Source organism: Chelonia mydas, chromosome 1 (genome assembly GCF_015237465.2).
Source record: "Chelonia mydas isolate rCheMyd1 chromosome 1, rCheMyd1.pri.v2, whole genome shotgun sequence".
In the NCBI taxonomy this organism is placed as follows: Eukaryota; Metazoa; Chordata; order Testudines; family Cheloniidae; genus Chelonia; species Chelonia mydas.
Genome location: NC_057849.1, coordinates 128,464,906 through 128,536,994, shown reverse-complemented (window position 1 = coordinate 128,536,994; position 72,089 = coordinate 128,464,906). Strand labels below are relative to the sequence as shown.

General features: G+C 39.9%; 1 long non-coding RNA gene across 1 annotated transcript; it reads right to left on the bottom strand.

Moving 5' to 3' along the window:
* Positions 1 to 26,234: 26,234 nt before the first annotated feature.
* LOC122462121 lies at positions 26,235 to 41,061 on the bottom strand. Its single transcript, XR_006284478.1, has 4 exons — positions 40,795 to 41,061; positions 30,836 to 30,896; positions 28,220 to 28,355; positions 26,235 to 26,344 (listed from the first exon to the last, which is right to left on the bottom strand). It is a non-coding gene; the product is annotated as an uncharacterized LOC122462121 (long non-coding RNA).
* Between the last annotated feature and the right edge of the window lie 31,028 nt (positions 41,062 to 72,089).

Genomic DNA, 72,089 nt, shown 5'->3' with positions numbered 1-72,089 from the left:
TTGCTATCAAACACCATGGGTATCCAAGAAGGGACAGTTACTGTGACAGAGGGGAAAATCTGCAGCAGAAGCTTCCAAAGAAACCAAGATAAATTTTCCTCCAAACAAACACAATCCTCCACATGAAAAAGACAAAGAACATTTGTGTGAGAGAGTTCACAATTCCTGTGCAGGGCTCTTCTTTCTGCTCCATCCTTTGCACACACAATCTTAAATGGTTTGTGTTAGTCACAGATTACACATTACATACCTATACCCAGGTATAGACAACATGACAATCGGTATCGTATCCAACAAAACAGAGCCATTCATAAAAGAACAGCTGCTGGAAAGGATTCATAGCCCCCAGTTCTACAAAAGCAAGAGAAGTTTTGATCCCAATGCAGAGAATTGCTCACCCAGAGATCAAAATAGAGATGGCTCTGGTTGTAATTTTACCATAATGGTAAAGATTTGCAAAGATCCAAAACTTCATTGCATCCATCATTTTCTGAGAGGTTATCAGCAGCCAATTATTTCCAGTGGCTACAATCCCTAGTGCCATGCATTAGCTTTATCCCCTGAGTGGATTTCTCAATACGCACCTGCTGAAATTCCTTCTGAGGACATAGAACCATACACTTGATACACTGCAAAATTAGGTGTCATTGTCTGATAACATCCAATGCCCCTATGTGGGCAGGTAAATTCAAACAACATTTTGAAAACCTACCCAACCGTCACAGTTCGTGGAAAATGTGGGCACCTTGATTGACCCTGATATAAGGGAAGAGTGAAGAGGATCTTTGGTGCTCGATGAAGAGGAAAGCTGAAGTGACCCATCTAGTTTGGGGGATAGGATAAAGAAAAGATAGAGGAGGTGATCTGCCTGCTAGTCACAGAGACTCTGCAGACAGCTGTGATATAGTGGCAAAAAGAGAAGCAATAGCAGATTCAGGCCCTGCTCATGCAATTAATGAAGAATCAACAGAAGCAGGAGGAGATTCCGTTTTCTGCACAACCCAGAGATGGCAAGATGTTCATCTCCAATAGCGGAAATGGTTGCAGAACCTGAGAGCTTCTTAATGAGGATTTGATCCCTCAGCCCTTTAGCACCCATCAACCCTTAACCAGAGTGCAGGGCTACCACAGGAAGACCAGGGCTTTAAAAAGCCCGCTCCTAAGTGACCAGAGGAACTAGTGAACAGAAGCAGCTAACATGGGAGTTTTGCAAGGGAGTTTACAGGAGGAGTGTGTGCCTGGTGGGGGAGGGGGCACATCCACTTACCATTCCTTAAACTTCTTTAAACTTAAAGCCAAAAACACCCCCTGATAAAAACAAAACAACAACAAAGGAACAAGCTTCAGGAGTAAAAAGAGAATGCAGGCAGAAGTCCAGCAACTGGAGTGGCATTATATGTGAAAGACAGCAAAGAATCAAATGAAGTAAAAATCTTAAATGAACCAAACTGTACCATAGAATCTCTGTGGATAGTAATTCCATGCTTGAATAATAAGAATATAGCAGTAGGGATATATTACAGACCACCTGACCAGGATGGCGATAGTGACTGTGAAATGCTCAGGGAGATTAGAAAGGCTATTAAAATAAAAAACTCAATAATAATGGTGGATTTCAACTATCCCCATATTTACTCGGTAGATGTCACCTTAGGAAGGAATGCAGAGATAAAGTCTCTTGACACCTTAAATGACTGTTCTTGGAGCAGCTAGTCCTGGAACCCACAAGAGGAGAGGCAATTCTTGATTTAGTCCTAAGTGGAGCACAGGATCAGGTCCAAGAGGTGAATATAGTTGGACTGCTTGGTAATAGTGACCATAATATAATTAAATTTAACATCCCTGTGGCAGGGAAAACACCATAGCGACCCAACACTGTAGCATTTAATTTCAGAAAGGGGAAAAATGAGGAGGTTAGTTAAACAGTAATTAAAAGGTACAGCACCAAAAGTAAAATCCCTGAAAGCTGCATGGAAACTTTTTAAAGACACCCTAATAGAGGCTCAACTTAAATGTATACCCCAAATTAAAAAACATAGTAAGAGAACCAAAAAAGAGCCACAGTGGCTAAAAAACAAAGCAAAAGAAGCAGTCAGAGGCAAAAAGGCATCCTTTAAAAAGTGTAAAGTAAATCCTAATGAGGAAAATAGAAAGGAGCATAAACTCTGGCAAATGAAGTGTAAAAATAAAATTAGGAAGGCCAAAAAAGAATTTGAAGAACAGCTAGCCAAAGCCTCAAATAGTAATAGCAAAAGAAGAATGTAAGTCCATCAGAAGCAGGAAGCCTGCTAAACAACCAGTGGGGCCTCTGGACAATTGAGATGCTAAGGAGATGCTAAGGAGCACTCAAGAATGATAAGGCCATTGTGGAGAAAAGAAATGAATTATTTGCATCTGTCTTCATGGTTGAGGATGTGAGGGAGATTCCCAAACCTAAGCCATTCTTTTTAGGTGACAAATCTGAGGAACTGTCCCAGACTGAGGTGTCATTAGAGGAGGTTTGGGAAAAAAACTGATAAACTAAACAGTAATAAGTCATCAGGACCAGATGATATTCACCCAATGGTTCTGAGGGAACTCAAATGTGAAATTGCAGGACTACTAACTGTTATCTGTAACCTAGCATTTAAATCAGGTTCTGTACCAAATGAATGGAGGCTAGCTAATGTGACACCAATTTTTAAAATGGGCTCCAGAGGTGATCCCGGCAATTACAGGGCATTAAGCCTGACTTCAGTACTGGGCAAACTGGTTAAAACTATAGTAAAGAATATAAAGAACAGTGCAGCGGAGTTCAGAATGATCTCCAGAGTGGTCACAGATGAGCATTGTGGGACACCACCTGGAGGCCAATTAAGTCGAATTATGCAATGCTGCATCTGCACTACCTCGTAGTCGGCCCATGAAAATCGAACTAAATGCTATGCCTCTCGCAGAGGTGGATTACAGAAGTCAACATCAGAGGCGACTTAGGTTGACGTAAAGGACCCGGAAGTGTAGCCACGTACATTGACACGTTGACTTAAGGCAGCTTCTTTGACCTAACTCTGTAGCGTAGACCAGGCCTAAGACTTTACTTTCTTGAGATATGATTGGCGAGGCTTATTTATGGGCATTTCACCTCTGTTATAGATTATGTCTACACTGGAACTAGAGGTGTAATTTCCAGATCAAGTAGCTGAGCAAGCTAAAAAGCTAAAAAAAATAGCAGTGTAGCTGCAGTTGCACAGGCAGCAGGAAGGGCTAGCCAAAATATAATCCCATCGGAAACCCTAGGTATGTATTTGGGGTGGCTAGCCCATACTGCTGCCTAAGCAGCAATGGCTACACTGCTATTTTTAGCACACTAGCTTGATCAGAACTAATGTGGGTATGTCTGCCTGAGCTGGAAATTACACCCTCAACTCCGCTGTAGACATACCCACAGAAGATCTTGGGTTCAGAGTTCCATGGTGCTGTCCAAGGTGCTGTATATTCAGATGAGATTTTATGTTCTCATGTCTCATGGAAGTTAAACATTCTGTGACACGTTTCAAAAAGTCAGAGATGACTCTGGTGTCTTAACTATTGTCCTCTTTCTTTATCTCTCTCTTTTTCTCTCGAAGGAAACAGATTCTAATGTCCATAGCTCTGTGTTCAGCTATTACTGATGGTATAATGGCCACTTCAGTTGCCTACATAGTCAATAAACTACTTGTATTTTAACTCATTACATTTTAAGTGGTTTGTGATACCTTGAATACAAAAGATTCAATCTATACCAAAATGAGATGATATCATTTCATCCAGACATTTGATCACCTGATATTTCTCATCATGCAAATCTTGTTGGATACCATTTTATACCCATTGTTGTATATGTCAGGTGGAGTAAGAAACCATAAACCAGAGATTCTGTAACAATCTTTGAAAATCCTACTCCTTCATTCATGCAAGACAGGTAAACATATTTGTTTGTTTTTTGCATGACCATCATAATCATGTTAAGGATGAAGGAGTAGATTTTATAACAGGGCTAGTAAATTTTTGGGACAGTTATGCAGGACTGCTTTACAATATATAATAGTTGGCATTACATGTCTACAACAAAAGAAATTACAAAGAAATTATCTGAACACTATGCAACCAGACTTATTTCTGTCCCAGACATATTTTTGTTCAATTTAACACAATAGCACAGTGGTTCTCAATCAGGGGTAAATGTTCTACTAGGGATACACAGAGGTCTTCCAGGGGGTACATCAACTCATCTAGATATCTGCCTAGTTTTACAACAGGCTACATAAAAAGCACTAGCCAAGTCAGTACAAACTAAAATTTCATACAGACAATGACTTGTTTATAATTGCTCTATATGCTAGACACTGAAATGTAAGTACAGTATTTATATTCCAGTTGATTTCTTTTATAATTCTATGGTAACAATGAGAAAGAGAGCCATTTTTCAGTAATAGTGTGCTGTGACACTTTTGTATTTTTATGTCCGATTTTGTAAGCAAGTATTTTTTAAGTAACGTGAAACTGGGGGGTACACAAGACAAATCAGGCTTCTGAAAGGCATACGGTAGTCTGGAAAGGTTGAGAGCCACTTCAGTAGCAAACACAATACATTACTGTCAAAAACTATGCTCCAACTGCCAGCAATGCAAGCCATGTCAGTTTGGATGAGCTAAATATCCCCACCAAGATGTAGAATCACCATCCAAGGAGAGAGTTAATTTTTATAGTTTCCAAGTTTCATGGACAAAAAAATAAAAAACAAATTTTCAGCTGCATTAAGATCTTGGAAGAATCAGAGACAAAAGTCAAACTAATTATGTAATACATAAAATTCATTTGAAAATTATGTGAATGTGTAGGACATTATTTTCTTTCTGATAGCTTTCTGGAATTCCAGAATTCTTTTGCTAAGGACATAAATTAATTTATTGTTGCTGAACAGACTATAGAGAACGCAAAGTACCTGCTGAGTTACAGTTTTTTATCACTCAAGAGGTACCGCTGATAGCCAAGATTTTCAAACTTGGGTTCCTGACAGCCAGTGGCTTCACTAGATTCACACCAGTTTTGTATCAGGGCCTATGTCTTTATTATCACGAACTACTTACGGTGAAATTCTGACTGTATTGAAATCAATGGGAGTTTTGTTATTGACTTCAAGAGAGCCAGGACTCAATCTCAGTCTTTCTATCTGAGGTATCTTCTTCCTTCCTGGTCACATTGGTTAAAATTCCTTTACAAGTGCTAGAACCTGCATAGCCAGGTATCTGAAGTGTCTTCAGGATTTGTCTCTGAGCTTTTAGCTTATTACTAGATTTACAAAACCACCGTACCGTGACGGTGCAGGACAGGGAAAGAATCATAATTTATATTAAATCAAAAATGTCCTGAGCTATAAAAAAGCAAACACCTTTGAAGTTGTAGCATAATGACATATTTGTATTAAGTATCAGCAACTCTTTGACTTTATAATCTTAAGGCATTTTACTTTGACAAGTGTAGAAGGGATTTTTCTTTAGGTGTTCAATATTCCCTTGGTAAGTGAAAACACACTTGTGTTTCTCTTCTGACTTGGCAGAGCTCAGCAATGCAACCGATATAAAAAAAGTCATAGGAGATGTTATATATTTATGTCAATCACCTCTTTTGATGACAAAGATAAATCTGTGGTGTTTCTTCTCATGCACATTTATTATATATTGTGTTCTCACTTACACAAAGAGCAGATATTGCATATTTAATATAACTGATTAATCATCTATTCACTTTTATGACCTTTTCCTTTCCCCCTTGCTCTGTTTTTTCTGCTGCCCAAGGGAAAAATTGCCATAAGTACAGGTGTGTTTGTAAAAGCCTTGTAAGCAGAAGTGTAGGCAGGCTGCATATAATTGTCAGTTATATTTGCTATTTATATTAACTGCAAAGCATAGTATAGGGCATATGCAAAATTATTTCCCCTTGATGACTGTTTCAACATACTTGCTCATTAAGAACCATGTGACAAAATAAAAGATCTCTCCAAAAACCATATATATATAAATGCAAAATCTTTCTGAGACCCTGATAAGATGGTAAAAGCTGCACAGACAGAGAAAAATGTTTGAAGTGTTTTGTTTGATGTTGTGCCAAGTGGCTTGACTTGTTAACTATTACATTTTTATGGTTGTTATTTCAGACTTTTGTAGTTGAAATAGTTGCACAGAAAACATTGAAGTGAAGGATGGATTTACAGAACCCTGAACTGTTCTTCCTTTTCAATTGATGTGGTCTCCACTAACAGCTGCCTTGTTGCAAGATAAATGGATTCTTTTGTTGTTGTTGTTCTGCTTTGTTTTAAACTTTATGAAAAGAAATGATTTGAAAATAACCCCATCTAAGGTAAAGTAATAAAATAATTAGATTTTGTTCCTATTTTTTTGTCCTGGTAACATATAATAAATGATAAATGCTAATTCTTAAACAGGAGAGTTTATTTGCTTCAATCATTTAATTTAATAGGAAAAAAGTGACATATTATCAGAAAACAAAACAAAAACCTAAAGTAACAATATTTATTGTGATGTATGAAATTCTATTTGATTTGTATTTCTATATCCTTTTATTTAAAAGTATCTATCTGTAATTCTATTTACAAATCCTACAAACGGCCCAAACTTAATGTCATTCTCAAATCAATGGCAAAACTAGCAATGGCATTAGTGGGAGCAGTTCTGGCCCAAAGACACCTTCTGGATAAAAACTGAGGAACTTTCTACTGGTGTATTTAAAATGATTTGCTCATATAGCATATTTTCTTCATTTGTTGTCATTGGTTTACTGCTGTGGATATCTGCAAGGAAAACAAGTTCTTGGCTGGAGCCTCAACTACTGTACATTGCCATAGCCCCATTGAAGTTAGTAGAGCAATGTCACTTTGCACAACTGAGAATATGGTACCGGATGTTTCTTTCTTTCTTTCTTTCTTTCTTTTTCTTTCTTTCACCAGACATAATAAATCTTGTGTTCATGCAAGGTGCCAGATTGGCAGCCCAATGACTGAAGACCTCTATTTCACCTGAGAACAGGTGGAGAAGGATCAGAAGTAGGACCTGCTTTCCCAAATACCTTCATGATTTGGACTGGAAGTACTCTCTTAAAGAATGAAAGGTCAGCTCTTATGCCCATTTAACTCTGCACTTTCTACTGATATTACCTCTGAAGATGCCATCTACAGTCAGACATGGTGTTTTTCTGAAGTATGCAATTATCCAGTTGAGACCATCAGCATTTTTCATATAGTTACAGTTCAGCCATCAGATAAATAAATAGTAATGACTTTCTGTCATTAATTCCCTGAGATTAATTTGAACCAGTAATCTAGAAATCAAAGGCTCTCCATCTCATTACCAGTCCTCTGAGACATTCAGTCCCTCATACCTTCTGGTTTTAAGTTTTTGTTTTTCTGGTCCTGCTGATTATACTTCACATTTGGTCACCATAAACAGGCATTTGATTCTAGACCTCTGAGAAAATTTTGTACCGCAGCTAAACTGGTAAAAACTACTACTTCCCCATCCCCTTTTTTGCGAGAAGAGTATTTAGGAGCCTAAATCCAAAATATAGATGCCACTAAGATTCTCAAAACCCCCACTCAGCAAGTAAGCATGCACCCGGCCACCTCAGTGCAGGTGCTCTGGTGCCTATTGTTGTGTATTGAGGACTATGTTGGAATTGCGAGCTAGCTCTTTAAGAGTTGGGGTGGGGTTCTGGTGCTGCTGGTTGCAGTCATGGGGGCTCTGTAGCGAGATGTGCAATTTGGGAGCAGCAGACAGCCTGGAAAAAGCCAGCCTAGAACAAGGTGGGCTGAGTTTAGCTTCTTTGCCTTAGGGAGCAACATGCTTTGTCTGTCTGTTTTTGGTTACTGTGTGTGAATTCTGGATTCTAAGAATAAAAGTAGTGTTATGTTGTAGCCTTCCCGAGGGAGTATTTGATGTTTTTTCTCTCACGTCCCTGCATGTACAGCATGAACATGACATCTGTCTCACACCTAATCCCCTGCCTATCTCACCTGCAGGGCCTGATCTGGTAGATGTGTTCAGAACATGCAAAAACTCACACAAAATGGCCACAGGAGGCACCTCTCTTTAGCCCACTGGTTAGGGCACTCACCTGGGGTATAACAGACACAGATTCAGTTTCCCCCTCTGCCTGATGTGGAGAAGGGATTTGAACACAGTTCTCCCACCTTTTAGGAGGGTACCCTAACTATGGATCTGTGGGGTAGTCTGGACTGGAAAGCTGTCCTGCTGAAATTATTTCTCTGGGCAGCAGAGGATCTAAAAGTTAGGCACTGCAATGATGAGCAGAGTTCAGCTCCTTAAACAGAGGGTGCTGACTTTGCTTTTCACTGACCCTTGAAATCCATCAGAATCCAAATTTCATGTTCTTTGGGACATCATGAAAAATGCCGTGATACAGTGTCCATCCCACACAAAGAGATCAGGTTGTTAGGACAATTAGCAGGCTGCACCTGGGGGAGAGCCCTAGCCTGAAAGGTTAATGGATGATGAAACCCAGCTGCACAGAGGCAGATTAAAACTGTATAAAGCCAGCAGGCCTAGAACAAAAGAGAAGAATAGGGGAAGTAGTCTGCACTGACCTCCTAGGAGAAAGGAGGTACGTTTGGGTCTATTGAGTCTGGCAAGAAGCCAAAGAAATGAGTAGTCTACAGTTGCTCCCTAGGAGGAAGAAGTTTAGGCTGGTAAACCCAGAGGAGGGGGAGCTAGAAGATAGAGAAAGGAAGGAGTCCAGGGAAATAGGATCTGCAAGCAGACCAGAGTTGCTAGTTACAGGATCCCTGGAGTGGAAAATGACCCAGGACCTGGCTCTGGACTGTAAGACTCTGTGGAGTGGCATAAGGACAGCTGATCCAGTAGGGTGTTGATACTCTAGAAGGGGAGGAGTATAATGACCTGGCTGGAGGCTGAGTCACAAAGAGGGAGCACCCCAAGTCTCACAGAGAGAGAAAGACAGCCAAAAGGAGCTGCTCTAGGAGTGGGTAGTAAACCCTATGGCAGATGCATTCATTTAACTAATTTTTCTGAATAACAGCTTTGCTATGTTCTTTATTTATTAATGTTTAATATCTGCTTTAAGGGGTCTAGGTGCCAGAATGATAATCAGCGTAGACACTTATTACTATGAGTAGCAATGGCCTATAATTTCATGCATGGTTACTGTCAGGGTTCCCTCCCCACTGGGGTACAGATGTGGGGACCTCATGAAAGACCCCCTAAGCTTATTTCTACCAGCTTAGGTTAAAAACTTCCCCAAGGCACAAATCCTTCCTCGTCCTTGGATGAGTACTGCTGCCACCACCAAGTGAGTTAGACAAAGATTCAGGAAAAGGACCACTTGGAATTCCTGTTTCCCCAAAATATCCCCCCAAGTCCCTTCACCTCTGGAGAGGCTTTGGAATAATCTACCAACCAGATAGGTAAACAAGGTGAGCACAGACCAGACACTGGGGGTTTTAGGACACTAAATCAGATCAGATTCTAAAAAAAAAACCCAGAACTTTATTATGAATAAAAAAAAGTAAAAGAAGCACTTCTGTAAAATCAGCATGGAAGGTAATTTTACAGGGTAATAATATTCAAAACACAGAGGATTCCCCTCTAGGCAAAACTTCAAAGTTACAAAAAAAAAAAAACCTCCCTCTTAGCACAGGGAAAATTCACAAGCTAAAACAAAAAATACTCTAACCCATTTCCTTGCTATTACTTACTATTTGTGTAATTTTAGATGTATCATTCAGTAGGAGCTGGATTACTTGCTTGGTCTCTCTCTTTCTCCCGAGAGAACAACAGCCCAAAACAAAAACCTTCTCCCACATATTTGAAAGTATCTTCTCCCCTTATTGGTCCTTTTGGTCAGGTGCCAACCAGGTTATCTGAGCTTCTTAACCCTTTACAGGTAAAGGAGGGATTTTATGCTACCCTTAGCTGTATGTTTATGATAGTTCAGAGGTGAAAGTAAGCCAGTACAACCCGGTATGGCGTACCAGTAAGAGCTGGTGCGCCGTACCAGGACCGGCTTTCCGAGAGGGCAATTTAAAGTCCTGGGGTAGCGGCGGCAGGGCTGCGGTGGGGATTTAAAGGGCCCTGGAGCTCCAGCCGCCGCTACTGCCCCAGGGCCCTTTAAATCCCCGCCTGAGCCCTGCTGCCCGAGCCCTGGGGTAGGGGTGGGGGGGCTCTGGCGGGGATTTGAAGAGCCCCGGAGCTCCAGCCACAGCTACTGCCCCGGGCCTTTAAATCCCCGCTGGAGCCCTGTGCCAAAGCCCTGGGGTAGCGGCGGTGGGGCTCCAGCGGGCATTTAAAGGGCCGGGGCGGTAGCCAGGGCCCTTTAAATTCCTGATGGAGCCCGGCCACTGCTACCCCAGGGCTCGGGCAGCAGGGCTCAGGCGGGGATCTGAAGGGCTTGGGGCTCCGGCAGCTGCTACCACAGCGGAGGCCCAGGCCATTTAAAGCTCTGCCAGAGCCCAGAGCCCTAGGGTGGCAGTGGCAGCTGGGAGCCCCCAGGGCTCCTCAGTGATTTAAAGGGCCCAGGGCTCTGCTGCGGTAGCAGCAGCTGGAGCCCTGGGCCCTTTAAATCGCCCCCGAGGCCGGGGGCTCCCAGCTGCCTCTGCAGCTGGTAGCTCGGGCGTGATTTAAAGTGCCTCGGGCTCCCAGCCGCCACTACCACAACTGGAGCCCTGGCCCTTTAAATAAAGATTTAACGGGCCTGGGGATTTAAGGCCCTGCCTCTTCCAGTTGAGGACACACCCCTGCTCAGGACTCCGGCGTACCGGTAAGTCCTCTACCTTACTTTCACCCCTGTGACAGTTACACAATCACTCTCTCAAGGACCATTGTTATAATTACTGTACAGGCTGGTATAATTTTGTAGTGTTTAGTCGTTGAGCCTGTAACCTTTGCACCACAACAATTTGTCCACTCCCAGAGAAAATACCAAAATGTTACATTTTGACTAAAATGTCATGAGAATCTGACATGATCTAATTTTCAGCACATGACTGCATTGCTATATTCCAGAAACCTTTAGTTGTGACATCATAATCACTTCCATAGCAAACCGTTCTAGAGCTCTACAATACTCCCAAGATGTGATTCACAAAATGTCAGAAAGCAATTCACGGAAGCAGAAATAACCTTTATTTTGCAAAACTTAATCTAGCAAAAATTGTGACTTGTGCCAAACCAAGATACAAGGATGAGTTTTGTGTACCTGTAAATCCAATTTCCAAGAGTGAGGTTATGAGTCAAAATAAGATCCAAAAATAGATTTCCCAGCAATCTAGTCATTAAATTCAAATTCCCCTAATCTTCAAGATGGGAAGGCCAGATTTGAGATTCTGGGTTGACCCTGTCTCCCTCTTTTAACACATGCATACAGAGTTGTATCTCTGGAGCCTTGTGGGAAAGGGAAGGAGAAATTGCCTGACTTCTGCTATTTTGCACTGTACCTATTGATAGGTCAAAAGAGTCATTTCATTTCAGCTGACTATCTAGAAATTTAGCTTATCTAAAATCTATTGGCAGTTCCTGGCCCCTGCTCTGACTCCTCTGAGGATCCATCAGCGTCAGGACAACTCCTCCTTCTGTAACATAGGCACAGATCTATTTGAAATTGTCCCTCTCTTTGTTGTATCCCATCTTTCACTAGCATCCCACCCTACACACAGGCACACATTGAAAGACCCTACCTTGGGTCAAGCAGCTCTGGTAGTTTTTCTGCTGGACTCTGATGAATCCAACATTCTGTTTTTTACACATCATGGCATGTTGCAGCTCTACAGCACATAGGATTTACATTTAGCAGTGGCTGGACCAACAGAGAGGTTACCACCGCTTCCAAGTCTCATAATGAAGTCTTACAAACAAGGGATTTACAAGAAGATCAAATAGAGCCAGTTTAGAACCTAATATAGGGAGGTTTACTGCATAGTTTAATGGAATGGATTCTGGACGACCATTCAAGGGTTATGGGAAGGGAAGAAGGGAAAGAAAGGTATGAGGAGGAGAGGGAGGAAATAGATTAAGCCAGATAGAGGTGGGGAAGAGGTATTTGATTTGTTTCAGTATAACAACTAATAACAAATCTGTCTCCTAATGTGCTAAATATGTAAATTCAGGAAATGCATCCCAATAGCATAGTCTGATGTACCCAATAAAATACCATTACCTTATTTGTTTACAATATATATTTTATGGGTAAATGTTGCTATGATGTATGCAAAGTCTGGCTACAGTAAAGGGGTTAAACATAGATTTTTGTATTTTATTTTAAAATAAAGTGCCCCTCAAACTAGTTTTCTAAAGTGTTATATATTAGAGCACGATAGGTAAACTAAACATATGTTTTCACTCTCATTGGTCAGTTGTCTTCCAGGGATATATGCATCTATCCCTCTGGCTGGCTTTGTCATGTTTATGTATTCTCCCTTACAAAACTGTTCTCATTAGCTTGTAAGCTTCAAGGTCAATCTAAATTCAAGTACGTTGAGGCCTATAGGAGGAAAGCATTTGACAATCAAGTAATGTAAGTCTTCCTACGTTTCCTGAATCTTCCTGTGAGTGGAATATCATGAGAGAGAATGGTAAATTGAGTTTAGGTCACAGCTGGAAAATTAAGTCCTAACTGACTTCAGAAAAGCCAAAAAACATTATACCTCTAAACAGTGTAAGGCATATTAGTGGACACTACAATCAAGATTTTCCAATTTGGGTGCCTACAGTTGCATGCATATATTTATATACGTCTAATTTATGCACATAAACAATAGTTGTGCTATGGGAAGCCTGGGATACCAACACCAGAGAGGTCCATTAGGTATTTGTGGGCACACATGGCCAATTAGCCAATTACCCATTAGGTATTTGTGCACCTAAGAAAGATATGCATAAATGTCTTCACACAACAGCATTCACCTGCCAATGAATATCTTGCACAATAAAGTGACTTAAATACATAAATTTGAGGAAGTTGCAGTTGACTTTAGTAGTAGGATTTGTTTCTTTCTGCCAATATCAATGGAGTTAGAACCCACCTCTCTCAAATTATTACTTCCCTCTATTTTTCAAGAATTGCAACACAAGAAAATATCTTGTAATATTGCCTCAATACACAGTGAGACTTGCCCCCAGAACTAAGCAATATGTCACCTAGATTATAAAGAAAAGATATATAAAAATATATTTGTAAACGTATCAGTCTATTCAAACTAAGTCAAAGCTAGAGTAGGCTCTGCCCTGATGAAACCTTTAGAGATGACCACTTCTCTTCATTGACTATGCTGTACGTGATTGAACCTAGCCGCTATATTGGGTTATGTGAACTTTACCACCACTACTGTTTCTCACAGAAATGACATGATTTGAAAGTCTTTACTTTTCCTGGCCCTTATGTGGGTATAGTCTGGACCCAAATTATTTTTGGAAATACACAAACCTGCCCCGGTAGCCCAGATTTTCGAAGGTATTTAAGTGTTGCTGCACTGAGCACTGCAACACCTAGCAATTCTAGAATTCTAAACCTCATTTTCAAAATGGATGTAGGCATTTAGGATAGCCAATGAGATTTAGTCTCTTCAGTGTCTAATTGAGTCTTGAAAATGAGATTTAGAATCCTAAAACTGCTAGGTGTTGCAAGTCTGAGTGCAGCATGCCTAAATACATTTAAAAATCCTAGGTCCATGTGCCCAAGTCACTCTAGAAAATGAGATTTAAGGGACCGCTCTTGAAGGATTTAGGCACCTAACCTGCTTAAGCACTTTTGAAATTCCCACTAGGCTCCTGTCTGCATATTTAGGCACCTAAATCCATTTGCTAATACCTTTGCAAATTGAGCCTAAGTCCCAGATCTTTAAATATATTTTGGTACCTAAATCACTTTTGACTTAGTATAGCTAATGCATCTAAAAAGCCTAATAATAATTCACTGTTCAAGTTAATGTAATGCTTTGCTTTGTCTTTTCTACAAGTTACTGAAACATTCTTATGGTTCTAGGACTTATCTAAGGTTGAGATAGTTTAGTTCAGCCTGGCTGAGAGATCTGTTTCCTTTTTTGTTCTTGGAAAAATGATTATTTAAAATCTATTGTACAGTCCTGTACCTACTGGAATATTGCAAAATTATTCAAGTGCTTTCCATCTCTGTGAAGTTAATTTTGTTACCTCCCAAATGGTAGTTTTCTTGGATTTCTTTTTTAAAGTAACAAATTGATAAGTAATGCTTAATTTAAGAAAAACACGAGAATTTATTGCTAAATTATTTATAGGCTCACTGAAAGTAGTCGGACATTGTAGGATATATTAATCTGGTGTGGGGACAATAAAGTTAATGGTACTTATGTGGCTAAAGCAATAACCTGATTAAAGAATATGCACTTGTATGATAAAGGTTTATAAATATTTGTGGTAATCAACTGATACAAATTCAGTCACATGTCAAAAGGAATCCACTGGGTCATCTTGTATAATAATCATAAGCCATTTTACAAGGGTGTTCAAGGTAACTTATTTTATTTTCATCAGGTATAACCATATGACCCATAAAATGTTATTTTTAGAGACATATTAGATTAAAAGATCAATCTCATAGCTTTCTCTTTTTTTTTTAATAGACAATTTGCCATGCTCAGTAAACATTAGCAGGGCCGGAAAGCGAAATAATATCGTTATACAGTATCTAGATTATAAACTCAGAATGATTCACAACTTTAAAATTTACATTAGTCATATCCGCAGTGAGAAATAGTCTTTGCTCCCAACTCCCTGCACAAATTAGAGAAGTTAGATTTGAAGAGTTCCACCATGGAACAGAAGTTACATCAACATTAGGAAGTTATAAATGACCTCAGGCTCTATTTAGTACAAGATGGGAGAACTTGTAGTTCTGCTTCTCTGTAAGAATCAGTTTGCCAGGATTTCTCATTCCTGAATTTTGTGCTCCTTAGTGTGAGACAAGTGGAATTCTCTAAGGTTTTTGGTCCTTATAGGAAGCAATAATGGGGTTGAATCCTGCATCACCCAGGTTTCTAAGTACCTTCCTTGGAATCTGCCAGTCAATGTTTGATTATATGATAAGTAGATGTTCCCACAGGAATAATTTAGCCATTTAAAAAGAGAGAGAGAGAGAGAGATGCCTGCCTTAAACAGAACAATTGAAAACTGACTGTAAAGATAAACATCACCTCCCAAAGTTCCCTTCCATATTCTTATGGGAAGATAGTGGGGGAGTAAAAATTCCTGCCAGAATATAATCATCATTCTCTAAAAATGACAAAGTAATTTCCCCTGTGCTGAAGATACCATCTGGGCAAGATTTCTAATCCTGAAGAATAAGTAGTTCAAAGTATATCGCAAAAGAAATAGCACACCCATAAAAAGTTGAATGGACAGCCAAAAACTAGGCCAGTGCCAACAAAGTGACCAAGAAATTGGTGTAGGGTGGATTTTTTTCGTAAGAGAGTAAAAATACTTACCAAAAATGTTAGGTGAAATCCTTGTTCCATTGAAGTTAATGGGAGTTTTGCCATTGACTTCAGTGGAGCTAGGATTTCATTCATTCATCCACACTCCATTAGTAGCCTGTAAGATATCTCCAAACCCAAAAACCTCAACAAATTGGCCAGCTCACACAAGGGACAGTCTTAATGAAGCAACATTCTAACAGGTTGGAGGGATTCTCCTACTCTGACTTGGAGTGGCAAACTGAAGAGGGATACTTCACTAGAGCTTGAATCCATGCAACAGTACTTTATAAATGAAAGGCTCCAACATGAGTAATCTGAATCATCAAAATGGGAAGGATCTGTGAAGTGCATCTCAGTGTGACTGACCAACCAACATGTATCTTTTCTCTTCAAATATTTTGTTTATACTTCATACCATGAATGGGGGCTGCAAAAGTATAATCAATACAACTGGATGCAAAACAATGATCAGACAGATCAAATAAAATGAAATTGCACATTGATAAAAGTAATGTATCTAGTTTTTTGTCTAAATGCTCCAAAATGCCATATAGCTTGTATATGGTCATAGGGGAAGTTTTCTGTTATTTCTGTTAATTCCAAATCTTCATAAATGACAAATATTCTAGAATATCTTTTGATAAGCGTTTGGCCATTCAGCTGGATAGTACTAATCTTTTTGTCGGACTGGGCTTTGATTGTCAAATGTACTTTCTACTTATACTCTAATAACAAATACCAGAAATGCTCAGAGCTACAGTGGGTGCACTCCAGGTTCATTCCGAGTCTACAGACTTCCTGTTTTTAGTATCAGGAATATATTTGAAATCTGTAATATCTCTAAAATAAGAATACATTGTTTAAATGTGCCAACTGTACTTCAGTTATCCGAGTACACTTAGAAGGCTTTATATGTTTTGTTAGCCTTTTCATCATTAGATTGCTCTACAGCCAGACCCCCTGACTGTTTACAGACTAGACTCCATAGCAGGCAAACTGAATCATCAGCACTGCTGATGATTGCATTGCTATTATAAGGATCCATTTTTGCATACCTTCCTTGTGTGAGTACATACTATTTAACATAAGTAGTGCTATTGAACTCAGTGGGACTTGTGACTACTCTGCAAGATAAAGTTGGCAGAATTGAGTCCTTGATTTGGAATGTCCAGTTGTCATAAATATAAAGGGAAGGGTAAACACCTTTAAAATCCCTCCTGGTCAGAGGAAAAACCCTTTCACCTGTAAAGGGTTAAGAAGCTAGGATAACCTCGCTGGCACCTGACCAAAATGACCTATGAGGAGACAAGATACTTTCAAAGCTGGAGGGGGGAGAAACAAAGGTTCTCTCTGTCTATGTGATGCTTTTGCTGGGGACAGAACAGGAACGGAGTCTTAGAACTTAGTAAGTAATCTAGCTAGATATGCGTTAGATTCTGATTCCTTTAAATGGCTGAGAAAATAAGCTTTGCTGAATGGAATGTAGATTCCTGTTTTTGTGTCTTTTTGTAACTTAAGGTTTTGCCTAGAGGGATTCTCTATGTTTTGAATCTAATTACCCTGTAAGGTATTTACCATCCTGATTTTACAGAGGTGATCCTTTTTACTTTTTCTTCTATTAAAATTCTTCTTTTAAGAATCTGATTGCTTGTTCATTGTTCTTAAGATCCAAGGATTTGGGTATGTGTTAGCCTATGCAAACCGGTGAGGATTTTTATCAAGCCTTCCCCAGGAAAGCAGGTGTAAGAGTTGGGAGGATTTTGGGGGGAAAGATGTTTCCAAACGGACTCTTTCCCAGTAATATACCGGTTAGACGTTTGGTGGTGGCAGCAATAAAGTCCAAGGGCAAAAGGTAAAATAGTTTGTACCTTGGGGAAGTTTTAACCTAAGCTGGTAAAAATAAGCTTAGGGGGTTTTCATGCAGGTCCCCACATCTGTACCGTAGAGTTCAGAGTGGGGAAGGAACCTTGACACCAGTCAAAATATAAGTTAGGTTGTTTGTGCATTACTAACTGCTCTATCCTGCAGTGTAGTCCTTACCTAGGCAAAGATCTTATTGAAACCAGTGGGTGTTTTGCCAGGGAAGTACTGTGCTGTAGGCCAGCCCTCAATGCTTTATCATTAGGTTTTCACTGGCAGTCAGTAAACTCTCTTTCTGTTTTTTAACAGAAAGGGAACCACTTATTAGAAATCAGACCCTCTTGTAGGCTTTCTTTGTGCAGTGTTCATAAGTTCTGGAACCTGATTCTAGGGAATTGTGGCATCTTTCAGGCTCTCCCTATCGTCTTACTTTCCAAACCGCTAGCCAAAGGCCAGGGGAAAAACATATCAAATGGTAATCAATGGCACTTTCTATCAGTTTGGCCCTTGCTTCAGTGGAAGTCTTTGGGTGAAATCCTCAGCCCTGCTCTGACCAATAAACATTGGGTAAGGGGGACCTAAAAGCCGTATATCCAGTGTCTGGAGATTTTCCCCAGTGCAAGCACTCTGGAAGCTATAAGGATGCCTTCTGAGGACCCACTGGTAAGTTCTGCCACAGGTGTACTGGGGGCAGAAGGGGCATATCAAGGGTGGAGCCATAGCATGAAGTACAGCAGAATTTCTTGCCAATACTGCATAGCACAGCCCAGAAAAGTTACCATAACTTAGAGATCCCCTCTCCACCCCAAAGCAGGCTCCTCCAGCCCCCAGAGCAGCCCAGGATCAGGAGTGTACAAAGGTGGTTTAAAGCCAGCATGACTCCTTGTCACAGGGTGGGCTAGCCTGTTAAGGGGAACTGGTCTCAGTCCCACTTGTGCCTAGTTATCCAGTCCCAGATGATGGAGTTGTGCTCGGGCTGGTGGCTGGGTCATGAGACCTGGTTCACCTGATATTACCCTGGAAGTTGGGCTCTCTATAAGAGTGAGCCTGTTGCAGTAGGGAGTAGAGGAGGGGAAATCATTTGCAATGAGTAGGAGAGTGACTCTATGGAAAGGTCTGATTGGAGCTACCTGCAGTGAGCAGTAAGAGCTGAAGCCTTAAATGGAAGAGGGTTGGGAAAGTACCAGGCAGCAGGATCTGGGTTTTTACTTGAGCCCAGCAAGTAGCTGAAGAAACTAGAGTTGGGACAGACTCCCTAATTTAACTTGACACTTGATCATTCATATGTTGATGAACTAAACCTTCGGCCCCAAAATTTTGTCCACCCCTGGTTTAGACCCTTATTAACAGGTTGATCAGAGAGCAGAAAAACAAAGGGAAAAAAAGCAAACAGTGGTGTTCTAGATCCCATTGCATTTTCCACTTTGTCCAATTCATTATTTAGATGGACAGTGTTAAATAATACTGAAATTGCTTCTCTTGTTGACTTGTCCAGTGTTAATGTCACCTCCCCAATAAACAGCTTTGGATTTACTACAATTACAACCCCAAAAAGTCCCTAATAAGATATTTACTTCAGTGACAACTTTCTTCTACAGGGAAATGCTAAAAAGAAAAAATGGACCATTCATCTCTGGATCAGTTCTCCCTCTACTCATTTTTTACTTTTTTCTCTCTGGATTCCTACTAAGGTATACAGCATCCCCACTCCAAATACTCTCTCCTAGCCCTCTTCAACTCAGCCAGCCTCTTCTTGCTTCTTGCTGGCATAAGATTCTTCAGTGAAGGACAAGGAACAGTGTAACTCCACTATCATACCTCTTGATACCAGTCAGGTCTGTGTTCGTGGGGAACCAGGGCACAGTATCCAGCCTGTCTGACTCATGAAGGACACCGCCCCCTCAGCCTCTGCTTGAACCAAAACCGATCAGAGAAAAGACTTACAGAAAGCACTAAAAGGCAGTGGGAGACTCACCTAAACCCCTCCTGACAAGGGTGACAGGATTAAGACAACTCCCCTAGCCTCATCTGCATCAAAGATGGGACAGGGAGGCAGCTCCATTAGCATACAGAATGGAGAACAGAGGTTTCAAGACAAGAACCGCACTGAACTCTGGGACCAGAAAAGCAAGGAAGCACTGCATGATGGGGAATCTCTGCTACAGATGTTAATGAACCTATGCCTGCACACACCCAGCTCAGCAGTTATCAGACCAATTCTAGTGATGAATCCTTGATTGATATCCAAAGTACTGAAGCAGCCTAATTGCATTGAGAGCTCCCTGGAAGGAACACCACCCATAGCTAGGAGTGATCAGCTCCTATTGTCTAGCCTAAAGAAAACCCTTGAGTCATTAGTTTACCCATAAACAAATCTAGTGTTCTGCCTTGAACCATTGTTGTTTCCCTACAAAATACCCCTACCCACGCTCAAGTAAGTGTTCTGATGCATAGATCCAAACTCTGCATCAGTTCCACTGGGATTTCATCTTCTCCCGACTGATCATGCTGAGGGCTCTGCTTGTCTCCAGCACTCAGGACCCTGAGCTACCACCATCACCTGGGAACCCCGACCAGTTCAAGCTTCATGGAGTGGTGAGACCACATATCTCTCTTTCTCTCTATCTCTCTGTTTTCTTTTCTACCTCAGGTATAACTTTTTAACCATGACTTGTTTGATCAGGTATAGTTTTCTATATATGGCATTTGTAATCTTTTATAATGTAACTGGTTATGTTTGTTTAGGCTCTCCTTGTGTGATTATCACTATTATTCAATAAATAACTTTTATGGTTAAGCTGGTTGCTTCCCTCTCTGAACTTTACTCTTTTGTGTTTTTGGCTTCCCCATTTACTCTGTAGCAACACTTCTCTTACCTAAGCTAAAGATCTCTGTAGTGCCCAAAAATCCTGTGGGGTTTGCTCATCAAGTGGGTTACTACCAAAACAACTGTAATGTGAAAGTGGGGATAGGGACGTACTGACTTGTGACATACGAGGGTGGAAGCTTGGAGGTGCTGCTCGACCCAGTCTGCTGAGTCCAGGGGCATATAAGGGTGGCAGCCTGGAAGTGCTGTTCAACCCAGGCTGCTCAAGCTTACTCTATTCCGGTGTGGTACCTGTGGCATATAAGGGTGGCAGCTTGGAAGTGCTGCTTGGCCCAGCCTATTAAACCCAGGGGCATATAAGGGTGGCAGCTTGGAAATCCTGCTTGACCCAGCCCGCTGAGTCCAGGGACATATGAGGGGGTCAGCTTGAGAGTGCTGATTGACCTGGCTCACTCAGACTTGCTCTGTGTGTGTTCATCTGATTCTGGGGCTGGAGGAACCCAGCCCTGGGGAACCTAGATCCTGCAGGATAGCTCCACTGGGAGGGGACTTGCAGAAGGGGGGAGTAGAGCTCCACATTAATACACAAGTGACACAAGCCGTACATTAATAAAATTACAAAAACAACCGCCCCCCACCCCGAGAAGAGTAACCCTAATAAATGAGCATACCCCAAAGTAACGGGAAAATCTGGTAACACTTTCCCTGACATTCTCCCTACTTCCCCTTATACCCAGCCTAAGGTTGGAAGTGGCCAGCACAGGAAGCAGCCGAGTCCCCCTGCACTGCTTTCACAGTGCAAAGTGATCTTAGCAGGCTTGGGAGAATCAGCCCTTTTCCTTAAAAGGTTGAGGATCTTTGATAGACAGCAAAACATTCCATAAAGCTGAAAACTTATGTCCTTATTTATTACATTATTTATATTATAATAGACAAATTCATTGGTCCATCAATCCTAGGCCAGTATCCCCCCTCTGGCAATGCCCAGTACCTACTGCTTCGGAGGGAAGTATAAATACCCCCACACTATGTGCAGCTGGGTGTGCAATGTTGTACAGAGGGAACGATTTCCATCCTGACCCTGAAAGGCACACAGTTTGCACACTGAAGCATCAGATTCCATTCCCCGGTCCAGAGTTTGCATAACTGCAAATGTTATTCTCAGTTATAAAATTATACGGCCATTCTTAAAATTCAGCCAGTGAGCCAAATTCTTGCTAACTATCCAGAAAACTGGGTTAGATCTTTTTAATTCTGTCAGATGAAACTGAAAGGCACATGGTCTCTCAAAACTGTCTTCTGCCATGCTGCATACATGAATAAAAACATCTGCAGATTACACCCATGTGATCAGATGCCATAAAGACATGGTATGAAGGATCATCCTTTTATCCTTCATAATCTCCTCCCCTTGCCGCTAAGATAAAGCTTTGAGTTCTGAGGCTTTTGAATGAGACAACATAATCCTGCTGGACTCCCACTGTACAGGCAATGTGACACAACAAGACAGTGGAAGTAAAATAGAATATAATTTAAGGCCCTAAATTGCCATTGCACTCATTTTTCTATATGGGGCTCAAACAGCATGTTGCAATCTGGTTGTTGCTAAATGCACATCAAATGTAGGTGCTGTTCTACATTTAAACAAATATCCTGTTTAAAAAGCAATTAAGGGCCTATAATAGAACTTGGTTTTCATTTGCATCTGTTTCATCCAGATGACATGAAAGATAAAAACTCACTTTTACTGATTTATTTTATAAGAACATTATAGAATTTAGAAGGAAAATGATATATAATCAGGAAATCCATGATGTATATGCTTAATGTCCTTAGTTAAGAGCATAAAACCCAAGGTCGTTGGTTTTTTTGAGCAGCTTATTCAAGGATTTCACTGGCTGGTAGCACATTTATTTTCAAGTTAAGAACCACCATTTCCATTAAGCTTAAGGGGATACACATAAGTTATAGCATCAGCCATAAATTTTGCAGTATTTTTCCACATGAGAATTAATTTCATAGTTCACTGAGAATCCCTGTTTGCCCCAATGATGGTATTGAAAGTGAATATTTGATATTAAAACTTTAAGAGCTTAAACACTCAGAAATATGCTTTGCCAAAAGCATTGCAACCAGCTTTTGTGTGTACTGTAGTTATGAGGTTTGTATAGTTCACCTATATACAAGTAAGACTATCAACTAGGAGCACTGTGAATTTCAGTACCAGTGATGCCCATGTTCCGGCAGTTTGTTTGTCCATCAGATGCCTCAAAGATTATGAAGCAAGCTTCGTATGGTCTGTACTAGTTATTGCACTTACAGGTTTGTTGTTTTTCTTAATGGCAATTTCAACTTACTTTAGCACATGGCTCAGTGATAGAGAGGCCAAGAACTAGACTGGTATGAGTTAGCCAGGTGTCTCTATTTGATTAAAACAGTCTTTGGTTTCTGTGGACTACTGGGTAAAACAGGAGCTGAACAGGTTTCATTGGGGTCCCTCAAATAGTGGGCAGCAAGTGAGTATATTGATATACTGTATTTGTAGATGCTGGAAACACATCATTGTTTACTGCTACCAGAAAAAGTGTTAGAGCCTGATCTTGCTGCCTCTGAAGTCATGGCAAAATTCCCATACGCTTCTTTAGGGGCTTATCTGCATTACAGAGGTGCAATTTCTAAACACACTCATGTGTTGCACACACACATTGGTCTGCGTAGACCCTGCTGGTGCACTTTAATGTAATGGTATTTAAAACAGACTATGTTAAAGTGCACTAGAGAACCTTTAGTGCGCACCAGCAGGGCCTGCACAGACCGATCAATGTTCGGCACATTAGTGTGATTTAGATATTACATACCAATAGAGTGCCTTCCTCCAGCATGTTGACAAGGCCTAAATCTAAATCTTCAACTCACTGTAATTCCTTTGTCTTGGGGATCTCTGTAAAGCATCTAGTACAGATGGGGGCAAACTGGCCCACGAGACCATCCTGCCTGGCCCTTGAGCTCCCGGCCGGGGAGGCTAGATCCCTGGCCCCTCCCCCGCTATCCTCCCTCCCCCCAGCCTCGGCTTGCTGTGCCTCCAGTGCTCCAGGCAGCGGGCTGCGAGCTCCTGCTGGGCAGTGCGGCAGCATGGCTGGCTCCGGTCGGGCTGCATGGCTGCCGTCCTGGTGCTCTGAGCGGCATGGTAAGGGGGTGAGGAGCGGGGGGGGGGAGGGTTGGATAAGGGGCAGAGGGTTCCTGGGGGCAGTCAGGGGATAGGAGCAGGGGGCAGTTGGATAGGCGTGGGAGTCCCGGGGGGCGGTTAGGGGTGGGGGTGTGGATAGGGGTCGGGGTCGGGGCAGTCAGAGGACAGGGAGCAGGGAGGGTTGGATAGGGGGTGGGGTCCCGTGGGGGGGCGGTTAGGGGCGGTGGATCCCAGGAGGGGCGGTTAGGGGACAAGGAGCGGGGGGGAGTGTTGGATGGGTTGGGGGTTCTGAAGGGAAGCAGTCGGGGGGAGAGGAAGTGGAAGGGGGTGCATAGGGGTTAGGGGCCAGGCTGTTTGGAGAGGCACAGCCTTCCCTATCCAGCCCTCCATACAGTTTCAGAACCCCGATGTGGCCCTCAGGCCAAAAAGTTTGCCAACCTCTGATCTAGTACAATGTTGGTGCTAAATAAATAATATTTAGTGATGGTCTTTCTGACATAATGTAAACCTATAAGGAACATAGCAGGAACAAAAATTACCTGTGAATTAACAGCAATGGTTGGACTGAACTACTAATCTTTCCTTTCATTCACATGCATGCATGCATGTGCACACACAGACATGCATACTTTTAAAAGAACTCATTTACAAAGGGCAAGTCTTTCCAAGGGCCTGGTATTTCAATCATTATCCATGACAAATACTTTGAGCTGGCATGGAAAAAAAAATCCATTCCTCATTTACAGAAGTCCCAGACTGCAGGTCTCCTGTGTGCTTTTAAATGAACTGGTGAGTGAAAAATTAAAGAAAGCAATACTTAACTGCTTGCACGTGCCATGCTTATGGTTCAGCGACAGAACACTGGGATGTAATGGTGCACAGCTCTGCAGGAACTTTCATGTGTATTCACAGCATTTTAGGAATAACAATAGATCCCTAAGGAAGTGCAAAGTTGTTAGAGGGCAAAAACAGTAACTTACTTGTTTGCGACCAGTAGTCTTAATGTTTGTTATGTGAAAGAGGAGTTCCACTGGGGATTTGGCAGGGATGCTTACAAGGATCCTTTGTTCAATTTGTTGATATTGTTTCCCAGAAAACTAGGCTACTGGTGAAGTGGGGCACCATCAGTTTCCCACTCCCAGGTCAGATGCTGCCTGAAGCACTTAGTGACTTCTCATCTGCTAAGACAATAATTAAGAGATGACTGAACATATCTGGCTGAGGAAAATACAGAATCAAATGTTCTGATTATCTCTGAGATGAGTTCAATATTCATCTTATACCAGCTTATGTTTTCTTTCATGCCAGTCTGAACTGGAAAATAGTAGAAATTATTTCTGCTATTTTCCACACTTAAATATTTTCAAGGTAAGACTGATTTTTTCTTTTTCCTTTTCTTTTGTTTTTATTTTTATATCTATATCCTTTTGAATGTCATAGTATGGGGTTTTTTTTAATTATTCGGTTCATCTTCTGATGAAACAGACATGACATAACACTGAAGTCTTTCATCAGCATTTGAGTCATGGAACTATTATTAAGACTCCTTACCAAGCTCCAGTTTGGAGAACCAAAGCTCACACTTAGTAATAAGTATTCTTTACTTCCTGTCTTAAATCCGTGCACAGTATTGCTGTTCCTGTTAGATAGTTGCCATTTTTGAGATGGTTGCACTGCCGCAGTGAGTGAAAAGATTGTTTATAATCCTTCTGGAAGTCCAGAGGATAAGGAGACGGTGGTACAGGTATGGCTCAGTGTGCTTCTGTGCCCAAAGGGGAGACCCACATGGAGTTGTAGGGTTAGAGCTGTTTTCTTTTAAAGCTGTAGAAATCTAACGTGTGACACCGAGAACTTTGTTTTAAAAGTGCCAGAAGAGTCATCATACACCAAAAGCTCTTCTCAGTCTTCCCACATCTCATTTAGAGACTAATTCTGCATTAGGGATAGTGAAGAGGACTTGATGTAAGGTATTTATTTTTGCATGTGGGGCCTGATTCACCATTACTCTGTACCTTGTGTAGTCACATACACCAGTGCAAAGTGAGTGCTAAGTGGATTCAGGCCAACACAAGGTACAGGGCAAGAGTGCATCAGGCATTTAATGTCTTGAGATATTAAGGAAATAGGAGCATTAAAAATGTCTAAGAAATATAGATAGATGACAGGCTTCAGAACTGTGCTCAGATAATCAAAGGATAGTCTAGGTATCAAGAGTAGAGGGAGAAGAAACTATTTAAGTATTTTAATACAGTCTGTGCATTTAACAAGTTCCACCTTCTCCCAAATCTGAGCATTATCCTTGCTTGTAAAATTAAAGTTATTAAAAGGGAAAAAAAAGCTATTGTGCATGATGGTGCATCGTGAAACCCATTCTCATCTCAAAGGAGAGAGAAAATGCTGATTTTGTAGCCAAACATTTGAAATTTAGGGAAAACCTTTACAAGGGAAACTATTCAGAATGTAATGTTTTTCTTACTGGACAGATTGGTTTATATTTTGAAGAGAATAAATAAACCAAAAACATGCAGACATGCAGGCCCTTGGCTGGATGAATCTCTCGGGGTTGGATTTCCTGGCAATGCACTTGGCATTGGCTCTTTCTTTCCTTCTTCCTCCATACTACTAAATTTCTGTTTAATCTCTCTTTCTCTAATTACAGACTGCTTTCTCAAGATCTGTGTCATTTTTACTGCTGTCTTTCAAAATGGAGGAACCTTGGTCCTGCAGAATAGGACATAGAGACCTGGGTCCTGTCATAACCTCTTCCACTGACCTTGGGCAAGTCACTAACCTCTCTGTTCCTTCTTTTCTGTATCTGTAACATAGGGATGATACTTACCCATCCTTTCCCCTCTTGCTCTTAAAACCAAAACTCCATCAACCTGGTGGCTGTTCTTTGTTCTGTTGAAAACCATCTTCTGTATCCAGACTGATGCTAATTTAGTAACTCACCATCCTGGAAATAACAATGAAATATTGTAACAGCCATTTAAAAAAAAATCAACAGTTACCACATAAGTAAGCAAATGAACTGAAGGACTGAAGTAATTAATTCTAAGTATAAGTGTATCTGAGACTACTCCGTGCTGACGGTTGGCAAATGATGACTTTTTAATGGAGACTAGTGCACTACTAATTTTGTAACTGTCATACAGTGGACAGATTAAGCCGGAGATTCTGATCTTCTGTCACATGATGTGGTATGCTACTGTTAGTCATGTTTGGCAATCAAAGCAGGGAAAACAAAGACTGAATGGACAGAGATTGAATTGTCCTTTCACCTTATGGGCTGCTCTACATGACAAAATGTTACCATGTTTAGACACAGCTGTAAATAACTGATTTAGTTGATGTGACAACATGACTTTGAGGTCAGCATAGACCAGGGCACATCATGTTCAGCATCATCTCAGTCAACTGTGATTAAATGCTGAGTGCCTCACATTTTAATCATGTCTAGTTGACATGAAACTAAGCACAATTTGCCCTGGGCTATGCTGAACTCAAAGTCATGGGTTCAATACTAACTCAGTTAACTTCCATAATCATGTTCAGACATGGTAATATTTTATAGTGGAGACAAACCGTTATGGTTTGGCATCTCCAAATGAATAACGAAGCACTCTAATGGGGGTGTGGAAACTTCAAATGCTCTGACCTGTGGACTTCAGTTTCCAGTGTTGTTAATCTATTATCATCCCCTTTCATAAGAACTACAATTGACTTAAAAATAGGGGGTTTTCCTGTTTTGATTTGTTTTGTTTTTTTTAAATAGTATTGAATAAAATAACTACTATAATCGCTATTTTGTAGCTTTGGATAATTCCCAAAGTAACAGTGGTTTAAATTTATCTTTTTAACTAACAGATTGCTGTTCAAAACTGGTGATCTGAGGCACAATCAAATCCACTTGCATCCCTGATATACACAGGGATGTTTACAATCAAAGTATTGACTGTTGCATGGTGGAGTAAACAATGACACCAAGTGGTCAGAAGGGTTCAATGCACGTTTATGATCTCTGGATTTCCTCTGAACAAAACTTTCTGTGACTTAAAATATATATATATACATTTTTAACAGTACAGTACTACAAACTTGGCAGGTGAGTTTTCTTTGGGGCAGATGTTGAAACAGGCTTTTGAAATGCAGAGTAACAGGGAGAAGTTTCAACATGTGTTGTGTTGGGAATTAAGTTGGCCTGTTTCATCAAGAATAACTACAGCTCTAAATCCACATGAATAAATAGTTCATTAAAAATTAGTTCCAAGAGTGTTAGAGCATGAGTCATGCTGCATCAGTACAGCATGGTCAGATGATAGGTATTTTTCTTGTTTTCAAAGGTATCTTGAATGCTGATGGCTTTCTTGCTTGACATTTTAATCGGTCCCCCCCCCCCCCAAAGAAGAAAATGAAGCCTCTGTTGAGGATAGAAAATAGATGAACAATGAAGTCTCCAGTAGAAGGAGAAATAGGTTATCCAAACCTGACTGAAATCAAGACAAAAGCCATGGGGGTTCGATCTAATGAGTAGTTAGGAAATGCAGGTATTGATCTTGTCGTCTGAATCTAACTTGGTGTTATGGCAGTAATGTGTTTACTTCCTGTGGCTTTCCAAGCACATCCTCAGGTACTGAGAACTCTAATGGCAAAGCTGGCATGTTAGTCCTGTCATCTCCTCCTGCCATGTGATCACGTTGCAGACATTTTTATTGATAATGAAATACTGAAATTATTGGAATAAAATGATAGCCAATAAAAAGTTGTTGCATTCTTAGTGTTTTATTCTATTCTTTCACTGCTGGATCATTTAGCAATTGTCTTGCTTCACCTAATTAATGATCTACTAGGGCTCAACAGATTTCACAGATCAAAGTACTGATATTTTGATGTTATTGTTAGCAGTCATTTTTTATCTGTGTGGAACTTGTATGAAGATATGTTGAAGTGAATCAGTCATTGAAGATCTGAAAAATGGAGAAGAATGAAATCAGAGCAGTGATCAAGTACCTCCATAACAATGAAATCTCTTTAATGTACTGTTGTAATCCAGGCTTCATATCTGGGGTACAGATTACACCAGCAGAATATGCTAATCTTTGGACTTGTCTACACTCAAAATTCTACAGTGGCTATAACACTTCACTTTAGACACCATCTTCATTAATGGGAGGAGTTCTCCCATCAACGTAGGTAATCCACCTCCCTGTGAGTTGGTATCTAGATTGATGGAAGAATTCTTCTGTTGACCTGGAGCTGTCTACAGAGCAACTTAGGGATGTGGATTTTTCATACCCCTAAAAGACATAGTTAAACCGACATAATTCTCTAGTGTAGACCAGGCCTTAGTCAACATAATGTAGCTAGCTGCAGTACTCTTGTAGGCTCTGATCACTTGTAGCAATTTAGTGTGAATTCTCTCAGCTGCCCCTTCCCAATGGCATATCGATAGGAATGTTCACCTTTAGTAACAGCCTTAGCTGTCTAATCCAGTCAGCAGTGTATAAAAACTTTCAGCAAACTAACAAAACATTAAAAGAAAAGGAGGACTTGTGGCACCTTAGAGACTAACAAATTTATTTGAGCATAAGCTTTTGTGAGCTACAGCTCACTTCATCGGATGCATTCAGTGGAAAATAGAGTGGGGAGATTTATATACACAGAGAACATGAAACAGTGGGTGTTACCATACACACTGTAACGAGAGTGATCAGGTAAGGTGAAAAGAAAAGGAGTACTTGTGGCACCTTAGAGACTAACCAGTTTATTTGAGCATGAGCTTTCGTGAGCTACAGCTCACTTCATCGGATGCATAGCATATCGTGGAAACTGTAGAAGACATTATATACACACAGAGACCATGAAACAAAACTTCCTCCCACCTCACTCCCCCGCTGGCAACAGCTTATCTAAAGTGATCCTCAAGTAGAGCCATTTCCAGCACAAATCCAGGTTTTCTCACCCTTCCCCCCCACACACACACACACAAATTCACTCTCCTGCTGGCAACAGCCCATCCCCCTTTGAAACCCCTCTTTATAATGCGCATGATAATCAAGGTGGGTCACCTGCTGGAGGTGACCCACCTTGATTATCATGCGCATTATAAAGAGGGGTTTCAAAGGGGGATGGGCTGTTGCCAGCAGGAGAGTGAATTTGTGTGTGTGGGGGGGGGAGGGTGAGAAAACCTGGATTTGTGCTGGAAATGGCTCTACTTGAGGATCACTTTAGATAAGCTGTTGCCAGCGGGGGAGTGAGGTGGGAGGAAGTTTTGTTTCATGGTCTCTGTGTGTATATAATGTCTTCTGCAGTTTCCACGATATGCTATGCATCCGATGAAGTGAGCTGTAGCTCACGAAAGCTCATGCTCAAATAAACTGGTTAGTCTCTAAGATGCCACAAGTACTCCTTTTCTTTTTACGAATACAGACTAACACGGCTGTTACTCTGAAACCTGTCAGGTAAGGTGAGCTATTACCAGCAGGAGAGCAGGGGGGAAAAAGCCTTTTGTAGCGATAATCAAGGTGGGCCATTTCCAGCAGTTGATCTGTATGTCTCTCCATTAGATTTCATGCTAATTTATCCAAAATAGAGTTGCTAGTTTTTCATGACCACTGTTTAAACCAGGTTCTGGGCCCTTACCCTCATATTCATAATAAGACCTAATCTAATTACGTGGTTTTTACCTCTTATTCTTATGAGTGTCTGTAAGCATATTGTTTATGGAAGATCAGACTCTAAGGTTTCGAACTAATACTTGTTGTGCCTGCATCTCTCTTTCACTACTAGCTCCCAGGGTTATTTGTTCTAGGGCTAGACCTTTCTAATTCTTCCAGCTAAAGTTAAAAGAAAACTGTAGGGAAAAGTCCTGGTCCAAAAGAAGTCAATGGGACTTCTCCCATTGACCTTCAGGAGGCCAGGATTTCACCCTTATAGCTTATTTATCACTTACAATGATTTTCCATACCATATAGCAACTTGTTCTACTGCAGCCGTTTCCCTTGCAGTGAAAATGAGGCAAACAAGTCCCTGAATTTGTATGTCATGGCCTTAGTTTGCCTCTGCTGTTTCTATTCTCTAGTTTTCCAAATTGGACGTGAAATGCTCATGACAGTAAAGACTGGGGAATTCCAAATCTTCAGATTCATTAAACCCTCTATCTCCCACAGGGGTACATGGGGCAGGCTTTTTACATAAAATGCAAGTTAAACCAAACTGTCAGCTCTGTTCAATAAAAAGTGGGGGGAGTGGGAAGAACCTACCCCAGCAACTGTAATGGTGACAGCAGCTGTCTCTTCATGTGGTACTCATAAGATGCTGTACAGATCGCTTCTGAAAGAATAGCACTTAGGAACAAGTCGTCTGTAAAAGAGCCTTTATTTCCCTCCAGAATTTGCTTTAGGGACCTGTGAAACCTACTGCAGCCAGAGCTGTCACCCCCGCTTACCTTCCTCAGCTGGCGGAGAGAGAGCTGTTGAGAGCTTCATTTTTTGTGTAGGGGTCCTCCTCTGAGATCAAGCAGAGTGCTGATTTAATTAAGGTAAATGTTTTGGGATATGTTTTGAGCAAAGGCATTGCACTTTGGGGTTCTTGCTACATGACTAATAAAAGGCCTCAGGATGGTATCTTTGAGCACACAACTCTATTTTTTAAGAAATGACCAAATACAGTAGTAGTAGTAAGCTATTTTTATAACAGACACAAACAGATATGCTTCTACACATGTAATGTTTGGTTATAATATCCAACCTCAATCTTATATTTAACATGTGATCTAAAATTATTATGGAGCAGACCATGCTTTTACATTGCCTTCTGGTGTGTATTTGTTCTACCTTTAAGTCAGTGTAGGATCTGATTTTAAATATGTCTAGGTTTTTTCTAAGATAAAAGCTGTTTTTTCTGCAAGAATATTATGTGGTTATAAGTCAACTGTGAGGTCGGCTCAGCCTACGTGAGCCAACACCAGTAGTCAAGCGCTTTTGAGTTCAAATCATGTAGTGCTGGGAAAGTCACTTAAGTTAAAATTTTCAAATATTTCCACGAACTTGGGGTACAACAAACTTTGGATGCCCCGTTGGAGAGTCTGAAAGCCCAATTTTCAGAGGCGCTGAGCCTCTGAAGGCTGCACTGATTTTAATAGTTGTGGATGATCAGCACATCTGAAAGAATCATAAGAGTATCAGGGCTCATCTCTCAAAAACTGCACCATGCAAAATTAGTGATCACTTATGAAAATGTGGGCCTTAGCCTGTCTGCCTCATCTTCAGATCTATAAAATGAAGATAAAGATGATTACCATGTTGTAGGGATGCTATGAAGATTATTTGGCTAATGTTTTTATAGCATTGTCAAGGTTCCTTCCCCACTCTGAACTCTAGGGTACAGATGTGGGGACCTGCATGAAAACCTCCTAAGCTTACTTTTACCAGCTTAGGTTAAAACTTCCCCAAGGTATAAACTATTTTACCTTTTGCCCTTGGATCTTATCACTGCCACCACCAAACGTCTAACCAGTAAATTACTGGGAAAGAGTCCGTTTGGAAACGTCTTTCCCCCCAAAATCCTCCCAACTCTTACACCCGCTTTCCTGGGGAAGGCTTGATAAAAATCCTCACCAATTTGCACAGGTGAACACAGACCCAAACCCTTGGATCTTAAAAACAATGAACAAGCAATCAGATTCTTAAAAGAAGAATTTTAATAGAAGAAAAAGTAAAAAGGATCACCTCTGTAAAATCAGGATGGTAAATACTTTACAGGGTAATTAGATTCAAAACATAGAGAATCCCTCTAGGCAAAACCTTAAGTTACAACAAGACACAAAAACAGGAATCTACATTCCATTCAGCACAGCTTATTTTCTCAGCCATTTAAAGGAATCAGAATCTAACGCATATCTAGCTAGATTACTTACTAAGTTCTAAGACTCCATGCCTGTTCTGTCCCCGGCCAAAAAAAAAAAAAAAAACACACAGAGAGAGCGAGAGAGGCTTTGTTTTTCCCTCCCCCCAGCTTTTGAAAGTATCTTGTCTCCTCATTGGTCATTTTGGTCAGGTGCCAGCGAGGTTACCTTTAGCTTCTTAACCCCTTACAGGTGAAAGGGTTTTTCCTCTGGCCAGGAGGGATTTTAAAGGTGTTTACTCTTCCCTTTATATTTATGACAAGCATATTTTGCAACTTAAGCACTTGATCATAAGTGCTAAGTATTACCAGTACTTTTAATAACTTCCTAATTTATTATCCTGAAGCGCATGACAGAGGTAATCAGGAGGATCCTGGGGCAAAAATTATCTCCAACATTTATTTTTATTGTTCAGTAGAGGACCTGTTCTCTTGTCCTGGTAAGAATTTCACATAAGTATTTACTGCTGTGTTGCCTTTGAAAATGTAGGGTGGGATTTTCAAGAGTGCTCTGTGTGGCCTAACCTTGCTCCCACTGAAGTCATTGGAAGTGTTACCACTGACATCAGTGAGAGCAGATTTAAATAACTGCTGAGCACTTTTGAAAATCCTGTTCTAGACAGTTTCAAGAAGAACTTCTAGGAAATGACAGTTTGTCTTACAAATATCTGTGATATATGACTTATGAGAAGTAATCCGAGCTCTATCCCCTATAATACTTGTTCTTGTTGTAAGAGTAAAAGATAGTAGCACCAGATTTACTTTGTAAAGGGCAGAGTTGGTTTGGGGGTTACTGCAGAGTGTGCCATGGATTTCTTTCTCATCTAAGAATGAGTGCAATAACTACTAAGTATAAGGTTTTGAGATGTTACTCATTCATATCCATTGCTAATTTGAGATGGATCACAAACAAAGTTTACATTCAATCTGAACTTCATTAAAGAGTAGGAGCTGTTTACATTCAGGATCTTGGTTCAGTAGGAGACCACTGCTATGTTTGGATCCTTATCTAAACTTCTTCAAAGTTCATGGGTTTTGAGATCTAGGGTTTTGGTCTGTGCTCATCAGTGTTCCCTATTCATGTTTAACTTCCATATTGAGCTATGCATATTCTTAAATATGGCAGTATTTACTGTCCACGTGGATCTTGCATCTTAATTTTGCCCTGTGTGTTACTTTTTCCTAAACCAAGCTACCTTAGACATTAAATGATCCTTGACAAATCATATAACATCTGCACAGCTGGAGAATATACAATCATAGGGGTTGGACAGTTAGCTCACGGAGTCCATCTTATAGCAAGTACAGGATATAGTCCCTTAATGGTGCAAGTATCAAATATTTAACTGATGGTATACCTGATCTTAGGCACAAAAAAAGTGAATATAGCAGCTTGAAACTTCACGCAGCTTCACCACTGTTGACCATTCTCAGTTCATAGTAAGAGCCCCCAACAATGTAAACAGAAAAATTTAGATATATGGAAAATTTAACAAATTCTACTAAGACACTCAGGAGAGGGCATATTTAAATGGCAGAATGATGTTAGCAAAGCAATGTAAAGTACAACCCCAAAACAGTGGGATATATACTTCCCACAAACCCCATCCCCAGCTAACTCCAATGTTATTGCATGTGTGTAATTGAGGGCAGAAGTAACTAATCTGTGGAACTCATTGCCATGGAATGTTGTGATGGCAAAAAGTATAGTTGGGTTAAAAAAAAAAGAACTGGATACGTTCATGGAGAATAGGTCCATCAACTGGTAGTAGCCAGAATGGTTAGGGATGCATACCTGTGCTTGGGGAGATCCTAAGCCTCTGACTGCCAGAAGCCAGGAATGGAAATGGGTGGATCATTCCATAATTGCCCTGTTCTGTACACACATCCTGAAGTTCTGGTCCAGACCACTGTCAGAGACAGGATACTAGGCAAGATGGACCATAGTCTGACCCAGTATGGCCATTCTCATGTTCTAATTAGGCTAAGTGTCTTTTAATAGCTATTTCCCAAATGAAATGTGCTATAAAATAAAGTTTTTTCTGCTATATCCTCTTCTAGAAATCAATAATGATACTTTAGAGATGTCATATATGGCTTCCTTAGTTGATTTCTTTAATCTTATCACTAAGCTACTGCTTTTTACCTGCTGCCCCAGGCCCTCTCCTACTCACTCCACACATACACTGGACTTGGTGCCAAAACCTATAGTTCTAGTTTTGAATCAGATGCAAAACCAAGAGGGGTTTATTTCTGGATCCATTGTAGATGCTCCCCAAGAGAACGGCAATCTCACTAGGATCGCTGAAATTGTGACTTTTCCATCAATCAACCTAGCAGAAATCTCACAGTAAGAGCTAAGCTCATGTTTATTTCTGACAGCTGGGGTTAAACTTTTGTGTGAATTTCTTGCTGTGGAATCTTCGCCTCGGTTGAGTCTTGATCTGGAGCATTACAACCTAGCCTAATCCTAATCTACATCGGGATCTGAACACTGCTTCCTTGGCCCATCACTAAACAAAAGTGAATTTTCTGATTCATAGATACTAAGGTCAGAAGGGACCATTATGATCATCTAGTCTGACCTCCTGCACAACACAGACCTCAGAATTTCACCCACCTACTCCTGCAAAAAACCGATGGTTAAATATAAGCATTAAAGGGTAAGACAGACCTAAAATTTTACAAAAATAGCTACAAAATAAGTGTATTCAAAATGCCTACTGTATAGTACAGAAAGGGTCTCTTCATCTTGTCCTACAAAGGCAAACAAATCTTATTTGTTTCCCTGGGAGTTACATGCACAAGGAGAAACTAGACTCCATTTGTTTTGTATCATCGAGAAAAATTGCACTCAGATACCTTGCCTTCATAACTCCGCAGCATTTATTGGTGGTTCCTTCATGTGTGTGGGGATTGTTTGACATAGTTCTTGCAGAATTGCTGTGATTGCTACATAACGCACATTTATAAATGTTTTCAGGAAAATAAAATCCTGGATTTTGTTTTGAATAAATATTTCATTAAACACCATAATTATGTCAGCCAGCATTAAATTGTCCCAAGAAGTAAAAGCCCTGTTTCTTTAATCTGTCTTTTTTTTTAAATGAACATAAATTTGAGCTGCAACAGGCTGGAAAATAATGCTGCATGGTGAGCAAAAACTGTCTACATAAACCAAAAAGGACTCCAAGGAGACAGTATGGGTGAAGTCAATGGAGAAATCTTTAAGGAAAACAAATAAAAGTATTTTAAAGTGCTGGTTTTGGTCTCAGCTCACAAAGTTTCTTTCTTTATAACTGCATATACTTTTGCGGGGGAAACACCTCATCCCCCACCATTCATTAGATCACTATCAATCAGCATAGTGAAGGGACCATTAGCATTCCCATTCTAGTGAACACTTTTACGTTTTTACAGATGTAAACCTTAGGCCAAAACAGCAGCAACTAATTTGTCATTGGGCTTATGGGCTCAGTTCAGGCCACATTAACTTCTTTGGCAGCTCATGGGCTGCATCCTATGCTGAGAGAGAACACGGACACGCAGTTTCATTGTTGATATTGCCTAAGTTGTTCCCTTTGCAAACAGTGGCAAGATGTCTGAGGTCTGGGATGGACTGTCTGGTCAGAGAGAGAGAGAGAGAGAAACCCAAACTGAAAATCTGACTTTTTAAAATCTGAAAATAGATGTTTTCATATAATTCCATTTTGCAAAAAGTTTTTTGTTCCAATGAAGAATGAAACCAAATTTCAAAACATTGAAAATTGTTGCAAAGCGGAATTGGTCTTCCATCACTTCTAATCAAAATATTTGTTTAGACCTTATCAAAATATTTCTATTCAACTTTATCTTTTAGATACAATATAACAGTATAATGTAAAAATTGAAAGTTTTCAAATGAAATGTTAAAGTCTCAGAATTTCTCCTTGGATGGAATTCTATTTTTCCCCAGCTCTGCCTCCAAAGTTTTGGGAAGGCTGAAATCTGGAGTTTTGTTTCATGCCTAACTCTAGACTTCATCCAGCTCTCCCAGATCCCATTTTAAAGTAAGAGTTGATAGAGTAGCCATCTTTCTTTCCATAGTGAGATTACTTCAACCAGCTGGTACACTGGAAAGTGGAAGACTGAGCCCAGGAGAAGGAGCTGCAGATGATGAGAGGGGAAAATCACTTAGAGGTTGCTCCACAATTCCTGCCTGTGCCATGTTTATACATTAATATTTAGTGGATATAGTGCATGATTAATTGTTACAGTGTCTTACGTCCTATATTTATCGAAAGCAGAGGAAGCAGCAGCTCTGGTTTCCCTGATTCCCTGAGCCCAAATCTGGAGAGACCACCTCTACAGATGAGAGGATAACTTAATTGGCTTGACCCATTCAATGATTGGCCATTTAAGTTAGAAAAGTCAATAAGAGCATCAATTAATGCCAGCTTTGGTGGTGGGTTTGGGATATGTCCTGTGTCTGTGCGGAAATTGATTGAGTCCATGAACTAATTTCTCAAAGGCCGCTAAACGGAAATCCAAAGGTACCTATTTTTCATGACTACTGACTTGAGCAGGACTAGAACTGGCAACCTAGACTAGAGAGGCTGTAAGTCCCATTGCTAAGCTTGATGGCTTGCCAAAATGTCTCAGAATCTGTGAAGTCTGGCCTTTTAAGAAAAATTCACAGATCTTCAAAACAAGTCATTGCAGTATTTATCTAATACAGAGTCTGCAAAAGTGCCGAGCGACAGAAACATGTAAAGTATATAGGCCATCAGAAGAGTGGCCTTTTAAGACCAATTTCTAGATGACTCAGTTATCAAGAAGGTTCATGACTCATCTGATCTGAACTGAAGCGCCTCCCATCTGCATGCATTTTGCTGTTTTGAAATAAAAAGAAGGGGGATAGTTTACAAGCCCTTGTTTATGACGGTTTAAAGCTATTTTGATCAATATAGAATGTAAATGATGAACCGTTTCAAACTGATTTGTCACCTCTTGGCCTAGGGCAAACAGCATTAAGAGTTCAGGAGCTTTTCCAAGGGGATTTGGAAAGGCTCATTTCCCATGGTTCTATTCCTGGGGTGAAATCCATGCTCATTTAAATCAGTTGGAGCTTTGGTGCTGACAATGATGCCAGGATTTCATCCCTAGTGCACAGCTCTCTGAAAGTGTAGTTTCATTTTAACTCCCATGGAATTCTTGGTGCCTGTTTCTCTTCAGAGAAATGAAAACTTCAGACACTGAGTTCTTACTGAAAGAACATCTGTTCATATTAACATTAGATAGACAGCAATAGCTATTGGGATGTGGGGTCTTACAGATCTAGCTAGTGCAATTTTAAACCAAACACAGCTGGAGAACAGTAAAAGGATCTCTCATGTGTTGGTAATGCTATCATTTCACAGTTGACTTATCTAAGCCTGTGCTTAGAAAATTTAAGAAAAATGAAACATTTGTCAGCTTCTGGATGTCTTCAGAAGGCTGATAGCAGCAGTTTAATCTACATTTTTCCTAAATCCACTTTTGGCCAAAGTTGGTGTCTAACTCAGTGGTGCCACTTAATAATGGGAAAAACTAAAACTGGCTTTGGAGAATCATATTGAATTAATTGCATATGGTGCCTAATTCCTTTCCTGCTCTGTAACTCTTGCATATATTGTACACTTTAAAAGTATGTTTAATGAATCATACACAAAGATACTTTTAATATTTTAGTAAAAACTGTTTAAAAAAACACTTAAGACACAATATTAAAAAGAAAGGAAAATTCAGTGAGTAAATCTTTGTCTTTCAGGGCAGAGTAATAAATATTGAAGTGCTAGTACTCTAGCCTGTAAACCTGCAAATCTGTCTTTTAATAGCAGACCATAAAGTCATAGTATAATTGGAATAATCACTCCAAGTTTTCCTTAAAAACCTTTGATGCCTTTCTTATTTTAAGAAGTCTCAACAGGTTGGGGGGAGATCATCTGAAATTTGGTTAAACAAAACACAGAGTTGTTAGCATATGGGTTTCTTAGTGTAAAATATTGTCACAAAGAAAGACAAAGTATGTGTCTCTTTTAGTCTGGGATTTATAACTCAGCTATCATATAACTTTTTAGAGTGGTGATGGCTGCTAATGCTGATCTTTCCCTCTGAAATTTAAATTGCCATTTGCATGGCCCGCCAAACTGCTTATGAGAGTGTTCTGAAATCAAACATTAAAAAAGTAGAGAGCAACAAATCATACATAAGAGACTCCATCTTCAGATCCACTCAGCAGAGCCTGATGTGGGGAGAAATGGCTTCCCATGACACTGCTTTGAGCCTTGGGCCAGCCTCAAGGCTGCTCTATGGTTAGGGTGACCAGATGTTCTGATTTAATACGTACAGTCCTGATATTTAGGGCTTTTTCTTATATAGATGCCTATTACCCATCCACTCCCATCCCGACTTTTTCACACTTACTATCTGACCACCCTATCTACATTTCTTTATATTTGATTGCAGTATTCCCTGTTCCTTCCTCTTCCCAGGCCCTCATTATACCAGCTGAGAGTGCTAGTGTACAACAAACTCAAGCTACTCTTTTCACACTGAGTGTGGAAGAAGGAGTTGGAGCAATAATCAGCTGCCTTTTTAGAGCAGGTGGAATTGCCCTTTGTACCATTTTGGGGTCAGCAAGGATCTAGTCCCAGCGATAGAAAAGGAGAATCCATCCAGGTAGTATTTACATGCCAAACAAATTAGAGTTTCATTGTTATTTTCAGAATTCAAATGTATTTATTTCATACCATATGTATGAAAGCACATTTTTCTTTGAAGAATCACCTTTGAAAAGCACAAATAACATTTTAAAGAAATCAATGACATGTATTTGTGAAAGTATTTTATTTTCCCCATATTTCAATCTTCCCTGGATTATATTTCACATTTGTAACTAAGAAAAAGCTCTAGGAGAAACAGAATGAGACAAAAAAGTTCTGATCTGATTTAGTGTCAATTTCTCAGTGAATATTAATCCAAATTTGAGAATGGATAGAATGGCCTAATCACTTCTCTGTGATTGTAAGAACACTGAAGTATTTGTTTAAATTGGAGACTTCTGAGCCCTGTTTTAGCCTGATAGTTGAAACTAGAAACATTGAAAATAATAGTTATTATTGGGAGATGCTGCATTGCGTTAATGCTTTGACAATCCCAGGGACTTGGCACAAGTCAGTCTCTCTGGAGACTCAAAAGCCATTATTGGAAAGTGAAGGAGGTCATTTCATCTGTATCTGAAGCATCTGTAGTGAGCTGCTAGCTTTGAAGCACAACACATTCACTTGGCCTAGTATTGTATGAATTTTCCTTTGAGGAAACTTTGTTTGACTCATTTCTGATTACATTCCCTTCCACTCAAATTTAAAATAAAGGGAAAGATGAGAATGAAAAACAACCTAAATAAGAAAAGGGTGCTCTCCAATTCCAGCAAGATGACATGAGCATAGCTAATATTGATTCAAAAGTAACACTTTTCAATGTCTGACAGGAATAGAGATTGATTTGAAAATCCTTGGGTCTAATGGCTGTGGAGAATGATTTGTTTGTTGGAACTAAACATAATCCTGTGGGAGTTACAGAGCAGATAGCAGATCCAAACCAAACAAACTATGAGATGGCCACATTGTATTTGTTACTGTGCATAGCAACAAAAATACCTAATTTTCTAACCTGCCCACGTGCAGTTACAGTGCCTATATGCACTAGTTGAGTAACTGTATACTGATATAAAGAAAAGGAGTCCTTGTGGCACCTTAGAGACTAACCAATTTATTTGAGCATGAGATTTCAAATAAATTGGTTAGTCTCTAAGGTGCCACAAGTACTCCTTTTCTTTTCGCGAATACAGACTAACACGGCTGTTACTCTGAAACCTGTATATTGATATGTCCATTTACAAGCCTAGCTGCCCATTTGCATATGTATTTACCTTGTTTGTGAGTGGCAATGGTGCAAATTAGATGTGGCGATTCCTCACACATTTTGAAATGGGCTATTGTGGAAAGAGAATTTAGAAAAAGAAAACCTGCTAAATCTACATACTTAAATATTCAATGGTATAAACTGACACTGTGTAATATAGAAGGCAATGGTGCCAGACTGAAGTCTAGTTAAATTACTGTTAGAAATTGGATGAAGAAAAGACAAAAATGATTACAAATTTTATCCCCAGGATTTATCTCTGAGTTAATTAATAGATTCATAAATAAAATAATTACAACAATAAGAGGCTAAATCGTGAATTAATTATCTTGTAACATACTTTGGGCCAGATTCCCCTTTGATTTCTCAGCAACACCACTAACATCAGTAGAGCTACTCAGACTTTACACTAATGCAGATAAGACTGTCTTGCCCTCCTGAATACAGATCAAGAAAAACCTACAGTGGTTCAAAATGGGGGAACTAGATCATTCAAGAAAATCATTATATCTAGACCTGCCACTTAAAATCGGACACCAAGGTGCATTAGCAGCTTACCTTTTTCAAGATGCTCTCTTTGCTGTTATCCATTTTGGCTAAATTAAATCAGATTAGGTAAAATTAAAGGTTGAAGAAGCTTCGTGGCATGGTACCTGGAGATTGTAATCACATTGTTAAATACAAAGTTCATATTTTATCTGAATTTCATCTTAACTTGCTATAAGGCAGAATGATACAAGCCAGATTACAAGCAAAAAGGTAGCAATTCAGTGAATAATTTCAGTTAAAGAAAAACAGCTCTGCTGTGAGAGATAGACATGGCACAAACCTAAAGTCCATTCTTAGTAGTTAAGACTGCAATGCTATGCTGGACAATGAACAACCAGGCATCCTGACTGTCACAGTCTCATTTAGTTGTATGTTTGATAGACACATGACATAATGCAGCAGGCTAAGTTTTTCAGTTTTATATACATGTGAGGACTTATCTATTAGAGTAACAAATTCCTCTCCTCCGCCACCAACAGCACAAGTCACACCAAATTCTTCTCTCATTTAATGCATTAAAGTCAGGTAGATGGGTTATATGGGGGCCTGGAGTAATTGAATAGATGGTTGATTGTACAGTGATGAGGAATAAGACAAGTGTCTTTGTGGATAAGGAATGAAAATGAGAGACTGTTGGCAAATAGGGAAGAGACTGAGGGGACAATTTCAGAAGAATATGAGGTGAAATAGTGAGTACAGAAAATAAGTCTCCCAAGAGATTGGGGATGGGGAATAAGACAGACAGAAATAAGGAGAGAAGAAGAGACTAAGATAAAATGGGGGAGCAAGGTAGTAGATAAATGAGAGAAAACAGTGAAAATGACAAACATGTAAGAGGAGGTCATACATCTTCAGTGAGGGAATGAAAAAAAAAAGGAAGGACAAATTAAAGCAATAACAATATCAAAATGTGGCGAACTCTTATAAACAACAATGTTAATATTGAGGGAAGTTTGATAGACTGCATATTCAACAAATGCATACCATAAACAGCAAGACAGAACCAGTTAAGTTGGTGAGATCTACAGCTAGAATCAACAAGAAGGTGGGGATATAGCCTGTGCATAGTGGCAAAGAGGCAGTTGAGGTTAAGAACAGGAGCATAGATATCATGTCAAATGACTTACCCATTTATATCCTTCCATTTTACAGTTTGAATGGGTGGAATATGCAATCTGATAGCCTTAATTCAAAGTTAACAACATTTTGTTGTTTATGTTGGGAATATATATTACATACACCCAGTACAAATGGCTCATGGCAGAATAATATAATTTTATGGGCCATTCTAAATATATTACCCTGACTGTGTTCACCCACTAGTCCAGGTTTGGGATTGCGAGTCTGGGACCTCAATAGAATTGGCTGGGAAAGTGGGAGAGGGAGATGTCAGACTCAGGTGGGAGGAACAGTGAATCAAGCGAGCGCCTGACTAGAAGAAAGTGTTTGTCAGAGGAAAGGCGGTAGGGGATGCTAAATCCCTGGGGTGGGGAAATATCTGGTCGATAAGATTTCAATTAGTCTTAATCCGCCTCTGTATCTAAAGGGAAGGCTGCTTTTTAACTGTCAGTCTTGTTTGTTCTGGAATGAGATTAAATGTGTTATGCACTAAGGAATGCAAATTTTATTTCAGTGTGAATCTGACATTGTCTTAGACTTTTGGAACAAAATTATATAAAAAGAGGTGGTGAAACATATTATATATGACAGTTTGAGAATAGATGTATATTTTATACGTAAAGAGTTCTATGGTTCTGAGCGCTAACTACTTTGTCTACTTAAAATAAAAATATAAAGGCACCGTGGCTGCTTTATGTAAGAGAAAAACAATGACATTTTGTCAGGTTTAGGCTTGTAATTATACAGCATAGGGCATTATGTTTAAGGTTATTTCTTTTTAAACTGATGTGAGTGAGATGCAGTTCAGCAAGGAACCAGACCTTCCAATGAGAACTAAATCACAAATAATGAAGATTAACATTGTGGTTTTTGTATAGTTGGTTTAGAAATCTAACATGAGATAGATTTTTTTCTGCCTCCTCATCTCTCTCTCTTTAATTTCCATGACAAGAAATTGCATTTTGACATCCTGCACTGGTTTGAGAAAGAGGACTTATTACAGGGTGTCTTGTTGAATTATATAGGCATAAGTGCTAGAATCTCATCACATGAATGGAAGTAAACAGTCATCTAAGAGTACGATATGCTTGATCTGTGCTGTGAATGTTACAGAGTATTGGGATTTAGCTGACACCAGTGACTGAACACTATGCTGCTTGTCTCTAAGAAGTTACCTGTAAGCTCAAGATTTCTTGCTCTAAAGTCTCTGCTTTTTTATTTTCTCACAGGCAAAAATCCAGATAGTTCTAGGACTTTCAAGTGAAGAGTCACCCTGTCTCAATGTTTTAAAATAGGAATTAAATTGGATTTTTTTTTAGGCCACCTCGAGATTAGGTTGGATTTTGTTTGAAGTTGAGAAATATGGAAATATGCAGTGATGAAGAATAAATCAATCTTTTCACTAGAGTGCAAGGACACTCACAAAACTTTTGACCTTGTAAAAAGTGTAACATTGGTCTGATCTAGCTCAAAATTGAAATCTAGGAGAGAGACAAAAATCGCACAGAAAGATGCATTTTATCAATAATTTTATAGATTCTGGAACTCATCATCAGGCTCTGATCATAAGTAAGTTTACACACAAATTACCTGATGTAAGGTTTAAACACCTGCCAGTCTGTCTTGCTTGTAAGTACAAATACCAGAGAATGCTAAACTCTCTCTGACATGGTAAGTGTGACGGTGCACCCCATAAGGCTTTATTGGGAATATACTTATGAATGTATATATGACATAACTGGAATATGTTTTTTGCTACATATGCCATATAACATATCTCTGTAAAGGTTATGAGCTACTAAATCTATTCATCCTATTTGTATGCATGTATCTTTTTTGTATTCAAAGTTATGAATATTGGCTGTGTACTTGCTTGATTTTTAAGTAGCCTTAGTAAAGCATTTGGTCAGCTTCTTGAGAAGGGAATGTGGAAATTAAGTGCCCAATCAAGAAGCACTTAACGGAAAATGGATCTTGGAAGGCTCCAATCCACATAAGAAGTCTACTTGAGGACAAGTAGCATGTGAGGTTCAAGGTAGCATGTGAACCATGGCTGCTACCTGTAAGTTCTGAGTCATGCATGGACATGTGACTTGCCCATGTAACTCCAAAACTCCATCTTGTAACTGGAATTCTACACAGGGGAAGGGAGGGGTATCCACCCACAAGAGAGAGTCTATTTAAACACCTGGGAGACCCCTCTATTTTGTCTTCAGCTGGCTAAAGAGATAGCCTCTCCATCCCCAAGGATAACTGAAAGAAACTGGAACAAAGGACAGTAACTACAGGGGGTGTGAGTGATTTCTGGACCCAGCCTAGAAGGAGACTAGTTTGTAAAAGGAAGCTTACTGGAACTCCTCTGATGGTGAGGTTTTATCTGTATTCAGTTTTCTTACTGTATTAGGCATAAACTTGCAGGTTTTATTTTATTTTGCTTGGTAATTCACTTTGTGCTGTCTGTTACTACTTGGAAGCACTTAAATCCTACTTTCTGTATTTAATAAAATCACTTTTTACTTATTAATTAACCCAGAATATGTTTTAATACCTGGGAGGGGGGCAAACAGCTGTGCATATCTCTCTATCAGTGCTATATGAAATTTATGAGTTTACCCGGTGTAAGCTTTATACAGGGTAAAATGGATTTATTTGGGGTTTGGACCCCATTGGGAGTTGAGCATCTGAGTGTTAAAGACAGGAACACTTCTTAAGGTGCTTTCAATTAAGCCTACAGCTGTTAGGGGACATGGTTCAGACCTGGGTCTGGGTCTGCAGCAGGCTAGCAGGTCTGCCTCAAACCAGGCAGGGTACTGAAGTCCTAAGCTAGGAGGGCCGAGAAAGCAAAGAGGCAGAAGTAGTCTTGGCACATCAGCTGGCAGCCCCAAGGGGGTTTCTGTGATCCAACCCATCACAGTAAGTATTTCCTGAAAATCTATATCTTTGCAGTTTGTAATCTAAGTGTTTTCAGAGAAAACATGTAGCCATTAATAAGGGTAGGATTCCAAGTCATTACATTTTATATTTTGAAGGCATTGCTGTTTAATTAGCAGTTAATTTTGAGGCCTCTATGCCTGTTTTAATAGCATTGAGTAGATTGAAATGGATTAGGAGTATAATACAGTTTTGCTTTCAGAAATCCAGGCTCTCTTTGATCAAAATTGCTGCTAACATGAAAAGTAACTTAAAAAATACCAGGGAAGAAATATTGCAATTTTCTATTGGAATCACAAATAAATGATTTGCCTGAATTATTAACTTGATAAAACATAAAAAAATTCAAAATTAGGATTAACAAAAGTAGTTAGTATGCTAGGATTCCTATATTAACAAGATGTAAAAAAGTATGAGTTTAATATTATCACCTGAAATTTTCTATAACAAGCTTAGTATTAGATCTAAAATTTGGAAGCCTTAAAAAATTGAACCCAAATATGGAAGCTTTAAAAACTTACTAACCTGAGAGAACAGAATTCTATTCTGACAGGTTCCTATACCTTATTTATCACCATAGTATCTGAGCACCTTTCAATGTTGTATTTAGTGATGTGATTAGCATCTGTCATGTGTGGTCCATTCCTTCTCTAATCCTCTCCCCAGAAGAAGAGTTGAGTGTGTGGTATAGCATTTTTATTTTGGAAGGGGTGTTCTTATTGTTGTTTTTATGCATATAGTGCTGCATGTTTGTTAGAGCAATGAGGTAAAAAAAGTGTGCTTTGCACATGGAGCAGAAGGTGGTGAGGTTTGTGATAGTTCTTACTTCCTGGGGGAGTTCATTCCAGTGTCTGATCAGCTCCCAAGAAAACTCTATCTTCTGCACAAACAAGCTTTATCCTTATTATAGAAAATTCCATTGTGTCAGAGAAGTAGGGTTGTCATTCATGGTCTCCATTCCAAAATTCTAAGTGAACTTTTGGATATTCTGGGCTCACTACATACAGCACCTTGAAGAAAAGGACCAATCCCTTGAACTTGAATTGATATTCTATGGGACAGCGTAGAAAGCAGAGAGCAGGGGTTTTTGTGCTCACAGTAGCCCATAGAGGAGAGGCGCGGCAGTTTTCTGTATTAGCTAGAGTTTCCTAAAGGCTGATGGCTTCATGCCCAGGTATAATGTGTTACTGTAGTCTACACAGCAAGTGGCAAAGGCATGTATAACTTAGGCCAAGTTATTGTCTTCCAGGATGGAATGGAGTCTCCTTGTCAAGTAGAGTTAGTAGACATTACTCACAGATGCTGCTACGTGAGAGCTCATTGTCAACAAGAAATTCAGGAGCACTCCTAAGCCTACTACTCATATGAAATAGCTGAAAATACTGATAAAACAAATGTCCTAATGACAACCCATCTTCATTCAAGAATAATATTCTTGTTTATATATATGTGCCCAAACTAAGTAAAAAATGTGCCTTGGCATAACAGAAATACTTCTCAAACATGTGACATTGGATGCCAACTGAAAACTAGATTCTGCTCCCCTTACTCAGGTTGAATAGTACCTTAGTCTGCATGTAACTAGTCTCATTCTCTCCCATGGTGGAGTGAGGTGTCAGCAACATAGTATGTGTAAGGGCATCAGACTCTGACTCTTAAAATAAATGGACAGTTATTCTCTGGTAAATTATACTCCCTATCTACAAAGACTTCAGTAGGACTGAAGCATGTGAGTAATTTCAAGTATATGAATAATCCCGTTGATTTCAAATGGAACAATTTGTGTGCTTAAAGTTTTTCACATGCTTGAGTACCTTGCTGTACTGGGTCAAATTACAACAGAGAAAAATTGTTACAGTAATTGAATCATTACTTCAGTAAAAATGGACTCAAGTATATTTCAATAAGTTACTTACAGCCCTGGTTTAATATTAACTAATACTTAACAAAGCACTGATTGAAGGTTAATTAAATGTTCACAGACAAAGAGATGAGATGTCATTTAACTGCTGAAGTTAACATGACAAACAATATATGAGTTAAGTTTTAAAACATGTATATTAAACTTATCAGGAATATATAGTCATTTAATTCACAATTAAAATGGCAAATCCCTAAGTGTTTAGTATGCAGCAATTTACTTGAAATAACTGTCTTAATTTACGTTATCGAAGGGCATAAAACTCATTAACTCACCGAGAGCTACCTTATTAAATGCTAATTATAGTGTAAGGAAACACTGTTCTGTTCACTTCTGAGGGCTAAAGACGGGTTAATGAATGTGTGTAACACTGAACCCTCCAGCCCTTATGTCATAAGAACGTTTGCCTTTCACTGTACATCATTTTTTTGTAATGACATTGGTGGTGCAAGTATCGTGCCACATTGGGCTGCCAGATCACTTTACATCAGGGGATTTGATGTGCCACAGCATGGACTAATGAACTAAGGCACATCACTGTTTGCCAACAAGTTTAAATTGGTTTCTTATTGTGTGCTATAACTTGGTAGGGCTGGGATAGATAACTGCATAAAGCAGAAAAAGTGGACCAAGTTATGGTTTTCATGTGAAACCGTTGGGAAACTTGGAATTTGATTTAGTTTCATTTTGATCCAAAAGAACCCAAAACTCAAAGGGGTGCAAATCCTCAAAGATTAAAACCAAAGGAAAGGTTTGCATGAGATCTGCCAACCAAAATTGCAAAGTACTGCACAGATTTTATGTGGCTTGGAAAACCTTAGTGGTAGTGGGGAAGCAAAAGGAATCATGTAATCGTCTTCAAAGGATCTAAACCATTCTCAACAGAGAGAACATGACTTGTGTAGTGCACTCTGTGTCTATGCTATATTACAGGGCAAGCACTGACCAGTTTAAGAAGCTGCACCTGGGAAAAAGATTCCCCTTTAGTACACAATAAGCAGATGAAGAGCCAAGTACATGAGAGAGCACTAAAAACTGGGGCCTTGTTTATTCAAGCACATCATTACAATGTACACAATGCTGACTGCTGAAATTTGAAGTGCTCCCGCAGGGTGGGAGCAGGAAATTCAGTTTTCCACTCTCCAACCACAGGGATGTGTCACTGTTCTGCATCGGCACTCATGTTTGAATCATTTGGGTTGGAGGCAAATGAAAAACAAAGGGTTGATAATCAGTGTTCCTAAGATGCAATGGATGAAAGAATGACAAATTAGACAGAGACAGTTGGAGGTTCTTTATATCATTTTTGGCTAAGAATTTGATCATCCAGCCAAGTTATGAAAAGAAAACAAAATATTTTCCTGTCAATGTTAAACTGTTTAAGAGTATCTAGAGACGAAATGCTAGACATACTTAAGGAAATAACTGAACCCTGATTAAGTTTGGGTGGATGATTCAGAAGCTTAGTGCTGGAACAGGCCTATTTTATTAGAATATATATTTTCATATAAATCATATTCCCACATTGTGATTTAGATTTCAGAACAGTTTAGGAAAAGCATTTAGAGACTGGTGGATTATAATGCTGTACAGATTTCTATAATGTCCTCACGCTCTGCAGGAGGCAAGACATTTTGTACAAGAATTGCTGGCAATAACACAACATTATTGGGAGATCACAAATCCTGCTGCTTTGGGGAAAGGAATAACATATGTTATCTGGACATTGGCAAAATGATCTTTCTCCGGTTGTGCTACTTAATCCAGTTCAACTAAATGTTTAGAGGCACAGTTTTCTCAAACAACATGAAAGGAGCTACTAATTGATTATTTGAATGCAGGGATATTATTTTATTTATTTTATCTGCATAGTTATATAAATCCATACCTGGTTTTATGTAATGGTAGGATTCAGATATTATTATGCTCACTATTATGGTATTGCCCGCAATGTGCTAGATCCTGCCAAAAAATAGGAAGATCCATGCCAAAATGACACATTCCACAGAGATATGGTACAATACTAAAGATGAGGGTGTTTTATTGCTGTTTGTGTTTGTTTTGTTATTCAGTGAACTCTAATGTGGAAGAACATAGTAAAGGCATTATTAAAAATCATCCCATCACACACAAGCTATCCTAACTCTTGCTTCATTTGGACAAAAAATCATTATTGTTACTTCCTTCTTTGCATGCAATGCTCTCATAAGTAGAGCTGTGCAGGAACCGCAATTTCCATTTTGCAGAAAAGTCCACAATTTTGAAATCTGCTTTAATTCCAGATCAAAGAATTTAGAAATTTCCCGTGAAACAAATTTTTTTGAAATAATTTCAGTTTCAACTTTAAAAAAAAATTATTGCCTAAACTAAAAGATATTTCTAAACAAAAAGTCACTTGAAACAAAATGTCAAAACATTCCATCCCAAAAATGTCAGAACAGAATGGTTCAGTCATATCAAAATGCTTTTTTTCAATTAGTTTCCAGATGAAATTTTATCAAATAAATTTATCAAATAAAATAAAATCCACGGGAAGTTTAGGTTTTGATGAAAAAACATTCCATCCGGGGAAAAAAATGGAGAGTAGCTCTACTCATAAGTCAGTAAGTTATTGCACACCATAAAACTGAGGGAAAAAATGTCCCTGTGTCTGACAGACTGGCAAGATTAGAGCAAATCTGAATGTTTTTTCCAACTCCACACCCCTAGTGTACATGGTTGATGTTCCATCATCAGATGGCTCCATATTTTTGTCTAGATGTACAAGTGTCTTGTTAGTACAAGATTTGAGACAGCAGTCATGATCTTATTCTTAATTTCACCTTCTCAGTATTCAGACAGTTAGTTTTCTTTATTGGCATGACCATACAAAGAAGGGTCAGAACTCTCAGGTATCTCAGCCTAGTTACACAATCTGACCAGGGCAGAACTTCACAATGGGTTCAGGGTGTTATCCCTTGTGCCCACTTGTTTTTATTGGGCATTTCTGATGCAGTGGCAAATAATTACATAATGATCACAAAGCTACAGCAGAAATAGCACTGTCTCACAGACTCTGTAATCCACCTAATGTATAGTTAAAAATAGAGTGAAAAGCAGTAGTCTTGTCTGATCCATGGTGCCATGATGGAACCTCTTGTTAAACAGAAGATGTTATGCAAACATATCCCAAAATCAAGTAACAGACTGTGCATGAAGTTCAAAACACTGACACTAGTATGCACTCAGTACTAGAAAATGCTTTTTAAAGTGTCATATTTATCCACTTATTAAAAGGAAAGAAGAAATCACAGAAGGAATAATAATAAATAAATACTATTACTAATAATAATAATAAAAGCTTTTCTGCATTTCACAATCAAAGTAACACTATGATCATCTGTAGTAATGTAACCCATGCCTGCTTGGTGTGGTGCTCTGTTCCTACTGGCTGCTAGACCATTTAAGGAGTACTTGTGACACCTTAGAGACTAACCGATTTATTTGAGCATAAGCTTTCGTGAGCTACAGCTCACTTCATTGGATGCGTAAAAGTAATGAAGTGAGCTGTAGCTCACGAAAGCTTATGCTCAAATAAATTGGTTAGTCTCTAAGGTGCCCCAAGTACTTCTTTTCTTTTTGCGAATACAGACTAACACGGCTGCTACTCTGAAATAGACCATTTAGAGATTGATGAATCTGCTACAGCCTTAGCTAATAGACATGAGTTTTTTAGCTTATGCATTAAGCTCCAGAGGTCCCAGGCAGATGACAACCAGGTGTTACAGTTACATCAAGCATTACTCAAAGAGCCTCTGATTCTGTGGGTGAAACAGTGCAGATGTGGGGCCAAGGTATCTGGGAGTGAGCCTCCCTGCTGGGATAGACAGGCATGTGCTAGCTCTGCTCAAGCTAGTATGCTAAAATAGCATTGCGGACCTTGCAGCATTGGTGGCAGCTCAGGTGAGCCACCTGGTACAATCTCATCTGAGCTCAGGTAGCTAGCCCGAGCCACCACTGTTACACAACCTCCACTATTTTTAGCATGCTACCTCGTGTGGAGCTGGTGCTTTTCTGTCTACCCATACTGAGAGGTATGTTTACAGTTGTAGTGTAGACATACCCATTGAAGTCACCAGGAGTTTTGCCACTGACCTCAATGAAACTAGTATTTCATCATTAAATACATACCAGAGAACAATCTGATGACTAGAATTGAGTGAATACCTTTAAAAAAAAACACCCTGAAAATGTTAACAAATAAAAGTTGGAATTCTTCCAGTTCTGTTGTTGGCCCTAAAGTTACACACCTCTGCCCCAATTAATCTAAGCACTCAGGCACACACCTAACTTGAAGCCAATAGGACTACTAATGTGCTTAAACTTGAATATGTGCTTAAATACCTTGAGGACTGAACTGAAGCCCTGAACACATATTTAGGAAGCAGAATAACTGGCTTTTGTTTTAGAGGTGCTGAATACCTATAATGATTATTGACTCCAGTGAAAGTTGGGTACTCCCCATATTTGACCTATATCCAAAACACAGGCCAGTTTCTGAACCTCCAAGCATATTATCCTCAGACTAAGTTACTGAAATATTTAAAAGGTATACACACAAAAATGTCTGTTCAAATACTGCCTTTAATACAAAATGAAAGCATACATACATTAATACATTAATTTCAAATTTACATGTTCTTTGTCATAAAATAATAATGTAACTTTATAAGACTAATAAAACTTTCTCAGAAGATGGAGGCAGCAATCTTGTTTCCAGATGATAAATTAGATTGTGAAAAAAAATCACTCTCCTTTAGATTCAGTCTGGCAAACAGAGCATTTGCAAATGCTGTTTTTGGTTATATTCAATTCAGAACTGAAACATAACTAGTAAAGCTCTGCCAATTCTTCACCATGTTTAATTGCTTGCATGTTATAAGCCTGTTCCTTATCCTTTGTCTTTTTTTGTGTCTTTTAGACTCTAAGCCCTCCAACGCAGCGATTATCCTTTATTTGTTTGTATGCCGAGAGCAATGGAGCCCCAACCCTGACTGGGGTCCTTGGGCACTTGCATAATATAAATATTTACTACTAATAAATCAATTATTATTTTATATAGTGTTTCTCCCTTTATCACTGTTCTTTTTTTTTCATAGAGAGATGGTCTCCCCCAAGAGACCTTTCCAATAAGAGACTTTTATCTCCAGACCTGCAGGTTCTCCAAAGCCACTCCCCATTCTGCCTGCAGTCTGCTAGAAGTCAATGGCAAAAGTGCTTCAGTGGTTCAGGGTGAGTCCCTCTAGGTACACACGAAAACTTTCCCCAAGTACCATGTTCCCTATTGTGTCTTTCAGTCCTATAATATAGTTTCCCTCATCCACTCATTTTCCTCCTAACAACCAGACAACTAGAAATTTGCTCCAGCCCTCCCACCACTTGCAGCCATAAACCCAACACTTCTAAGAGGGAGAAAAATGGCTGGAGGGAGTTGTAAGTTGTGGCTGCTCAAATAACCTTTGTTAGACTCATCATCTCAGTCCTGAATCTAGCTCCACTCACTGTCCAATTGTTCCCCAGCACTGGCTCTGCTCCTACAGCAGGCTTTCAAACTAGCAATGCCAGTCACTGCACTGCCATTTTCATTGCCGGGAATCTAAACAGGAGGAAGAAAGGAACTGTGAGCTTTGCATCAACAGCAACAAAACCTATTTTGTTTAGATTTTAATTGGTAGAATCTGAAGTCTAACTAGCATTTCGTGAGTTTGGCTATGAATCATCAATGGAAGGCTGAAAAAAACTTATCGTCTAATGTCGAACATTTTAAAACTGGATGCTTGGAGTCAACAGAAGCTTTTGTGTGCTGGGCATTTTTGAAAACCAAGCCTTTTATTTAGGTGCCTGTATATGGGCTTCAGAAACTAATTTTTGAAAAATCTTGGTCTAAAACTATTGTCCAGATTTGCAGGATGCTGTTTTCCAGCATCCATTTACTTCATCACTTTGAAATGACTTTCAGTTTGAAGCATCTCTGATATCCTGTGCCATGAGAACACGCACCAAGTGACAATAGCTGGAAAAGCATGTGAAACTTTAAACCAAATCAATCGATTTGGAATTGTCAGAACTGATCAGGGTGGGTTGCAAGTATGTATGTTTAGGTAAGATATAAACTGTTAGGAAAGATTGTATTCGTATCTTTTTAAATTTGTTTAACTATGCTTTTATTTTATTTATTGTTTACTAAACCTGAATCCTACATCAGTCTAGCATAACCCAACATGCACAAAAAAGGTCTGATAGCTAACAACAAAGGGAGGGACAAGTCCAAACAACAATAAGACCTTGATCTAAACTGTCCAATCATCAGAGGCGGTTGAATCCAGAGTTTTGTTCAGTCCATTAGGTGCTGTTGGCAACTCTAATGATTTTATAGCGAGTTTTGTGATATTTAGTACTTTTCTTAAAGCTGCAGCTCTTGAATAGAAGCAGAGTTGTGCCCATTGTTTGTAGAAAGGGATATCCCCATGGTTCATAAACATATTAGGGCATATCTACTCAGAGCAGCAATGCACATTATGGGGGTGTCATTTCTAAAGCACAGTAACGAGTTGTTCACTAAGTGGTTGGTGTAGGGCAGGGGTGGCCAACCTGAGTCTGAGAAGGAGCCAGAATGTACCAATGTACATTGCCAAAGAGCCACAGTAATACGTCAGCAGCCCCCCATCAGCTCCCCCCCGCCCCGCTCCCAGCACCTCCCACCTGCCGGCAGCCCCGCCAATCTGCGCCTCCTCCTCCCTCCCCGCACCTCCTGATCAGCTGTTTCATGGCATGCAGGAGGCTCTGAGGGGGAGGAGGGAGGGGTGAGGGCATGGCAGGCTCAGGGGAGGGGGTGGGAAGGGGTGGAGTGGAGGCAGGACCTGTGGCAGAGCCAGGGGTTGAGCAGTGAGCACCCCCCCGGCTCACTGGAAAGTTGGCACCTGTAGCTCCAGCCCCGGAGTCGGTGCCTGTACAAGGAGCCGCATATTAACTTCTGAAGAGCCGCATGTGGCTCCGGAGCCACAGGTTGGCCGCCCCTGGTGTAGGCATTGCTGGTGCACACAAGAAGGTCCCTAATGCATTTTAATGTAGTTCTCTTTATGTTAAAGTCCACTAAGGACCTTTCAGTGTGCACCATCTGTATCTACATGGACCAATTAGTACACAACACCTAAGTTCACTTTAGAAATCACACCACTGTAATGTGCATTGCTGTTCCATGTAAGCAAGGACTAGGTAACAACAAGCCTGGATTTTCACAAGTGACCATTGATTTGGAATGCCTCCGTTTCGTGTAGCCAGCAAGACAGATCTTACAGAGATCTGATTTTCAGCAGTCACTGAGTGGAGTACCCCAAAACTGAGGCCCCCAAAAATCACTAGTAACTTTTTGAAAACAACGCCAACAGCACCCATGATTCCCACTGCCTGTTGCTCCTCCCCCTCAGAAGCATTGGCTAGGGAAGGGAGAACACAAAAGTTAAGTTACACACAGTTATAACTACAAAATAGAGTTCAAGATATTCACTGAAACTATTCACAACCACTACACACTTCTATAAATCAATGTTGTCACTGAATAAAATGGAATGGAAGATTAGAATTAAATAAAAAGGTAGGTTACTTAGTAGCTGATGGTAGAAAAATAAATTTCAGACGTCAAAATATGGTGAGGGGCTGAGAATCAAGAACTGCCATGAAACTTTCCAGTAACCTTGAAAAAGTGGCTTAAAATAAAAAAGCTTATTTTAGAAGTCCTGTGTGGTGTGATGCCTCATCTGTAGCATATAACGAAGAAAACGTAGCATATAAAAGAGGAAATGGAACTTCTATAAAAAATAACATAATAAGTCCATCTCTGAAAGGTCCTGGAATAGGAGCATTTATTATATACTGTGGTAGTTGGATAAATCGATTTGTGTTTTATTTTTATGAACTATATTGTCATTGAAAGTTACACAATCTGGTTAAAGAACACTGTTTTCTTATCCCTTTTGGCAGAAGGGGAGATGGAATGCAAGCTGTACTCTGCATAGTAAATCTAAACAAGGAATGTAGCTCAGTGTTTCTGTTGAGTGCAATTTTTTTTTGGTAACTCTTTATCTGATATTAGCATTCTGTGGAGGTAAAAATAAATCATTCTTCTACAAGCCAGTACAAAATTTACTTTTCTGCTTGTATTTTCTTTTGACCTAAGCAAGTATGAGTTAATTTAATACTCAGGAGGGACTCATACCACTGGCTAGAATCAGAATTGTGCAAACTTCTGCCACACACAGTTGCATTGCTTCACCTTACCGCTGAACTTTCGCATTCTTGCTGTTCCAGTTCTGTGCTTTTCTACAGCAGAAACTACCAATTATGAGGAATTTTGCCATTGTTTTTCCTTTTTAATTTTCTCAGCTCAGAAAAGGGGGGAAATTCAAACTGTGGGGAAATACTTATTTAGTAGCTGTATGTGTTGTAGAGTTAAATTCTGCAGTTATTATTAATTATTATTTACATTTATATTATGGTAACACTTAGGGATCTCTCCACCAGTCAGTTTTGGGGACCCATTATGCTTGACCCTGTACAACCACGGAAAAAAAGTATGTCTACATTGTAAACTGGCATATGATTGTAACATATGTAAACATACCCAAGCTATCTGTGGCAGCACAGATTTCAGCATAGGGCTAGCCAGCCAAGTATGTACTCAGAGTCCTAGCCGGGTTTGTACAATCCAGGCCGAAGCTGTTGATGCTGCAACTTCATTGATATTGATGCCTGAGCCAGCTAAATTAAAGATAGCTTGGGTACGTCCACACATGCAGCCTTGTCTAAACTTGTAGTGGCATGTACAGTACATGTAGCTACATGCCACCTTGAAAGGTAGATTTTAACTACAAGCAGCCGTGAAAGGCTCTGGCATTCCCCACTGCCAGAGTCTTTCACTGCAACAGGGAGGTAGCAGGACACTACTCTGCTAAAAATAGCAGTGTGGATTTAGGAGGCACTGCTTGGGCATATAGAGAGCTGTGTAGGGTGCAACAATCAGGGTCCAGACAACCTAAGAGGAGAACAGGGGGTCTGAACCCCAAAGAGTAAACAGTTGAATCAGCTGGTTGTATATAATGTTATTGTGTATTAATATGTGCCAAGCAAGGTATTTTATGAAAGAGTGTAAGGTTCTGAACATGGTGATCATTATGAGACACGTATAAAGACCATGGTTATAACTCTATGTAGTTGTGCATCTAGAATAGTATGTTCACGGCCAGTATGACAATTTCAAGTACACCTCACAGCAGGGAGGAGCTCCTCTCAAGCCAGTTGTTTACATGAAACTAACTTCAAGGACCCTCCGTTGTTCATCCAGGATAAGACTATGGTGGAACATTAGAGTTAATAGGGGAAAAAAACTGAAACAACTTGAAACTAAAAAGAAAACCAAAGGCTGTGTCTACCCTACAGAACTGACAGAGAGGCAGCTACCCCGTTGTAGTGCTGCTATTGCAGAGGCTCTAAGCCGATGGGGGAGAGCTCTCCTGTCGATTTAATTACTCCAGCCTCCACGAGTGCTTAGGAACCCCAAGGTTACAGGGGAGGTGGTGACAGAACCCCTCACTTTAAAGAGTAACATGAGTGAATTTAGCACACTTGAAAGCTACGATAAGCATATACTGCTGCTGTCCAGGGGTGAATAAACACAGCATATCACTCTTTAGGCCTGACAATCAGGCATCTTTCCCAACACTAAATTAACTAAAAAAGGGCAAAGTAAATGACTGTGCTTTTACCTTAGATGCTTATTTTTACTACTGACAATTATAGCAGATAAAACTCCAGTGCTTGTTACCTTTAAAAGAAACTTGCAAAGAATAAAGATGTTAAACTCCAGCAATGTTAAAAGTAAAGAGCAGCCGTGCGCCAACTTATTCTGGTCAGAGGATTTGCCCTTGAGAGTGTAATGAGAATTTGAGTGACAGGTTGGATTCAGTAATCTGGGTACTCACCCTAAACCTGAAACCCTTTAGAACTGCATGTGAATCCTGCTTTGTGCTGCTTGCTGCAGGGCTGTTTAAATCCTCCTGCTGATATGTTCAAAAACTCAGATTGCCTTAAAGGTAAATATAACCTCAGGGGGCCTGTAATAAGATTAGGAGCAAATTAAAAGGTTAAACTGTGGTCTTGTTGAGAAATTTAAACTCACATTTGCAATTTGCAAATTGCAACCCTCCATCTAATCTTTGTGGCAGGGATTAAAGTAAACTATTGATTTTTATGGAGAATCAATAATCCTAAAAGTATGTGATTTCACTTCTGGAAGATGCTGATAGGGTAGAGAAAACTCAGCTCAGAAGAATGAAAAATGCCAAAAATTAATAAACTGTAGCTATGTGCACTATTCTGTAACATCCAAAGAGGTTTATGGATTTCTGTCAGTAAGAAAGCAATACTCAGAACATAGGTACTAGAGATGAGGTTCAAATGGAAATAACTGCACAGAAGTACCATAAAAATGGAAGCCAAGAATCAAGTAGCCCATATGTAACAGTGTTCTTGGAGGGCTATGTGGTCAAGTGGGTAGGGCTGGCCCAGTATCTAGTACCGCTTCTCAGTATGAAGGCCTTTGAGTCCAATTCTTCACCCATGTATGGGCTCAGCTTCACCTTAGGTTTTCAATCTCCTGGCCCTCTAAATACCAGAGTGTGAGTTGTATGGGAATGAGGCTTATGACCCTCCTGCAGCAGGGCCAGTTGGTAAGGGAGCCTGGGCCCTCCCATTTCACTGGGCTCTGACCCAGGGTCCTAGGAAAGTCAATCAGTGTCTGGCACCCTGGAATGCCCTTGAAGTTACCCCCTTTGGATAACTTCCAACCACCCATCTCTTGCCATGGCTTCACGTCTAATATAAGATAACAAATGAAAAAGAAGAGACAATTAAACTTTCAGCCTCAGCTGGGCTCAGTGTGCAGTCCTCGTCCTCACAGGGTGCTTCTTCAGCACCCTCGTTCAGGAGCACTCAGGTAGGTTTATCTTCCTCCCTAGCCCCTCCCTTTTAAACTTCCTCTCCAGTTGGAGCATGCTCTGCAGGTCTGGCAGGACAGGGCTATGTAGCCCCAGTATTGTCCTCTAACGCCTTCGGGCCCAGTGTGGGGTTTGTATTCCACATCACATCATACCAGAAGAAAGTGCAGGCCAAGTATTCAATTTCTAAAAAGAACAGCTAGCTATCAGACATGGGTGATCCCAGAAATTTTTCACAAGGTAGACCCAGCTGAACCACTCTCAGTTTAACTTAGCATGGTGCCACTCAGGTTTGGCCCAACGGTATCTTCGTCAGAAGACTAGGAACAAAAGGCAGAGGCCATACTTACTAGATGGGAGACCCTATCCTGGGAAGCAGTGACTCTAATCCAATTCTTGGGTATATACACAGGGGAATCTCAAGTAGGAATAGAGAGTTTATTTTACCTTTGCATTTCTCAATGGTGTGACTGCTGCTGGAATACTGTGACCAATATATGCTGCATGATAAATAAAATCATATTAATATGTATAATTCTCACTGAATATATATTAGTAAGCATAAATACTATAGCAGTTAGCCTAAATTGGCCTACATCTTTATTATAATCCTGTTCACATATGCTAAGTACACATAACATTTTGCATTTACTGAAGTAATGTTTGGCTTAAGTAGGTAAGAAAACTGTCAGGATCAGGACATATCAGTCTCAGTTACTGTCACAGACCAGTACTGGAATGTCCCAAAGGGAAAGGATAAGCTATATGAGTGTTCGACTCTGGTATAAACCTAGGAGTTGCCTTCGCACTCCTGGGAACCTGGAATGCATGTGTTCAGAACAAAGAGATAAGAGGTACACCATGGTACCAGAAAAACAAGGTAAAAAGCTGATTGGTGAAATCTAGTTTCAGATTAATTACACTGTTCCTTTTACTTGTAAACAGGAAAGGTATAAAAAGATGGCCCTAGGGAGTAACTTTGGGAGCACACCTTCTTTGTAAGATGAATGTAATGATGCAGCACGTGACAGCTTCTCAGAAACTGTTATATAAAACCTTTCCCCTGTATTACATTGTTCTTCGCTTATAGCAATAAACCTGACTGACAGTGGTTATATGGTGTCTTAAATATATTTCAAAACAAACAAAAGTGTGGTCAAGCAATTGACTATACAATATATCAACAACTGTGTCCAGTTCTGGGGTCTACAATACAAGAAGGATGTTGATAAATTGGAGAGGGTTCAGAGAACAGCCACGAGAATGATTAAAGGATTAAAAAGAAAAGGAGTACTTGTGGCACCTTAGAGACTAACCAATTTATTTTAGCATAAGCTTTCATGAGCTACAGCTCACTTCATCGGATGCATACTGTGGAAAGTACAGAAGATCTTTTTATACACACAAAGCATGAAAAAATGGGTGTTTACCACTACAAAAGGTTTTCTCTCCCCCCACCACACTCTCCTGCTGGTAATAGCTTATCTAAAGAGATCACTCTCCTTACAATGTGTATGATAATCAAGTTGGGCCATTTCCAGCACAAATCCAGGTTTTCTTCCCCTCCCCCCCCCCCCCCCTCCACAAACCCACTCTCCTGTTCGTAATAGCTTATCTAAAGTGATTACTCTCCTTACAATGTGTATGATAATCAAGGTGGGCCATTTCCAGAACAAATCCAGGGTTTAACAAAAACGTCTGGGGGGGGGGCGGGTAGGAAAAAACAAGGGGAAATAGGTTACCTTGCATAATGACTTAGCCACTCCCAGTCTCTATTCAAGCCTAAGTTAATTGTATCCAATTTGCAAATGAATTCCAATTCAACAGTCTCTCGCTGGAGTCTGGTTTTGAAGTTTTTCTGTTGTAATATCACAACTTTCATGTCTGTAATCGTGTGACCAGAGAGATTGAAGTGTTCTCTGACTGGTTTATGAACGTTATATTTCTTGACAACTGATTTGTGTCCATTTATTCTTTTACGTAGAGACTGTCCAGTTTGACCAATGTACATGGCAGAGGGGCATTGCTGGCACATGATGGTATATATCACATTGGTGGATGTGCAGGTGAATGAGCCTCTGATAGTGTGGCTGATGTTATTAGGCCCTGTGATGGTGTCCCCTGAATGGATATGTGGGCACAGTTGGCAACGGGCTTTGTTGCAAGGATAGGTTCCTGGGTTAGTGGTTCTGTTGTGTGGTATGTGGTTGCTGGTGAGTATTTGCTTCAGGTTGGGGGGCTGTCTGTAGGCAAGGACTGGCCTGTCTCCCAAGATTTGTGAGAGTGTTGGGTCATCCTTCAGGATAGTTTGTAGATCCTTGATAATGCGTTGGAGGGGTTTTAGTTGGGGGCTGAAGGTGACGGCTAGTGGCATTCTGTTATTTTCTTTGTTAGGCCTGTCCTGTAGTAGGTGACTTCTGGGAACTCTTCTGGCTCTATCAGTCTGTTTCTTCACTTCCGCAGGTGGGTTAAAGGATTAGAAAACATGTAATATCGTGATAGACTCAAGGAGCTTAATCTGTTTAGCTTCACAAACAGAAGGTTAAGGGTTGACTGGATCACAGTCTAAGTAGTTAGATGGGCAACAAATATTTAATAATGGGCTCTTCAGTCTAGCAGAAAAAGTTACAACAATATCCAGTGGCCAGAAGTTGAAGCTAGAAAGATTTGGACTGGAAATAAGGTGCAATTTTTAACAGTCAGAGTAATGAACCCTTGCAACAATTTATCTATTGTTGTGATGGATTTTTCATCATTGGCAATTTTAAAATCAAGACTGGACGTATTTTTAAAGACATGCTCTAGTTCAAAATAAATTATTTTGGGGGAATTCATGGCCTGTGTTATACAGGAGGTCAGACTAGATAAACATAATTGTCCCTTCTGGCCTTGAAATTTATGAATCTGAATTTCTTAAAATATAGTCATATCTGTAGTTAACTTATGAGGTTAACATGAATAATTATATAAACCCTAGCTACCTGAGAGACTACCTTTTCCTCTGTAACAAAGACTTTACACAAAAACTGTTGTTCCACTGGACCCTTGAAATTGTGCTGACCACTAGGAGGGACTTGTGAGCATAGGGCAAAGATCTTTTACAACAGCTAGACATAAATTCATTCCCCACAAAAAAATAGAGAATTCATATCTTCCACCTTGCAATCTCTCTCTCTCTCTCTCTCTCTCTCACACACACACACACACACACACACACACACACACACACACACACACACACTCTAAAAAAATAACCAAACTACACAATAAAGCTATTTCTCCTAAAACCTATATCAATATTAGTGAACATATATATTAGGAAAAAGAAAAGGAGTACTTGTGGCACCTTAGAGACTAACAAATTTATTTGAGCATAAGCTTTCGTGAGCTACAGCTCACTTCATCAGATGCATTCAGTGGAAAATACAGTGAGGAGATTTATATACACAGAGAACATGAAACAATGCGTGTTATCATATACACTGTAAGGAGAGTGATCAGGTAAGGTGAGCTATTATTGGGCTTTGTTGCAAGGATAGGTTCCTGGGTTAGTGGTTCTGTGGTGTGGTGTGTGGTTGCTGGTGAGTATTTGCTTCAGGCTGGGGGACTGTCTGTAAGCAAGGACTGGCCTGTCTCCCAAGATCTGTGAGAGTGATGAGTCGAACTTCAGGATAGGTTGTAGATCCTTGATGCGTTGGAGAGGTTTTAGTTGAGGGCTGAAGGTGATGGCTAGTGGCATTCTGTTATTTTCTTTGTTGGGCCTGTCCTGTAGTAGGTAACTTCTGGGTACTCTTCTGGCTCTGTCAATCTGTTTCTTCACTTCAGCAGGTGGGTATTGTAGTTGTAAGAATGCTTGATAGAGATCTTGTAGGTGTTTGTCTCTGTCTGAGGGGTTGGAGCAAATGCGGTTGTATCGTGGAGCTTGGCTGTAGACAATGGATTTTGTGGTGTGGTCTGGATGAAAGCTGGAGGCATATAGGTAGGCATAGCGGTCAGTAGATTTCCGGTATAGGGTGGTGTTTATGTGACCATCGCTTATTAGCACCGTAGCGTCCAGGAAGTGTATCTCTTGTGTGGACTGGTCCAGGCTGAGGTTGATGGTGAGATGGAAATTGTTGAAATCATGGTGGTATTCCTCAAGGGCTTTTTTTCCATGGGTCCAGATGATGAAGATGTCATCAATGTAGCGCAAGTAGAGTAGGGGCATTAGGGGACGAGAGCTGAGGAAGCATTGTTCTAAGTCAGCCATAAAAATGTTGGCATACTGTGGGGCCATGCGGGTACCCATAGCAGTGCCGCAGATTTGAAGGTATACATTGTCCCCAAATGTGAAATAGTTATGGGTGAGGACGGCTTGTAGTCTGTCAGGAACAGTATCCCCAAAAATGTCACTGCAAACCTGGTGGCTGACCTTTGTGACTTTGTCCTCACCCCTTCACCCACTGTTCCTCAGACGTTCTTGTCAACTGCTGGAAATGGCCCACCTTGATTATCACTACAAAAGGTTTCCCCCCCAGCCCCGCTCTTCTGCCGATAATAGCTCACCTTACCTGATCACTTTCCTTACAGTGTGTATGGACATACCCATTGTTTCATGTTCTCTGTGTATATAAATCTCCCCACTGTATTTTCCACTGAATGCATCCGATGAAGTGAGCTGTAGCTCACAAAAGCTTATGCTCAAATAAATTTGTTAGTCTCTAAGGTGCCACAAGTACTCCTTTTCTTTCTGCGAATACAGACTAACACGGCTGCTACTCTGAAATCATATATATTAGGAGAGACTTTGAAACGAGTCCTCTAAATATAGACTAGTACTTGCTGTTCTAAATATGGAAAGGGAGTTCCTCACACCTTAGTGCACAAAAGGAAAATGGGATGGGTAGGGACACTACAGCCTATAACAAAAAAAGTTTGGTTTTGGTTTATTTTATTGAAAAACCACATACTTTTAATAACTTTGTAAACAAATGGCCCAATGTACCCTCCACTATGATACTTCAGTTTTATGCTGATGGAGTTTAGCTGAGGTCAGTCGAGCTTCCTTGGCTTAAAACTTGAATAGTACAGTGGTGAATCAAGTCTTTTAACAGGGTTTTCAAAAGTTATTCTACTTTGGCTTAATGCTGCTCCTATTAAAGTCAATGAGAGTTTTACCATTGCCTTTGATTGGAGAAGACTTAGGCTAATGCTGAGCATTTCTGAAAGTCCCACACGTAGACTACTTCAGGTTATCCAATTTGTCCTGTTGCATATATTCTCTGAATCTCTTCTAAATGCATTACCATGTTTACTTTTCTAAATGCTTCTGCTTTTAACACCATATTCCAAGCTTTTAACTGACTCATATTAGTGGCAGGGAACATCAACAGACCACAACTAATTTGCCATGTCAGAGTGCAAATACCACCTACAGATCAATCAGATCCTGTTTACATAATGCTCTGGTGACTCTGAGCCTGACAGATGTACAACATTTTAACTGTTGCTAAACTAGTTTGCAAGCAGTATAACCACTAAAGCGTACCAAAGTAGTTTATCTCACTGATCACACTTAAATGTTATATCAGAGAATTCATTTTCAAGGCTCAGTAGTTTCCTGCCATACATTTAACAAAAAAATCACAATACTATCAATGAAATGTGATAGTCAGTAAATATCCCATTTTATTACGGACAGTTCCAGAAATATAATTGTCAATTATCTATATGACTGTTATTTTCAGTTTTTCATTGATATCTTAGGCCCTGATCCTGAAAACTCACACATGCTTAACTTTACTGCCATGAGTAGTTCCTCTGAAATCAACAGGGCTCCTGAGGGTGGTAAAGTTAAGCACGTATACAAGGTTTGCAGGATCAGGAACTCAGTGAACAATATATTCTGTACTGAAAGATGGCACAGTAAATTGTGAAAGGGGCTAGATTGTGTTTTCAGCTACTCTGAAATAAATCCAAAATAATTCCCTTAAATCCAAACCTAACTAATATCTGAAGCCAGTCCTTTAAGTCACCAGTCCTACTGGTTAGGAAAGGAAGGTTACCATTTTTAAATTTAAAACAAGAAATACCCACACACACACCCCGCGCCCTCTTTCTATAACCTTGTAAAGAAGTGAATTGATTTTTTTAGATTTTTTTTCTTCACACAACTTAGTATTAATAAATAACTGGTAATAATAACACAGTCAGTTGCTAACTGCTGAAAAACAAAATATCTTGGATGTATCTGAGCTTCTCATTTTAGGGCAATATTGGTGTTATCCCTCTGTGCCCACATAGGAGATTAAAGAGGCATAAAGCATTCCCTTAGCCTCCTTTACAGGCTACCTCCATCACAGCCCTGAGGGAAGAGAGGAGCCTTCATGGACTGCACTTCCCAATCATGTGCACTATCAGTAGTGAGGAATGGCTGAGGCCTTGGCCCCTCATCCTACACTAGTGTACTGGCCAGGACAGCTAAACCAGCATAGAGGGACACATAATCTGCTTTAGCCACTATTCCAGATTGATACTCACAGCGTCTCTACTTGCAGTCTGAACTGCATTTATACAGATAGATTTTAGTCTGAGCAATTATTACAAGATATGAGTAGCTGGAACCAGACTGGCTCACCTGTGTGTTAGTGTTGTTAAAATAGGTATTTTAATTATAAAAATGCATTTAGTGTTTAGACTTTATTAAATGTTTGTAAGGTGCTGCATGTGTTAATCTCACTTATAATATATGTATCCCATGTTATAAGGTAATATTTAAGTTTATGCTCTGTAACTATAAATCACCAGATAGGAGAGAAGCATTAATGAGTGTGAAATACTAGTTTTCAACAGTAGGTGTTATCTCCAGCCCAACAAAGGAGGTCCATCAACACCAGAGGAACCATTGTTGAACAAAAGACTTTGTTGTTTACTCTCCCCTCCTTGCCCTCTCATGAAGGAGAGATGTGCAAATAAATTCCTCCCGACAGCTGAATTTACAACTCAAAGTAGAAATGAGGAATGAATAAAAAGCTCTAACAAGAAAGAACTGCATCTTTTATGCTGTTTGAACTCTGGGGGGCAAGGATGACTACATAAGCACAAAATCCCCAGTGCTTGGCCTGGGTTAGCCCTAAAGGACATATAGAGCGTGATTATTATTGAAACTTCTATTAGTCTTAAGTTTGAAAAGGTATCTTATTTGTGTGTGCATACATGCTTACCTGCTTTAACCTTGCAAATAACTCCTATTTCTTTTTGCTAGTTAATACATCTTTAGATAGTTTACTATAGGATCGACTACAATCATTGTCTTCGGTGTGAGATCTAAGGTGTAATTGACCTGGACTGAGTGACTGGTCCCCTGGGACTGGGAGTAACCTGAATATTGTTGTGATTTTTGGTGTAAGGGACCATCTATCACAAAGGCAAGCTTACCTGGGTGGCGGGATACAATGGAGTCCACAAGGGGACTGTCTGTGACTCAGTGGTTCAGCTGTTACAATGCTTCACGAGTTTACACTTGATACTTGGTTGGTGAAATCTAAGAATAGAATTTACAACCAATTTGGGGTTTGCGCCCTGGTTCTCAGTAGTCTGCACTGAGGTTGGTACCCACATTCTTGAGCCACTGCTGGACACCTTGACACTCCCGTTCTCCATATACGTTATAATATTCTGCAGAACTATATTCAATGCAACATACTGTCTATCACATTTATTTAGTAAAACAAATTCCATTAAGTATTATAAAAATAAATTACATATTAAAACTTGGCAAACAAATTAAATTGAGGAAGCAAAATTTAAATTCAAGAATAGAAAGTCAGTGTGGTCTGATGCTACCATGTTGTTAGCACTTTTGCCTATAATCCCAAGCTATTGTGAATGTGCATATCATAATAGTCACACAATAAAGGCAACAAAAATGTTCCAGGTAGACATTTATTGGGGATAAAAGTCTACAGCTGCAGCTAGTTAGTAATGTTTATGCAAAAATTATTTTGATTGTGAACACTAGCTGATCCTCTTCAGCAGAGTATACCTTCTTTTTCCTCTTTTTTTGTTTTTTTAAAGTAACATTACTTTTTAATTCACTAATGTTTGCACTATTCCAAATTTAGGTCTTCTATCACTATATTTTCAATCTTTCACCAGCCAGGTTGTAGCTCTGAGTCAGTGATTGGATGGCTTGATCTCAAAGAGAAATGTGTGTTAACCAGCAAACAAACCTTCCTGAGGATTAATTCCCCCGACTGATTTCTGAATAGCTGATGTCCCAGTATAACAGAAATCCAAGCAGCAGTAGCAATTAGACATGACAAGACATTTTCCACGTACTGTTTTGTCTAATGAACTGTCAGACAGTGCAGTTTTCCTGACTTTTAATTACCATGCCACCCACAGTTAGTATATGTTCACCAACTGCTTCTGCTTGAGAACTAATCCATCTTCTCCTCAAATGTATGGTTATTAAGAGCAATGGTACCCTGTCAGAACTTGTATCTTTAAAAGTGTAATATAACAAAAAGATAGAGTTATGCTAAGCAGTGTCTTGGAGGGGGACATTTTTCCTCCTGTGAATCATGTGCATTTTTCTTCTTAAGAGATCTAATCCTGCTCCTATTCAAGTCAATGAGTATTTTGCCATCAGCTTGAATAGGAACACATTCAGGCCCTATTTGTGTGCGCTATACACACAAATAATTCCTCTGTTAGGAAGTTCTGTGGACAATTAATAGGCTCAGAGACGTCTGAGATGGAAAAGATCACTAGTATTAGATCATATGCACTATCCCAAAGCCAATGCAGAATTGTTCCCTTAAGGCCATTTTCTAATGTGTTCTAAAGTCTGACTCTAGTTATTAATAAATAGTGACTTCATTGGGACTACTCATGAAAATAAAGCTAAGCATATGCAAAAGTGTTTGCAGGATGGAGGCCAGGAGGCTATAGGGGGGATAAAGGCAAACACAATGAGAGGGGATATCACTTTCTAAGGCCAAGTTTGCTCCATGAACATGAGGCACAACCCGTTTCCATCCTGGCTTCCTCAATGGTTATTTTTTTAACTTGTTTTTTTGTGTTTTAAATTAGAAAAAAGTTTTAATTTATAAACATAAAAATTACAGTTAACAGAAACATAATAGGATGTTTTCTTACTATTCATAAAAAGTTTTGTCTAATAACAAGCAGGCCCTTATAAAAATAGTATAGGAACATACAATAGAAATCACATAATTGTGAAAAGCAGTGATAAAAAAGAAACGTGTACGGTATGTTTCTTCTGTAAACACAGTGCCCCAGTAGCCATGACAGCAGCAAAAAGAGTTCTTCTAAAATGTAATGCACAGAGATCCTGGGGAAAGACTTCTAGACCTGTCTCTCTTAGGGCTGTATTTTGGCTTCAGACACAACTGATTGCAAAGGGCTGTGCAGCCCCTGCGGAGTTCCTACGGACTCTGGCTCAGCTGCAGGCAGCAGGCTGGGAAGAAGTTTGTAGCGACCCTAGTACAGTCAATGGCAGGTTGGGCAGCAGGACTCCCCACAACCTCAAATAAGACTGACTTCCCCCAAAACTAAATGGACCTGTCACTTGTAGTTTCACTGGCCACAGAGGGAAGCCCTGGGAGTCTATAGCATGACTGTGAATAGCCTTTGATTTTTATGGGGAAATTTAATGAGAAATTTACAACATTAAATTAAAGGCCTAATGTGACAGGGTGAACACACTGTTCAACACTCCTTGGAGGAGGCTTACAGTCTTGTGGGACCTCACTCTGGAATTGAGCCAGAAAAGGAGAATCCAGAGTGCCACACAACTGTGTATCAGTTGGGTTGTTCGCTTTTGTTTGGTTGTTTGATATTTGGGGGTGGGAAGGGAATGGTTCTGAAGGGTGAGAGGTCTTCAGAATCCCAGCTGGGAGCAATGAGCTAAAGCAATCAGGAGCAGCTGAGCGTAGTTAGGCATAGAAAGCTAGCTCCTCAGCTGGAGGAAATCTGCATAGCCCCTTTGACATCTATGGAGCTATACTAATTTTCATCATCTGAAGAGCTTTTACTAGAGTCTGAATTACTACCATGTGGGGAAGAAAATGGTATTTGGTTGTTTAGAAGGCTAGCAAGTGTTCTCCGACACTTCAATCTCTCTGGTCACGCGATTACAGACATGAAAGTTGCAATTCTTCAACAAAAAAACTTCAAATCCAGACTCCAGTGAGAAACTGTTGAATTGGAATTCATTTGCAAATTGGATACAATTAACTTAGCCTTGAATAGAGACTGGGAGTGGCTAAGTCATTATGCAAAGTAACCTATTTCCCCTTGTTTTTTCCTACCCCCCCACCCCTCAGACGTTCTTGTTAAACCCTGGATTTGTGCTGGAAATGGCCCACCTTGATTATCATACACATTGTAAGGAGAGTGGTCACTTTAGATAAGCTATTACCAGCAGGAGAGTGGGGGGGGGGGTGAGAAAACCTGGATTTGTGCTGGAAATGGCCCACCTTGATTATCATACACATTGTAAGGAGAGTGATCACTTTAGATAAGCTATTGCCAGCAGGAGAGTGGGGTGGGGGGAGGTATTTTTTCATGCTTTGTGTGTATAAAAGATCTTCTACACTTTCCACAGTATGCATCCGATGAAGTGAGCTGCAGCTCACGAAAGCTTATGCTCAAATAAATTGGTTAGTCTCTAAGGTGCCACAAGTACTCCTTTTCTTTTTACCTGTAATCAGTTTCTTAATGCATTAGGCTTAGATTTGCATGTTTTTGCTTTATTTTGCTTGGTGACTTACTTTGTTCTGTCTGTTGTTACTTGAAACCACTTAAATCCTACTTTTTATACTTAATAACATCACTTTTGTTTATTAATAAACCCAGAGTGAGTGATTAATACCTGAGGGAGCAAACAGCTGTGCATCTCTCTCTATCAGTTTACAGAGGGCAGAGAATTTATGAATTTACCCTGTATGAGGTTTACAGAGTAAAACAGATTTATTTGGGGTTTGAATCCCATTGGGAATTTGGTGTCTGGGTGCTGGAAACAGGTAACCTGCTGAGCTGTTTTCAGTTAAGTCTGCAGCTTTGGGGTTGTGGACCAGTCCCTGGGTCTGTGTGGCAGCAGGCTAGCGTGTCTGGCTCAACAAGACAGGGTTCTGGAAGTCCCAAGCTGGCAGGGAAAATGGGCTCAGAAGCACATCAGGTGACAGTCCCAAGGGGGTCTCTGTGACCAAATCAATCACAACATTAATGGCTAAATTTTTGTGCTAGTAGATCATCATGCACTATACCAACATTTACCCTGTAATATTTTAAAGTGCTGAAAGGAGAAGACTTCCTCACTGCTGATAGAGATGTCTCAGAAGTTTTTCATATCTTTTTGCTAAAACAGCGACTATGTCTTTGCCAAACTCTTGTGTCTTTCATTGTACAGTTTTTCCTCTAATTAATACCCCTCACTATATACAAACCAAATCTTAAACCCAGCTTAACAAACTTGTCTTCAGTATGACAGTTTTTCTAGTCCCATGTTTAAAGTGAGGAACAGAAAGCCATTGACAAAGACAAAAAAATTCTGTGGTTTATATTTATGCAACTGTTCTACAGTTGGTCTTTATTAAAATTTTCATTGGGGATTTTTTGTTTGGTCTGGTACTAAGACTAACTCGACATTATTATTAATTATTATTATTATTTTATTTTAATAATGAAAACCTGGGATCCCTGCCAAAAGTGATCTTAACAGATGGTATTTTATCAGTCCACTGAATACTGTCATTTTTCACATCGTGGTAATTATATTTAAGAGGCAGAATGCACATTTAGTGTGCAGTGCTGTTACTAGAAAAAATAGACCCCAGAAACACTCCTAACTCTCAACCATTCCTGAAGACCTGGGGTGGGATAACTTGTTTCACTACCTCTTTATATTCCATATATGCATAATTTCCTATTGTTTCTTCCCATTTAGACCCCCATATTAAATGAACTGTTGGAAATCATAAAGTGCTATGTTTCCTTTTGGGGTGTGTAAGTCACTATAAATGCATTGGGAATCAGAATTAATAGCATCTTAGTTATATCTCTTTACTATAGTTCATTAATCAACTGCCATTGGGTAAACATATGGTTTATATGTATATATTACATGTAAGATTGTTGGTTTGAAGGATTTTCGAGGCATCCCATTGCTAATGAGAATTTACTTTTCTCCATCGCAGGGTGCACAAGCTGACATTTTTCTCGCGAATTTGCCCAGTGCTGTTCTATCCTGTCATTATCCCACTTAGGTAATCCATTGTATGTAGTGGTTTAAGAATAGGATAACAAAAGCCAAGCTGTAAAAAGGGTAGATTCTGTTGAATCTACCAAATTAGTACATTAACTTGGTTGCCAGTCTGTCTGACTCAGTTTCTGTGCAATGAAGATAATTAGGTTCTTTTCCTTAAATCTGCTTTCAATAGGTCAGACTTTTGGGTGCTAATCTAAAAAAGTGCTAGTCCTGAAGCTGGTTATATGTTTGATTCTTGCATATTCACCTGCCCTAATTTTCAGGACATCTCAGGAGGGTGAGGAAGGGAGGAATGGGAGATGTGTCAGATTTTATAAGTGGCAAACTGTGGTGCCAGTGTGTTACCCTCCCCAGCACAGAGCCAGCTGAGGTGCAACCCAATTGCAAGTATAAGGGAAGCTTACCCATTCACTACCTGCCATGTCACAGCTGTGCAACAGCCACCTCTTTGGAGGCTTGTGTCAGGGAGTAACTACTCATATGTAGAGCCTTTCTAACTATGCAAAGGTAAGGATGGATCTCTGCAACTAACCAACCAATTTGAATTTCCATATGGTGGGTCAAATCCTAGGTTATGGTTGATGAGTATAAATAGGGTGTATGTGTGGAAAGGTGGTATACAGCTCACGTTTGCAAATCTCCATTAGAGATAGCTATGCTGGTATCCAGGAATAACGCAGAGCAGCAGGAAGACTAAGCTAAGGGACCAGAACAGAAGCTGGGGCTCAATGGGGCATAAAGATGTCCCTTTTGATCTGGCCACATACCCTAACTCAGCAGCAGGGTTTGGTGGGTAGCACAGGAACCACTACTGCATCTACAGAGGATCAATCTACATCTGGATGATACTGTCACAACTTGGGACATCAAATATTTTGCCAGATTCCACTGGGAGTGTGATGCCCCATCGCTGAAAAATTACTTAGCTGTGAATTACAATGGGATGATTATGATCTATTTATTTCTTAACCAGTCAGCAGCACAAGATATGATTTAAAGCCAACTGAGAACCTATTTTTTTTACATGAAGCAAAGAGACAGAAGAATTAAGATCGAATCTACAATGTTATCATTCTTAGAATGATTTTCCTTGAGAGACTGCATGAAATAAAAACAATATATCTGACAATCAACCCATTTTCCAATGTTTGCATGGAAAGATGAGGTCACATTAGGATGGAAAACCAAATACAAGTTGAAATGGAAACATTTTTAAAGTTCAAATTAATACTACCACCAGGAACAAAACTAGACTTAGGTTCCTTCATCCATAGTATCTACATTTCAATGTTATGTAAAGTTTTCCATCCAGAGGTGCTCTGGAGACATTTCTTGGGAACACCAAGAAAGGGGTAGAATTTCAATGGCCCTTTTTTCATGAAGGGAAGTCTTTGTCATTCTGGTGTTCTCTGGATGATCATTTCACAAATCTGATGGGGATATTGTGCTGCTCGTAGGTTTAAACTGCAACATATTGACACATGGTTATAATGAATGTTAACGAACCCTTAGGAATTTTTCAACATAGTAGTAGCACATGCTGATGTATACATTGTCCATGTTTCCATTTCTTAGCTACCTACTAAACACTATACACTCTTCTTACAGGAGTGGATTTTAAGACATAAATTGGAATCTCAGTAGCTTTAAATAGAAGAATTGTATACAAATTTAGGCCCAGTTTCAGTGGAAATACTCATGGTAGTAAAGTTAAGCACTTGCATAAGAAGGCAACTCATCCAGAATTTCTCCTGAAACTCAAAGGCAGCACATGCTGCTGTGCAGATCTGTTGACACTTTAGGTGTTGGCAGTATGGGCTAGATTCAGAAAGGAATTTAGGCATAGTGGTATTTGGCGTCAGGAGGCCTAACTTTTAGATACTGGGATTCACAAATCCCGAGTTAGCTCCTTATACAATGAATGGGAAGAAACAGGTACCTTGACTAGAATTCACAAAAGCCAGCATGCTATGTGGGTCCACACATAAGCTAGCCAAGATGAGGTGGGGGATGTCCTAATCCTCAGTCC